The sequence below is a fragment of the Centropristis striata genome, chromosome 14 (genome assembly GCF_030273125.1).
Source record: "Centropristis striata isolate RG_2023a ecotype Rhode Island chromosome 14, C.striata_1.0, whole genome shotgun sequence".
NCBI classification, from domain to species: domain Eukaryota; kingdom Metazoa; phylum Chordata; class Actinopteri; order Perciformes; family Serranidae; genus Centropristis; species Centropristis striata.
Window position 1 is genome coordinate 18,468,577 of NC_081530.1, and position 72,089 is coordinate 18,540,665.

At 37.0% G+C, this 72,089-nt stretch overlaps 2 protein-coding genes across 2 annotated transcripts in view; both read right to left on the minus strand.

Annotated features, from left to right (window-relative positions):
- Positions 1-294: 294 nt before the first annotated feature.
- On the minus strand, positions 295-11,244 carry sall3b (spalt-like transcription factor 3b). The gene is made up of 4 exons (XM_059350847.1): positions 10,407-11,244; positions 3,291-6,224; positions 2,847-3,202; positions 295-1,120 (listed from the first exon to the last, which is right to left on the minus strand). The coding sequence occupies exons 1-4, from the start codon at positions 10,486-10,488 to the stop codon at positions 728-730; spliced, it is 3,765 nt and encodes a 1,254-aa protein (XP_059206830.1). The 5' UTR covers positions 10,489-11,244; the 3' UTR covers positions 295-727.
- A 59,595-nt stretch (positions 11,245-70,839) lies between these two features.
- Positions 70,840-72,089, minus strand: part of galr1a (galanin receptor 1a) — a 3,000-nt gene continuing 1,750 nt past the window's right edge. The window contains exon 3 of the mRNA XM_059350432.1: positions 70,840-71,234. Within this exon, the coding sequence (XP_059206415.1) occupies positions 70,881-71,234 (354 nt within the window). The 3' untranslated portion in view covers positions 70,840-70,880. The remainder of the gene's footprint in view (positions 71,235-72,089) is intronic.

Here is a 72,089-nt window from a genome sequence, read left to right on the forward strand (position 1 = left end):
GCAGAAAAAAGATATTGCTTGCTTACATAATGTACAGGGTCAAGAGAGGTAGTTTTAAAGATGCAGCTAAAAAGATCTGAATTCATTTATTCATTAATTTTCCTCTGCTTATCCGGGGCCGGGTCGTGGGGGCAGCAGGCTAAGCAGGGCATTCCAGACGTCCCTCTCCCCAGCCACAAAGATCTGAATGTTTTACAAAAATAATTGTAATTTCTAGTGTGTGAAATAACACCAAGACAAGTAAGCTGTTTTCAGTGTTTAAACAGAGTGAGGAAGTGAATTGCGCATACAGACTGTTTGTTCTAGTTTTTATTCGGGTCCAACTGTTGTTTAACAATTTCTCACCATAACATTGACAATTTGTAATTGTGGGTATTTATGAGCATGTTTTGTGCTTTGCACCAGCTAGCAGCATCGGGCAGCTGTCCGGAGGAGATAACAGACTCTTTGCATTATTGATTTGAACATATGTTCCCTTCTTCAGAGCACCAAAGGAATCCTCAGGTCAAGTTAAACAACTTATTTAATGTATAGAAAACAAACATTCACAAATGAAAGCAAAGAAAAATAGCAAAATGTGAATACCCTACAATTCTGTCAATCGATAAAAAGTTCTTTTTTTAGGTCTATATATAATACATAAGAACAAACAAGATGTTTTACAAATATTTTAATGTCCATAATAGATTGCATAAGAATTAAGTCTCCATTCATCTTTTTTTTTTTTTCAATTGATTCCAATTTCTTTGCTGTCATCAATCAGCATAGAAAAATGCCTATTATTTCCCAGGTCCATGCCCGTCTTGGTGAGACTGCTGATGGGGCTTCCTGCAGCGCTCACTCTGTCCATGCCTGCAGTCAGAGGATGCAGCTGAGAGATGCCTCTGTTCTGGATCACTGAGATCTCGTTGTTCTTCGTGGCCAGGCTGTTGGCGATAGCTGTCGCGTAGCGGTTCCAAAATCCAGGGTCTACATTCATCGCTCGAGCTGCCAGGTCCTTCTGAAACATCTCGCCAAACTTCGCCGCCTCTCCACTCAGCAGTGCCATGGGGTTCTCCACCGACAGCCGCCGGCCTCTCCTGGCTGGAGCGTTGTTCCACATGTGGGTTCCCATATGAACCTGAAAGAGACACAAAAGACATTAGATTTAGTGGATTCTCTTCTTTCAAAATGCAAACATGTCTAGTAAATATCCAGCCCCCTACACTAAAAGTTGGTAGTTTATTCTACTTACTGATCTAAACTCCTCATTATAAATCTTGAAAAAAGAGGCTTCATATGTTTTTTTTTGTAGTTTTTAAACATTTCAGCGGTGTCTTTGTTTACAAGATGTGACAATAGCTCCACTATTTCTGAATGATGATCAGAGATTAATTGATTATAACAACAAAAACAAGTTTCATAATTGATGAATTGTGATTTTTCCAAGCAAAAACACCAAATATTTGCTGGCACCAGCTTCTCAAATTTGAATAGTTGCTTCTTTTCCTTGACTTTTATAACAATGAACAGACTCTTTTTTAGGTTTTGTTATTATGGTTCAACCAAACAAGCAATTTAAAAAATTGTGCTGCATTAATATTGAAGAATTTTCTGATATTTTATAAACAAAACAATTAAATGAACAATGGATAAAATAATTAATACTAATCAAGAAGGGAAATTAAAAACATTTTTGTAGTGATTTTTTTAACAATTGTAAATAGAAAAATTAATTAAAAAAATAAAAAATTGTTGTATAGACATGAAAGACAGACAGACAGACAGACAGACAGACAGACAGACAGACAGACAGAAAGAAAGAAAGAAAGAAAGAAAGAAAGAAAAAAAGAAAGAAAGGGTTTAAATTTGAAAGGACGTTGATATTTCTCAATTATTTAATTTTCTGAAGTTTGCTATAGTGTGGATGCACTTTTTTGCATAAATATGTTGTGATGTAATATTTAATAAAAGGGGGATGTTCTGTGATTAAACAGAAAGTTTAACAAAAGTTAAAATTTACAAACTGGCTTTACTTTCTCTCTTCTTTCTGAACCTTTCCCTGGGATGCATGAAACACAATTAAAGGTGCACTTGGGAGGTTGTGTTGTTTTCCACGTATGCTGCCAGGAAGTGTTGTCTTACCCACAACACTCAAAAAAATCATACAAATGTATGTTTAAAAGTGACTAATGATTCATGTCTTTTATTTTAGTGTGCAGGACCCTTCTAATATTTCACAGAAAAGCTGATTTTTACCACTAAATAGATCAACACAGCTTGACTCCAACCTCCTTTATTGAGACCGTTCATATTTTTAAGAGCAAACTTAAGACTTATCTTTTAAATTTGGCTTTTACTTGAACCATTTTTAAAATTAAAATTAATTCTGCTCATGCATCTTACTGTTACAATATCTTCTCTTTTATTTTTTTATTTATTTGATATTATTTATTAATCTATTTATATATATATATTTTATCATGCTTTACTTTTTAATTATTTATTATTATTATTATTATTATTTTAAATTATTTTCATTTTTTATCTAGCTTTACTGCTTTTTATTGTTATTATTATTATTTATTTTTGTTTTTATTTTATCTTTCCTTACTTTATTTTTATTTATTTTATCTAATTCATTTCTAACCTGCCTCAACGTTGAGATGGAACTTCCTCAGTTTGTGCTTTGATTATAATGGGATGGCTTGGATGGAGGGTTGGGGTTGGGCTGTGGGTGTTTGCTTGTTCCTATCTTTTATTACTATTATTATTATTTTCCTTTTTTTATGTGAAGCACTTTGTGTTACATTTCTTTTGTATGAAAAGTGCTATACAAATAAAGTTTGACTGATTGATTTATCTACCTTCAGGTTGCCTTTCGTGGTGAAAGCTCTGCCGCAGATGGAGCAGACGAACGGTTTCTCCCCGGTGTGCGTGCGCTCGTGGATCTGCAGGGCGCTGGCTGACGAGAAGTTCTTCCCACAGACGTTGCAGTTGTGCTGCTTCGGCGTTCGGCGGGGAGGAGCGGGGCCGAGCAGCGAGGTCATTCCCGGGCTGCCGATGGACGCGTAAGCCGGGGGGATGTGGACGCTGAACGGCGGGTGCTGCCCTTCGGAGGGGTTGTTGCTGTTGTTGTTTGGTTGACTGTGACCGTTCATCTCGGTTTTTATCAGGCCTGTCGGTGCGTTGGGGACCAGGCTGGGGATGCTCTGACCTGCAGCTGAAATGAAAGTGTAAAGGTGAAGTTTTGAACCACACATTGAACTTTAGCAGGATATAAAAATGATACTAAATGAACACAATTGTACCTCTTTCTCTGCTCAGCTGGAATGACATACTATAAGCAGTCTCCTCTTTCACACACAGCTTGCTGGCCTGTATTCCTGCTGCTGATGCCGAGGTAGGAGACTCAGATTGCTCTCTCTTCACTGAGGCTGCCAAAGGCTCCTGGGATTCTGGCCTGTTGTTGTTCACTGCAGGTGATTTGATCGTCACGCCTTCTGAGTTGCTTTGAATCGGAGACACTGATACTCGAGGTGAACCAGAGGATTCGGACACATTTGGGCTGTTTAGGCCGCAACTCTCCGCCCTTTTCTCCGATAAAGAGCATTTAAAGTTGAGCTGGCTGCTGTCGTTGAACCCATTTGTTAGGGGTTTTATACCAAAAGAGTGGTTAAGGTTTATAGTCGAGTCAATCATCCTCATTTGGTTCTCCAGTGCAGCTATGCTCGAAACAATGGTGGAGGACTTAGGAGGAGAATAACATTCAGAAATAAACGGTTTGGATTGATTTACAACCTCCTCCATGTTTTCTATCTCCTCTTCCTCTTCCTCATTGTCATCCATTGAAATATCGTCATTGAAGTCATTGTCGTTGCTGCTGAGGCTGTCGAAGTTCCTCTCGCTGAAGGAGACATCGCTGTCCATGTCCTGCAGCCCGTCCACCAGCGTGGAGTCTGGGATCTGTCCCACCATGTGCATACGGATGTGCTGCTGCAGGACGACAGCATTGGTGAACTTCTTCTGGCAAATGGGGCACGAGTGTTGCACCTGAACGGGAGGGTTTTCTCTGTGGACGCCAATGTGAGTCTTCAGGTTGCCTTTGGTGGTGAACGCCCTGCCGCACACTTTACACTTGAAGGGCCTCTCCCCGGTGTGAATGCGGTAGTGCATCTTCAGCGCGCTCTGACAGCTGAGGACGCGGTGACAGAGCACGCACTGGTTGGGGTCTGTGATCTTCTTGTCGATGTTCTCCACCAGCTGCTGAAGCTTTGAGGTTTCAGATGTTTGCATAGAGTCCAGGAGGCCGCCGGATGGGAATTTAGTTTCGTCTGAGAGAGGCGGAGAGTCTGAGACAGGGGAGGTGACGGGTTCAGGCGTGGTGGCCACAGACGGGACCGTAGTGCTGGCTGCTTCTGTTACCGGGTTGGCTCTCAGTCTAAGGGAGCAGTTTTGGGGCAGGTGGACCCCCTCTGTTTTCAGTATATTGGACGCTTCTGTCTCACGGTTCGACTGTGGAGACTCTGAAACAGGAGAGAAATGAGCCTCACTGCCTCTGTGGTTAGGTGACAAAGATACACATTCACCAGGAGCTGGCTGGTAGGGAGATTTAACGGATGCTGTTACACTTACAGGGTCATTTGAACCTCCGATACTGGTAATAGTGGAGGAAAGCGGAAGACCCATAGTGCCTGGCAGAGTTGCTACAACAGGTTTGCTGTCCAGCCATGAGGAGACGGGTTTCTCTGGAGGGATGGACATTCCATAGGGAATCCCAGAAGTCGTTGGCACATTGTCTAGATATTCTGGCACAGGGTAGGGGTTCATTTGAACATGAGGATACTTCTCTTTATGCCTCTGGAAGTGCACCTTTAAGTTCCCCTTCGTGGAAAAGCGGTTGCCGCAGATGTTGCATTTGAAGGGCCGCTCTCCTGTATGGGAGCGCAGGTGGATCTGCAGAGCGCTGTCACTGCCAAACACTTTGGCACAGAACCTGCATTTATGCTTGAAGAAGGGCTCCTCTGGGCTGGGCTTCGTCTCGAACAAGGGCACGTTAGGCAGCTTCCCTTTCCTGTGTTTCATCAGGGCAGCGAGAGGGTCAAGTGCATTAGCTGTGGCGGCGATGCTAGCCAAGGGATTGGGGAAGATGACGGTGCTGGGGGGGCTCTGAGGTAGAAATGGCAGACTGGAGGATGAGCTGAGGAGGCTGCTCTGCCCCAGGGGGAGCGGGCTGGAGGAGCTCAGTGTCTGAGAGCAGCTAATGCTGCTGGTGTGTGTGTAAGGAGGCAGTAATGTGGACATGCTGCTGCTGCTGCTGGAGAAAGGTGGGGTTGAATTTTCTGAGGAAGCTGAGGTACACGTTACATCTCTACAGGTGGACTGCCCGCATACAGTTTGTGACGGGACACTGTGTGGCTTCTCGAGCACAGAGGACAGAGAAACAGCAGCCTGGCCGTTGATTGTTGAGGGCATCGTTCCTGACAGAGGCAGGATGGGCGGAGGGATGACGCCTTGAGAAGGGAAAGGGTTGGGTGCCAGAGACAGAGATCTGGAGACTGGGTTTAAAGCTGCCTGTGTTGGCTGTCTGTTCATGATGGCTACCTGGCTGCAGATCTGCTCAATGAGCTGCAGCTGGTGGACCTGTTGTTGCTGCAGAGCCAGCAGGTGCTCCAGGATGACCGGGATGGCTGCTGACGCTGCCTTCCCTCCTGTAGCCACGCTGCTGATCCCCTGGGAGAACTGAGCCACAGCCACCCTGGTGCTGTGAAGGATCTCCAGCGTCACGTTTGTGCTCGGCACGCCGTAGCTGCCAGCAGCTGACATCTGGGGGGAAGTGGCCTCAGCTGAATGTGGAGGCTGAGGGCTGGAGGTTGTGGTGTATTTGTCCTGTGGCCGATGCTCCAGCTCCATGGCTTCATCACACTCCACGCCTTCCTCTAAATTATCCACACTGTCGTTGTCGTTCAGCGTCTCCCCGAGCTCAAAGCCGGCATCTGTGGACTCGGCTGCAGACGAGTCGCTGGACGCCACGCTGGGAACCGGAGAAGGTCCGACAGGAGATTCCTCACAAACTGGCATCCGGTCGCTGTCCTTCACTATCAGCACCAGCGGGTCCTCAGTGCAGACTTTCTGATGTTCACTCAGTTCAGTCCAAGAGAAGAACTCAGCACAGCATTTGTCACAGATGTGCGTCTCCTCACTGCTGCCACTGGTCTCCTCTCTCTCCATGCCCTCCATCGTTCCTGAAAGCATGAAAAAAGACAGATTAAGAATATGTAGCTGATCATTTATCATCCTGTGTATTTGAGACACATTTTCCTTTATCACATTGTACTTAATTCCCACACACACAGAGCAGCGAATACAGATTTCCATGTTGTTGGAGGAGCATTGTTCAAACCCAGTGAACTGAACCATGAATTCCACAAAGTGTCCAAAGATAACAAACATGTCAAGATGAATTACATGGAGGTTATATAAAATTATGCAAAACACATCATTTGATGTCAAAGATCATCTTATATTTCCATATTTCCATGAATAAAAAATATTGTTTAAACAGATACGCAACATTGTTGTAAAGTGGAAAACAAGTTTTTTGTTCTTTCTGTGAAGCTGAATGGGAATGGGAAGTTTTAACTGTAAATAATATCCACTTATTTTTCTCTATTTATATCTGAAATTGCCAGCTATTTAAATGTTTATAGCAGCTGTATAATTTTTTAAAACCACTTTCTGTCCTTAAATTCAACAGGCCCGATGACACTAGCGTCGCTTTAAAGTGTTAACAAAGGTTTTGAACTCTGTGTTTTCAGATGTTAATAATCTTCCCGAAAAATCAATAAAGTTCAATGAAGTGATGTGACCTCTCGATTGTGCGTTCAGACAGATAATGAAATTCCATACAGTTTATTGATTTCTTGTGTGCATTCATACATTTCAGGAACGTGTCGAATCTTTATGCACAAAAATTGCACATTTTGTTTGAAAACTACAACATGTTAATAACCTGATTAGAAAAGTTGAAGTTCAGTCAGCTGACAATTTTACTGTAAGACACTTTCTTTTTTGATTGAGGTGTTTTTTTATGCAGATTATTTTGGAAGTACTCATTTGTGATTCTGCATGCAACTGTGTAGTAACTGCTCAGTGTATAATATCACAGCTTCAATATATATATAACAGCATGATGTTGTTTCTATCACAATAAATACATGAATAATAGCTGCATATGTTGCCACTTTTACACTATAATCAAGCTCCAAATTTACAGGAAAATAAAAGTTGAAGAAACAAATAAAAAATCCAGAATTATCTGATGTGAACAGAAAAAAACAAGGATTTGTTTTGGTAATTTCTAACATGTGTGACACTGTCATATCAATCCACTTGTGTTTTTTTTTTTTAATCAAATGATTACATTTGGTCGAATTTGTAATAAATGCTGAAAACAACACGTCACATATCTGTTTTCTGCCTGTTTGACTTCACAGTTTCCTCTCGTTTTCTGTCAGTAGCTGGTTCGTGACATTCTTTGAGAAAAGATTTTTACACTTTAGAATCACTGTTGCATCTGTTCAGGCTTTGCCCCATTAGGAAACAGACAGCAACACCAGATGGAAAGATTTGGGGAAATCAATAGTAAATTATTGTTACATACACTCGAGGTTTCCTGCACCAATTTAAAAATAACAGTTTAAAAAAGTAGAAAGATGGATTTTATGAGGTTTTGATTTTTTTTAATTCATATTTTTGCAAATATTTAGTTTAATTTTTTTAATAACGAGTTTACAATGTGACAATGATATACTTATTTAATGAAAAATATTTTATTTCCGTCACATAATCATGAGTAAAATAAAAAAGGCACCAAAGAGTGTGTGTGTGTGTGTGTGTGTGTGTGCCTGTGTGTGGCCAACATATGTGCTGCACCTTTGTTCGTAAACACAGTAAATGTGGGCAATTTAAACGTGCACGTCTTTGTGCTGAACTTGACATGAATGTGTGTGTACGTGCACAAAGTTTGTGTGCTAATGTAGTCGACACACACTCCAGTTATCACGACCACCTGAAAGAATGAGTCCCAGTGTGTTCAAGCTTAACACAGAATGGTGTATTTATAATTACACCAATACAAATCCTCATTCAAACACAGTGTGTCTGTAGTAATGAGTAATAAGTCTGTTAATAAATTACAGGCTTTAACTTACAATTGTCTCACATCTGAGATAATAAAAAAAACCTGATTTTTAATTTTTTCCCCTCAGTGTAGAAAAGAGGAGTGTGATCACAGCTGAGTGGGTAAAATGTATTTGAAAGTCAAACTGGTACGAGGTAAATAATCAGTGTCGCTGGCTCGCCATGTGGGTGGTCTGAAGATCACCAAGGCGATTCAGCAAACACAGGAGCGAAAACACTTCCACTGTTTTAGCTCAGGAGTTTGTCTGCGCTTTGTAAGATTCACTTCCAGAGAAAACAAAGAAAAGATCAGCTTTGATTTAAGGCTTGGAATAGATTTCCAAATATAATAACACTGATAGAAAGGTCTTTGAAAATGTCACTCAATCCATAACGTTAGGAGCTGATTTATGTCGGTTTTCTTGCTGTGTGGTTTGGCGATGAGAGAAGAAAAAAATCATGTAGCTGCAGCTGCAAAGCAAACAGACTCTCAGTCCAGCGTTAATGCCTCCCTGCCTCTCTGCGTGACCTCCGTGCTGCAGAGGTCAGCGGTTCAGATGTACTAATTGTATTATGATCCAGACACGGAGCACTTGCCCCTCGCAGGGTGAGGCTGACAAAGGTTAAGTCAGCAGGCTCAATCAAAGCCCATCTCCGAGTGGCGGAGCCCCCCGCCTGGCTGCAGGGCTGTGGGAGGGCCTGAGCCACGACGAGGGCCTCATCCACACTCGACACCTTTTCACAGCCACAAATAATAACAAATAAATAAATCACTGACACTCGTGTTGCTGTGATGGTGATGATTTGAATTAATGCATGGGATCAGTTTGCAGGCCTTCTGCTTTTTAGAATTACACCATAAATGATGAATAAAGTCAATAAATACACATGCATGAAATAAATCATATTACATTTGATTAATTTTAATTCATGAGCTGTCGGTTAAAGACACGAACAGAATGTAAAGCCACTTTCTCAAAGCAACAAATTTCGAGCGCAGGCCAAATCCAATCCAAAATTCACTCTTTTTTCTTTTAGATAAACACATGAAATTGTTTAATTTATGGTTAAAATTTCAGTGCTGATGTGAGTTAATGCTCAGCTTTTAGTGCCAATTAAAAGGTTCAAATAACATCCAGGCTTTTGCTGCGTGTACATGGGGAGAAAATGTAATTGTTTAATTAAATATTAAAATATTAGAAATTATGTCAGGCTTCTGGTGTAGTATAACATAGGCTGGGAATATGATAAAGATCTAGTTACTAATAATGTGTACATGATTTTTAATAATTATTTTAAACACTCCTGGCAAAACGTTAAGATTAATAAATACTGGTTGCATTTAATCTGTTTTCTTTCTCATAATATTATTTTATTAAATAATTTGCAGTAACAATATTGGGCATGTTAATTAAACAGAACAGTAAAATACAGAAGTCCCCACACATATAAATACACTTTTATGATAATAGAAGTAATTTCATTAAGGCCACATTTTCATTCAGATTATTTTCTCCTGTTCATGATGTAAATGTTCCTCATTAAAATGTGAAAGTTTAATAGTTGACAGGAAGGCCTCAAGCCAAAACACAGAAAAAATACAAACTAAGCTTGCAGAAATAACCCTTAAACATATAATATAGATATATTATAGTGATTATTTGCATAGATTTATTCTGAATGTTGGTGGATTTTACACAACAGGCCTTCATAGAATATGAAAATGGTTTAATACCATTATTAGATATTTTATTGTTTGTATTGTTTGCAAAACAACACAGCGTTCTGTTTCCAACGTCAATAAATCTGGATAAGACTTTGTTTTTTAATAAAACATTAAAAACTAATCAAAACATTCACAATTAAATTATTTTCTCTTGACCAAATCATTAACTTTTTTTTTTTACACTTTTCAATACTAACAAGGTTTCATTTCTTGAGGCAATCATTGTAAAAGTAAAAGTGCGAAAACTATTAATGATGTTTAAAAAAGAGAAATAAATAATTCCGATATGAGTCATGTAAAAACAGAAAGTAACCTAAAATCAGTTAATTTAAATTGCGAAATAAGAGTTTTTCCAGATATTTTTTTAAAAAGGAAGCAGTACTGGAAATTCTTCACTTAATAAAACCTTATTTTTGCGAAAAACGCGTTAAATGAATCAGTTCCGGTTGTTTTTGCTTGTATCAGCAGCTGAAATAAAAGCCGGTAAAAGTGGTTTAAAGCCTCCCGGACGGACACGTACCGTTTCTGCAGAGGAGTCCGCTCTGTGTCGCCTCTTCCTCGGACTGGAGGTGCTGCGGCTTGGCTTGCTTGCGGCGGGACATGTTGAGCTTTCTCTGCGTCCTGCTGCTGCCTTCCGCCGACTCATCTACAAGCAGCGACTGGGACCCTTCAGAGGGAGCGGGGTCGGTGAAATAAGCGAGCGGCGGCTGCTGTTGATGCCCGTGTGCAGATTGCGCATGTCAGTGTAATTGTGATGGAGGAAGGATAATGCTTTTACGACTCTTGCTGCCCTTCGCTGGGTGATTGGCTGCGGTCCAGCCAACTCACGCTAGATATGGAAATGAGGGATGGGGTTTAATAATAATTAGTTCACTTCCTGTCCGGTGAGCGGCTGCTTTTACGCACAGCTCCGAGCAGCTCCAACATGATTTCGTCCGACCTGTGAGTGGCTCATTGAAGCAGTGTTGGGTTTAACTTTGTGGCCAAACGCTGCATCTCGGTGTCCATTCAAGGTTTAAGAATGATTTGTTTCCTTTCTGCGCTTTTGGATGAGTTTGTGTCATAAAAAGACGCTCCGGTATGAACTGACTTCTGGTGGATAGATGTCCCGGTTAAATCTGTCGCCTCACACACACTTAAGACAGCAGAGCAACACAAGTAGGAGCAGTTATCCTTCCAGGCTTTGTGTTGAGTCCTTAAAAGCTGCGTAAAGTCCAGAATCGACGCGTTAGGAGAGGTAATTCTTGCGTAAAATGGCGAAAATTGATTAAATACGTGCGTAAAGTGGAACTTTGCGCGTAAGATTCTCGCTCAGGTCGCAGATAGGTCCGATCTCAGAGTGGTGGCAGTCGGAAGTGAGACTCCCTGGTTTATCCGAGGCACCGGCGCTCTCCTTGTTGCCTCCGCCTCCGGTCCATCATTAGATGCCCTTCAGCCGGCTGCGATAGGCTACTGCCAGGATACCACAGGAGGTGTTGGAGCCATTGCTTCATTTGTTACGACCTCCCACAATTTGGCGCCATAATGGTCTGAAAAATGTCTCCAAGTTGGAAAAGAAGTCCTCCTTTGAGTGATGAGCAGGGGTGTGTGGAGGGAAACCAACCTGAGCTCAGTGAGCTTTAGACTTTTATGAGAATAGAGGGCTGAAAGAAAAGAAAAAATAGGCCCTTAGCAGACCTTCATATTTGTAGTTTTTGTTTAAGTTTTGGTGGTTGGTTTTCATTCAATAACTAAAGAAGTATGTACATCCTTTAATTAAGTAAAGTACCTCTAAGTTGAAGCAGAAAAGTACTTAAAGTAAAGGAACTTGTGACTTCAATGTTATTTAATTTATTTAGAGTTGTCCAAATTAACATGTTAAGTTTTTATGATTAATTTGAAATATTTAACCTGTTAAAAAAAACACATATGCAATTAACTCAAAATAAAAGTTTGGGGCTGTTGCACATTGAGTTTTGAAGATTAACACCCTGAAGATATTGCGGTCATATGAAATTAAGAGACCCAAGGAATCCATTAGTAACATGTCATGATATATTGGAAAGAGGGGTTAACAACTCCAAAGTTAGAGGCTTAATTTTGATGAGGAAAAAAACTGGCAAGGCCCCCTGACCTTTGACCTTAAAATATGTGACTGAAACTGGGTCCTATGGGCAGCTACAAGTCCCCCTTTACAAACAAATATAAAGTGATTAATTGTGATTATCGTTCGCAACCGAAGGGGTCAGGCCGCTCCAAAGGGTCACCAGATAAATCTGAGGGGTCGTGAAATGATTAATGGGAAAGAAAAGAAAAGGAAAAAAAGTTAAATACATTTAGTTTTGGGGGCATTTCTCAAATTTACTTTTTTTGTGAAATATAAAACAGTTATTTAACATGAAACCATTTGAGGAGTTTAGAGGGGAAAATGTGTCTCAGGAAGCACTGTGTTCATCTATAACAAAACATAAATTTAAAACCTTAATCCGAAACTTAACTAGTAACTAAATCTATCAAAAAAAAATAAGTGAAGTAAAAAGTATCATACTTGTTCCAGAAAATGAGGGATGTAAAAGTATAAAGAAGTGCACAAATAGACACACCAAAGTTGTTTGTTCCTAATCTAAATTACATTACATTACATTACATTTACATACTCCCTTGTTTTAGGTCGCTTTTTTGCGGCGGTTAGACAGCAAAACTACTTTCCTAAGGTTAGGGCAAAAAGATGCACGATTAGGTGTTATAAAAGACACTTAAAAAAGTAAAATAAATGCACGTAACTATCGGAAGTGAAGTAGTTACATTGGTGATATAAAAAGTAACTAAAGCTGTCAGATAAATGTAGTGGAGGAGAAGTAGAAAGTCACAAAACATAGAAATACTCAAGGAAAGTCCCTCAAAATTGTACTTAAGTTACATTCCACCACTGGTCGTGTGTTTGAGCAAGAAATTAACTTCTTGTTGCTCAGTGTGCAGGATCCATTGCCTGCTCCAGTTCTTAAACATAACTTGGCCCTGCCCTCCCTGCATGGACCTTTCTGTTCTTTATACTTTGTTTCCCCACTTTCCACTTTGCTGTCTCACTCGTCAATAAGGTCACTTTTGCCACTAACTAAAAAATAAGTATGGGTTGGTAATAATCAGAATCAGAAATACTTTATTGATCCCTGGGGGGAAATTGCTGCTGTATTGGAATAGAATAGAAAGTAGTTATGTAAATAAATAAAGGTTAACATTTTTTTTAAATAAGCATGCTACTACGATGGAGTATTAGGGCCACATTTAGGAAAAAAATGTAATTAAGGGATTAAAGTCGTAAATATTGAATTAATTACGAGAATATAGTCGAAAAATACTTAATTACTTACTTTCGACTTTGTATTTGTAATTAAATATTTTCAACTTTATTCTCATAATTAATTAAATATTTTCAACTTTTTTCTTGTAATAAAATTCAATATTTTCAACTACATTACAGTAATCAATTCAATATTTACGACTTTAATCTCGTAATCAAATTTTTTTTTCTTCAAAATGTGGCCCTGATACTCATTTACAACAATATAAAATACAAATGCAAGTCTTAAGTAAATAAAGATATGTACAAATAGAAATAAAAACAAACTGAGCAAACTGTAAGTAGAGTATAAATGTACTTAGTTATGTTCCAACACTGCCTCCTACAGGTCACATTTTTCAATAAAACTCTTTATCGCCAAAAGATGAAAAAAAAAAAACCCCAGTGAAGCCACTACAAGCTTCAGTCATTACAAGCCAAATATTAAGGACTGAAGTGTCTAATAAAACACTTGGGATGTTATTGTCGGATCCTCCTCTTCCACAGACTGTAGCTATTTCAAAGCCGAAGCATACTTCGCCAAAGCTGTAATCCCTTTTCACCAGGCATTGTCCCAAAACTTGTAATTATGTGGTATTAAAAGATGCAGCTGGGGGAGGACAGAATCAGCTGTTGATAATTGCAAGTACTACACAACAGCCTGGTATTGATCGGTGAGTCTCCTATTCCCCTGCTATGGAGAGATAAGGAGGCCCCGCTCCTGCTGGAATATAATTTCTTCTGACCTATCAGGTTTCTACAGACTTATGATGAATAGCCAGAGTGGCCAAGAGAGGGCTTATCTGGAAACTCAACCCGCCTTGATTCGATATTGATTCTTTGTAACCAGCGTCGGCACACAAAATCAAACCAGCAACTACTTGACCATGATCTCTTCCAGATTCTAACTTGGCCTTCACTAACGCAGACTCCACTCCAGCCTGGAGCACCACTTGAATTTAATTATTGTGTACATCTGTTAGAGGAACAAATGTATCTGTTTGTAATGTTTAATATGATGAGGCCGGGTTCAGGTCAATAAATTATATTAAATAGTGAATAAATAGAACTTTTCGGTTCAGCAAAGTGCTGCAGGAAGCAAATTAATACACAAAATTACACAAAAATCAGGGCTGCAACTAATGATTATTATCATTATCGATTATTTTTTTGCTTATAAAAAAATTTAGAAAATTGTGAAAAATGCCCATAACCATTTTTCAAAGTCCTTACATGTCTTCTTTGTCCAATTAAAACCAGCAAACATTCAGTTTAATACTATAAAAGTCCGAAAAAAGGCAGGAAATCTGCTTATTTAAGAGGCTGACAACATGCCATTTTTGCATGAAAAATTACTTAATTATCAGAATAGTTGCTGATTATTTTACACTGGTTACTGTACACAATATATAACATAAATACTAAAAAAAAAACATTCATGCAGCAAATTCTACTACAGTGAAGCTTTAACTGTTTAACTTTTGAGCTGGTTCAACTCTCCAGTTATTTTTTTATATGAAGCGTTAGTTACTGGAGTTGCTGAACTAGATTAGACTACAGAAGGGATTGTAGAAAAACTAAGGTCATGAATCCAACATGAGGCTTTTACAGATAAGAATTTAGGTGTTTTTAATTTTTCTTTGCTTGTTTTCTGTGCTTAATAAGAATATCTTTATTGGAATATGTAACAGACACATGTTACAGGTTTAAACAGCATCAAACACACTTTAATACAAACTTAGTCACAGTTAAATATCTATTTTAAGCTTCACTTGAGCTCGACAGATTGTCCCTCCGTCTGCAGAGCTGAAAGATTTCCTGCAACCAGATGAAGTCCATATGAAGATTACAGTGGAAGTGATTTACTTGCAGCAGCAGATACAGCAGCGTCCTGTCAGCCGCTGCCAGCTGAGGAATGTGAGTGCTGCTGTACGAAGCACGAGGCCTCAGATGGAGATATGACGAGTTAATTGTTGCTGAGACAGACAGCGATCAGTGACAAGGGAAATGCAAAGAGATATGTCAGGCGAAAAGAGACGACAAGGGTCCTGGGAAAGACTTCTTCATACTAAGCCAGAGGGAAAAACCTAAACCCATTGGAGGTCTATTCTGTCAATATCTGCATGATAGGGACGTTTGGGTCAAGATTTCACATTTAAAGAGTCGGTTCAGCCTCACTGAGCTGCCAGTGGATCATCATCAACTCACAGCCATACACCAGTAACCTTATTTCAGTTCTAGTGGGCACCCTAAAGTGTTCAAAAACAACAAATGTGTGAGGCTGAATTGAGAGGAAATGTGTAAAAAAGTATGCACAAGACATCGAGAATATTTCAAGAATTTTTCATCGGGCTATTGTGTTTTAAAAGGTTAATTTGGACACAAACCAATAACCGATTGAAGCAGTGGTAAAGCAGGAACTAGCATGTTCTGCAAGATAAAATTAGTGTTTTTCTCAAAGGAGCCTGGTGGTTTTATAGACGATAACAGCCTCAGTGTGAGTACTGCTGCCTGCTTCTCCAGACTGGGGGTGTACTGCAGGTAATACACTGACTATGGATGAATACTACATACAACCAATCTTAAAAAAAATATTTAAGGGTAGATAAAAAAAATAAAAAAGAGGCTGTCCATAATTACCTTTCGCAACTAACCAACAATCAGAAAGTCCTGACATGTCCTTAATGACAAAATAGGCATTACTGTCTTCCAGTGCAGCCCAGAGTCACATTTTCTGATTTGGATTCTATATTGACAGGATGACAGTGTTAATCTAAGTGTCAGCCGTTATTTGCACAAATCACAATAAACATTTGCCTGGTTGTTTTACACATTTGAAAATGTCTCAAACAGTACTTTTGTGTTGTTGTTTTTTTGGAGAGATACCTTGTTTTTACAAAAAAAAAAAAAAATCCGCTTCAAGCCAAATCATTATCCCTAGAAATTGTGTTGCTTTTATAATTCAGGCTTTTGTAAAATCCTCAGATGTCAATTTTAGCAACAGAAAAGAAATACTTTTTAATCACTAAAAAATCATTAGTGGCATCAACCACCAATAATAAGAGAGAAAACATGCTTTTCTTTTTCAGAAGTGGGTGAGATGTGGTGGTGGAGGTGGTGGAGAGATGCACTGTCAAGAGGCCATCTTGAAATACCCAGATCATCCGCTACACAAAACCTTTATGGACCAAAAAAACAGCAGTGGACGGCTCCTCTCTCTCCGCTGCAGGACGGAGAGATTCAAAAGATACTTCACTCCTACAGCCATCAGGCTGTCTCATTCTACCAGAGCTAACAGACTAACTGAATTTCTCCTTGGGGATCAATAAAGTAATTTTGAATTGAATTTGAATTTTGAATTTGAGATAACCCTTTAAAGTATGTTTTTCAGATTAAGTGAGATCCTAAGCTTAGCTGTGTCCAACAGTCAGAAGTGTAAAGGCTGAAATCCTCAGCCTGCAGCCTCAGTTTCTAACTCACAGCTCTGTGCAGCCTGCTGCTTCATTTGATTTACTTTTCAATGAAACCGAATGGATCATAACAATTTTTTAGTTGAAAATATTTCTCCTGTGTGGGGCTTCAGGGTGGCAGTGTGTTGAGCACGGTGCTGCAGAATAGATCTAAAAGAATTACGCTCACTCAGCCTCTGTTTCCTCATATAATCACACAAAAGGATTTTTCTTGAAAATGATCATAAATCACAGGCCGGATCAATACGCCTGGCCCGGGCTGCACTAGCCTGATAACACAATCAATACGAGGTATTTGGATTTTAATTAATACATGACGGCGCCTCAGCCCTGAAACAGTGAAATATGACCTCAACCCCTTCTGAAATACGTCCTGCAGAGCATCACATGAGGCCTCAGTATCTGCTGCAGCTCATCAGACGTCCATGTGATCTGGTACCTGAGGAGCCGCAGGAGCTGATAGACACAGGGCGAGAGAGGGACATTTATTTGTACAAGAAGCAGGTAAAACGAGACCAAGACAGCCCAGTGAGCAGGTCTGTGAGGCTGCATGCTGGGGCTTTGATGCTGATGTTAAAGTAATAATCTTTTAAGTTACTAGTCGTGTTTACATCAACAAATTTCTCTGCACATTTTTGAAGATTTGCATGAGAAAACTCAATAAATTCTAAAAATAAATGTGCATGAAAGTTTTTACGCTTGAGGTTTTTGTCTTTTACAAACAATAGTTAATGCACTAAACAGGAGAGAACATTTAACTCACACAACTGATCAGCTGTTTCTGCACTGCTGCAAAACCAAAAAGAAGAAGAAGCTGTTTAAGACTTCTCTCCATTTTCTCTTGCGGGTGGCCAAAGTTGGCCAATTAGAAACCTTTTTCTTCTTGTTGTATTCTCTACTTCTTCTTCTCCTGTTTAATGACAGATTAGCCTATAGCAACACATTACACTGCCATCTTCTGACCAAAGTACGTTACTGCAGCTTTGTTTATTCGCTCTGAACCAGCTAATTGAAACGTCCCTAATTCACATTTTCTTTTACGCAACATTTAAAAATTTCATGTATATTCATAGAATCTGGGGAATGAACGTGAGACAGATCATGACTCAGTCTTATGTCCCAGAGTTATCAAAGTAATTATTATATAGGACACGTCTAAAGAACATTCTGAGACTTAAAAATGTAATTTTTTGGCTGACAAACCAGCAGAAAACTTTACCATTACCTAGTACCCTCAAACTTTGCCAAATTGTGTCAAAACCGTCTAGTTTACTTATTTTCATAATGCTGAATGTGACCGAAAATTGTGCAAGTGTCTAATGTCAGCAAATATAAATATAAATAAATTGTTCTTGATCAAACAAGCTGCAGGACAGGAGACGCTTCACACAACTGTCCCAGGTTGGAATGCACCATCATCTTATAATAGAGTATAAACCCATGTTGTAACTGCACACAGCTCAAATATTCCATTTAGCTGGAAAACACAGTCCGTCATACTACAGAAGCTGAAGACACTATTACTTCTGTTTCAGTGGGACTTTTAGTTTAAAGTCCTGGGTGATTTCAGTGATCCACCTCACCTTAAAGAGGACTGATGTGGCTTTCTAAATTGTAGAAAACTAAATTTCGTGGAATACCTTTGAATTTTATTTAAATAGTTTTTGAGAAATAACCTGAATTATTTCAGTCTGGATCAAAGTGGTGGACTAGTTGTCCGACACAGAATGGGAGCAGGAACTTCATCTGACACAAAAGTGGCCATTTTCTGATGGAAAAACCAGCAGAAAAATTTAACTTTGTGCCCCATCTCAGTCTCAGCAACTCACTTTTGGATATCTGGAAATTTTAACCAGGTATCCAGTGTTGTGACCCAGTGTCTCGCAAACCTTGCAAAACTGTGTTAAAACTGTGTCAAAACCTTTTCCAAACATCCAAGCTTATTAATTCATAACATTAATGTGACTGTTAGCTGTGTAAATATCTAATGTCAGCAAAAGAAAAATATTAATACATTATTCTTGACCGAACAAGCAACGGGAGAGACAACCCTTTTATACGACTGGCCCAGGTTGGAATGCACCATCTTTTTGTAATAAAGTATCTTTGTTTAAACCAATCTTGCAGCTGCACACAGCTCAACTATTCTGTTTCACTGGAAAGTAAAGAAGCTAAAGGCACTGTAATTTCCGTTTCATTGGTTTTAGTTCAAAGACCTGGGTCATTTGAGCCATCCAGCTCACTTCCCGTCTGCCTGAAAGAGAACGTATGTCTTTCTAAATTGCAGAAAAACTGAATTTCATGGAATACCTATGCATTTTATTGAGGAATAACTACAAACCGTCCACAAGAGCAGCCTGATATATTTTAGTTCTGAACATTCTGACACTTAAAAATGGCATTTTTTGATGGAAAAACCAGCATAAAACTTGTTTGAGACGATGTTTCTGTCTCAGCAACTCACTCTCACGAGATCTGGCCACATAAATATCGTTATCGTTACCCAGTGTTTTGCAAACCTTGGAAAACTGTGTCAAAACAGTCTACTTTTCAGATGCTGAATGTAACTGACAGCTGTGTAAATATCTATTGTCAGCAAAAGAAAATATAAATACATTATTCTTGATCAAATAAAGCAACAGGAGAGACGAGCATTTAATATGACTGGCCCAGGTTGGAATGCACCATCTCCTTATCATAAAGTATCTTTGTTTAAATATTGTCTTTCACTGGAAATACAGAAGCTAAAGACACAGGAATTTCCATTTCATTGGGACTTTAGCGACCTCACTTCCTGTCTGCCTAAAAGAGGACCTGCAAGGCTTTCTAAATTGCAAAAAAACATAATTTCATGGAATATCTCTGCATTTTATTTTGGAGGAAAAACCACAAACCGTCCATGAGAACAGCCTGAGATATTTCAGTGTGGACCAAAGTGGTGGACTGACCGCCTGACACCGACATCCCCCCCGAGCCACGCCGCGAGCCCGGCTAAAAACAAGAGACTGATCACTCCAGTCCATCCTCGCGTCCCTCCGGAGAGACCGCCAATTGTCAAAGCTGATATGGAAGCTCAGACAGGCTCCCTCTCGCAATATCCAAAACCTTCACTCAGCAGTTATTGCAGCTGAATGGGAGCAGGTCCTTCATCCCAAAACACAAAGCAAACGGGGAATAGACCAAAAAGAAATCAAAAGTGAACAAAGAGGGATTGAACAGAGAGCGGAGAGTGATAGACAGCAGCAAGACAGGGCTGTTAGGTTATGTAGACTGAGGGCTGAGCGGCCGGGAAATTTCTGATCGCTTTAATTCACTACACCCAACTTCTCACCGCTCTCTCCCCCTCTCTGCTTTTATCTAACACTGTGTTTCTGTATTGATTTTTTTTCTTTATCTTCAAGGCTGGATAAGAGGACAGAGAACTACGGCTGCGAGAGTGAATGGAGAACTTTCCTGAAGATTGCTGCTATTCTCCGACTTATTGCCTCCTGTCCTTCATGGTTTCACATGACGTCCCGGGTGTCAGGATCGCCTTCAAGCTGGAAATGAGGAAGCTGATGATACCGGCGGACTGCTGGGATCAAAAAGGTGGAAACTGGCTGAGGCTGAAAGAAAATTAAATACATCTCTCTCTTTAAAAAAAAACAGAAAAGTGTGGAGTAATATCACATCGGTGTAAATATTTGGCAGGAAAATATCTCCTTTAGGGAAACTTTTGGAAACTTGTGAAGGTGTCGGGATAATGTGTGCGTTTAGAGCAGCATGAGAGGAACAGAGACGCGTAATAAAAGCTGCATAATGATGTGTTTGGGACTCTGTTGACGTGCGCGCTCACATGACAACAAACCTAACGGCGAAAAAAGCTCCAAATTTTAAGGAAAACAAGGAAATTATTCCCTCTCACAAACTTGCGTGCCAATTACAACAATGGCTGCAATAAAACAGTAGTTAATTACAACCTTTGAGCAAGTAACATCTGAGGCCGCTGCTGCAGGAAAACTACAATATAAAGCCACGACATACACATACAGAGCCTGCATGTTGTGCTTCCAGCTGATGATTTACTGGAAGTATCTCAGCAGAAAGTGTCAAACTGTCTGAACTTTTTCAGGCTTAAAACAAAGAGGGGATGGTTTTGAATGCAGCAGCAGGACGCCGTGAAACAATTAGACAGAACAAATGTTTTGAATAAGAATAGATGTTTGCAGATCAAAGTGAAAGTAAGAAGTCTTTTCAGAGCCGACTAACAAAGCAGACTGCCCACAGGTAGCCCTTTGTTTCAGCTCCGGCATTAACAGAAACAGCTTTTCATATCAACTCTGACAAATAATCTGCTCGACAATCACTTAATGTGGGAAACAAGCAGAGCTGCTCCAGGAAGGGTTTGATATTCAAACATCTCATCATTCTCAAGTGTTTTAGGGCCTTAATGTGACTTCTTTTAGCAATAATCAGCAGTGAAGAGGAACTTAATACCAGGACTTGAGTGAGACAATTTTGAGGCATTTTACTAAAAACGATAAGTAAGACCTCGTTTTTTTCATGCATGGGTCGATTTCGCTTCAATAACATGTTTTCTTTCAGACGAGTCAGAAAGAAAGCATCAATAATACACATTTAGGTTTATTTTTAGGACACTTTGTCTATTTGTGTCTGCAGATTTCCCCTCAATTCACCAGAAATTATCATAAGGTAATGACTCATTTGCATATATAAAAAACATTTTTAAAAACTTGCAATATAGAAGAACAACTGTCTTAGTGTAAGTTATCAACTGGGGGAGTTTTATGGTGATAGCTCTCTGATAAAACTTTCACCTGTAGTGAGAAGTGAAAATCAGTTACATGATCAAGTGGAAACCAATCACAAAAGAAGCCAATAACTTCATAAAAACTCCAAAAATAAATCCAAAAGTCCTTCAAAAATGGAAACATTCTGAGAATCTTAAAACATTATTAAGCTTTAAAATCCCTAAAATTCCCAAAACATTCATGAATATACTTCTATTATATAGTATTTCAATTTTCTACTTTTACTTGACTACATTTTAGAGGATTAAGGACAATTTAAATACAACCATAATATCACTCGGAGAACACAGACTTATACCAGCCTTTCTCACGATGATAATTTTTATGACTCAAGGCTGCAATCACAGGAATTTTCCCATTTTGATTTTTTTCCCCAGTTATTCTAACTGCACATGAATGCAGCAGAAAGCCTGTATTCATAAACGAAAATGAAAAATAAATTCATTTATCCGCCCTTTGACTCAGATCCACAACTTCCTTTGCTCTGCTTCACACTTCCACCAAGTTTCATGACTACTGGGCTGATAGTGTTTCTTTAATCCTGCTGAAAAACAAACAAACAAACAAACAAAACAAACAGACAGACAAACTGCACTGAAAGCGTAACTTCCCTGTCAGAAGTAATAAAAATGTTTGCAGATTCATGAAAATCTGTCGACTCCTGTGACACTAACATACTGAATTTGAACGTACTTGACAAGTTGCAATCGCTTCACATTGAACACTAAAGTCGTGCAAAGATTTAACATCATGAACATTTGTGTACAGCTCTAACCATGTATTTCACATGTCTATGTCACTAAACACAGACAGAATATCTGTCTCAAACAAAAACACACTAAAACTAACTACACGGTCGCTCATAAAGTTGGAATAAAATATTTTTTACCTCTTTGTAACCTCATGAAAGATTTTGACCATGTGATTCATTATTCACAGATAAAGTGTATATCTTCTCAAAACTATAAAAACTCAAACTACGTGTTTCTGAGAAACTAAACTTAAACTACTGAACATAATCCGAAAACTAGCTAAAACTAAACTGAATGAATGAATGAAGTATCTTTATTTTGAATATGTTTAAGAACAAAACAAACAGGTAAAAGCAAAAAGGCCTTACAACTAACTGCAATGGTGTAATGAACAAAAAAATAAAAGCCTGTATAAAACCTTGATGTCAATCTCAATAAACAAATTGCACTTAAACGGAAATATTTCAAGAAGTAAACACATATTTTTTTCCTACCCCTTTTTTTCATATTTATGTACATACACGACCGCCCATAAAGTTAGAATAACTTTGTTTTGATAGATAGAAATAGATTTACACTTTATCTGTCAAGAATAAATCACAATGTCACAATCATTTCATGGAAAGAGGTAAAAAGTATTTTATTCCAAATTTATAAGTGACCGTGTATAAACATGTAAATATTAAATTATCTATACAATAACAACAGCTATCCCAGTGAATGAATGAAAAGTCCAAGCTAAAATAGAAGACAATCTAATTAAAAATTAAAAACTATTGTAATATTTATGATTTACTTCACAGATAAACACTTCAAATACAACTATAATATCAACTCATAACATTATTAGGCATTGCTATGGATCAAAATGCTATAAAAAGTCTAAAATAAGCTCCGCCTACTCCAGCTATTGTAAGTTAAGGCTGTTTTTTTACACTAAGAACTAATGCTCTGCTGATATTTGTTACTTGAGTAAAATCTGAATGCAGGATGTTAACTCCAGCAGCACAAACACAAACACACACATACACACACACACACACAGAGCAGAGTGCAGCAGTAACTGGAGCCCTGCAGGCCTCTTCGACACATTAAAGCAACATATGTGAAGATGTTTGAGCATCCTGGTCCAGCGTGGCGCTCAGTAGGACACAGACAGCGGACAGAACGATGATTAGAGCGAGACCAGAAGGCCAATAACAACTGTAACCACAGCTTAAACACTTTGTCCCGCCAAATCATCAGAGCTGGGAGCGCAGAGAGAAACCAGTTGTCTCGCTGTCTGGGATATTAAATAAAACACTGGTGAGAAAACATGAGCGATGAGGTCGAGCTTACTCATGTCTGTGCGAAGTTGCAGATCCTCGTGAAATGTGACGTTAAAGCTCTCAAATAAATAGAAGGTGTCGTCTTCCTCGCAGTAAAAACAGCAACGCTCCGCCACTGTCTACACACAATGAAAAGAAGAGAGAGGCTAAAAGAGGCCAGACTGATTTTTATGTGAATGTTGACTAAGAATGGTCTCCATCTGTGTAAACCCACTCAAACAGTGACTTCCTGTGAGTAACAGTCTGAAGCCTGGAGCAAATCACTGATATTTATCATGCAAGATGGCACACATTCCCAGGGTTACACTGTGACTGCTGCTGGCTCGCTGGGGCTGCGGCCTGCTGCAGGAGGAGACCTTTTAATCCTGATTTACTCCAAATCACCAGGATCTGAAGCTGTAGGTAAGATTGTATTCTATTATATTAACCACACAGAATTCACTGATGTTACTTGAAGATGCTTCATTAAACATTTCATACTGCAATAAAGGACGGCTCCTTTTTTGCAGTATGAAAGTTTTGCAGATTAATCAACTTCAAATTGGTTTAATCGTCAATGATTCAGCCTCCATTGATTCACTTCTGACTTATAATTGATCACTTTTTTTTGGCTAAAGCTGAAATTGGCAACAATCCTTTTATTTTTAAAGTTAAATCGCCATGAATTGATTATCCTGGAGTCTTTAGATTCTCCAGATTCTGCAAAACCAGTTAGCAACATGCTAACTAAACAGTGAAAAACTAAATGCAGACTTGTTTTAAGCATCTAAGTAGTTGTGGATGTAAACAGTGTCCACTTTAACTGAAAGTTTGCTTGTAACTTTCATTAATTATAGTAGGATGACAGAATTATTTTTGTAATACTTGAGCTGAACTGAATTGAATTGATTTAATTCTGTGCAATATTTTCCAACTCAACTTTACTCAACTTCAAATATTCTCAGTGGTTTAATCGTCAATGATTCAGCCTCCGTTGATCCACTTCTGACCTATAATTAATCACTTTTTGTCGGCTAAAGCTGAAATGAATAACAATCCTTTTATTTCTAAAGTTTAAGCGCCATTAATCGGTCATCCTGGAGTCTTTAGATTCTCCAGATTCTGCAAAACCAGTTAGCAACGTGCTGACTAAACAGTGAAAAACCAAATGTAGACTTGTTTTGAGCATCTAAGTAGTTGTGCATATAAACAGTTTCCACTTAAAATGAAAGTTTGCAAATAACTTTAATTATAATATTCTAATAAATGTATACTTATTCTTAGCAGACTACATTAGAATAACAAGATTATATCTTATACTTATAATGACAATAAAGTCGAGCTGCACTGAATTGAATTGATTTAAATCTGTGCAATATTTTCCAACGATACACTGGTTATCGTGAAGAATTTACGTCCTCAATCTCAGGCACAAACTATTTGAAGAATGTGCGCCAAAGAATCCTTTTCTGTGGAAATGTGCAACCTCGTCCTCCATAAGTCTGTCGTTGTGTATGTTTCTTATCCTGTTTTTTTTTTTAAATATGCAAAAAGCTGTCTTTGTTTCATAGAGTTCAACATCCTGCAGTTGTTAGTGTCTTTAATTCCATATAAATAAACAAAGGAAACAGACAGAAACAGCTGTCCTCCATCCCTCATGTCCTCCTTTCTGATAGATGAATATTGGTAAAATGCATTAAAACATATTTAGTTTCATTACTAGATTGATATTTGTCACAAAAGAGGAGATGCAGATAAAAGAAGCAGACGAGTTGGAGGGAAATTAGTTTAAAAACATTTAACATTTATTTTTTAAAAACGCCTTTAAGTCCACATTAATCTCTAAAATTCACCCTCAAAAACTAAAACATCCTAAAATAAAAAATAAAATATCCACCTGCAAGTAAAAATCCTAAAAATCTTAATTATCCCTTCCCTTTAAACCCTTTAAAAAGTCCATAAAAAGCCATAAAAATCATGGGAATCCACCTAAAAAAGACACGGAAGAAAAATAAAAAAAAATCTGACATAATTAATGAAAAATGTAACAGTGTCTCTGTCTATCACAGCAGACGCTGAAGTGTTTCCGTCTCCTTGTGACGGACATATCTTAGCATCAAAGATAGGAGTACAGATAGATGTTAAATTTGTTATTTGTTGGCATCATTTAGTTTTTCCTCTATTAAGACTCTGATATTTTGCACGTTTCCCCTCTAAACACAGCGAGCAGTGTTGTTTTTAAGAGTTGCCATCAGCCTCAGCTGTCACCTCGGCTTCCCACATATTAATGATGCAATAAAAAGCAGCACAGGAGGAGCAAGTTACGGATAATTGCAAAGTCATGCTCCATAGGGCCTGCGTGGTTTATTTTATTAACCTCTAGTGACAGGTCAGATGTTGGGAATATGTTTTTCAGCCACATGATCATGGGTCATTTATGACCTCTCGCTGAAGGATAATCAATAGCCTGATAGACGGACGGCCAGACAGCCGACACGATCTGTCATCAGCGTTATGTTTGTATTATGTCTGGTCCTGAGGCGGAGCAACTGGCAGATATCATGATACTCGCTGACACTTTCTGACTGGGCTGGTGTGAAATGAAAAGGAGAGAAAAATAAAGAACTGGCCTCAGTTAAACCCAGGAAATGTTTCTGTTTCTACCTGCCTCTCACTCTGCTTCTCTGCACCACAAAATGGCAGAATGTGCATCAAACAGTCCATTCAAAGAGAGAGAGAGAGAGAGAGAGAGAGAGAGAGAGAGAGAGAGAGAGAGAGAGAGAGAGAGGAGGGGGGAGGAGTGAGAGAGCAAGAGAGAAAAACAAATGTCATGCGATGCAAACAGTAAAGAGAGTCCAATCTGCTTTACAGCAGTTTTACAGCACATCCTGGGCCGAGCCGCGCTGGCAGCCTGCAGACAGAGCCGCTCTCATATCCGGCCTGCTCGCTGCAGCCTCTCCGGCTTGCTGCCACGCTGCCTCACTGGCTGCTGCTGCACTTTTAACACGCCACCCGCTCTGAGCTCCGCGAGGCTGTAAACAAATGCAATTTTGCATTTCCTGTAGTCTAGACACAACTGAGGCAGAGCTGCAGCAGAGCTCAGACATCTGTAAGACAACTGAAGTTATAAAGATTTAGTCTGGATGCCAACAAGTTTTGTTACTGTACGGAATAACTTCTTTTCATGAAGTCTACTGAAGGGAGAAATATTAGCAGAATTTATTAAAACAAAGTGAGTTTCATTATTTGACTGATATTAGTCACAAAAGGAGGAGACGTAGATAATTTGGAGAAAATTTTGTTTAAAAAACCCTAAAATTCTATTCAAAATTCCTTCAAGAATTCCTTTAAAAAAGCCAATGAAGCTATAAATTCCCCCTCAAAAACTAAAAATTCCCCTCTGCGGAGAAGTAAAAATCCTTAAAATATTTAAATCCCATTAACAAATCATGAAAGAAAAACATTTAATAATTTAAGTCCACGAAAAAGCCATTACATTCATTAAATATTCTCAAAAAATGTGCTTAAAAAAAAAAAATTTCACCAAAAATCTCAAACAAAAAATCCTAATTAAAATTAAATTAAAATCTAAACAAAAATTAAAATCCAGAAATTTTAAATGATAAACTAAAAATCACAAAAAGTATAAATATATGTTAAAAAACCTTTTAAAAAACATTGAAAAAAATCTTGAAGAAAATAAGATTCTTAAAGTCAATTAGTAGCCCTAAAAATCTTTTAAAAACATTATGTAAAAATCTCAAAAGGCTTAAAAAAACAACAACAACAACAACAAAAAAAAACCTAAAAAATCCCTTGAATGAGGAAAACCATAAGCTGTGGCTAAAAGCTCTAAAAAAAATAAAATAAAAGCAAGCGAGTGGGCTCACAAGCTCAGGAATAAACTGTAGAAATCCCAGATATTTCACACATTACTCTACTTCAACTCTACATTTCACATGATTTACTGTATAAAATAAATACATAAAAGCGGGTGAGCGTGCCTGTGAAGTGCAGCCTGTGTAATTTGTGGCGCTGCTGTTGAGACAGTCAGCTCCGTTCTGCTGCGCAGCCAAACGAGAACGAATCAAAGAGCCTTCGGAGAGATGATCATTGATTTAATCACATCATCAACTGCAGCTACTTCAGGGCCAAAGTAGCTAATCCATAACCCGCCAAACAGATTCACGCCAACGCCTGCAATCATAGCTAAATGGGGATCAGGAGGTGCTGCGCAGGATATCAGCTTCTATCACACTCAGATGTGTTATGAAGTGTCTCAGTATCGATCAGGGATAACAACCACATGTCCATCGACCACATAAGACATAACTGTATCGACAAGAGAATTAGAGGGATAATTGTTCCTCTGTCATCTAACTCTAACATGACCGTCCTCCTCTCTCCTCAGTGTGTGAGTGTTTATTCCTTAGTTCTGATCTGTAGCTGTCTGTACAAAGGACTTTCTTAAAGTTAAGGCTCCATCTGTTGTCACTTCTGTTGTATTTAAACTGGGTGCAAATAACAAGCAAGTTGAAACCTACATGCACAATTAGTTGATTTATAGGCGCATTGTGTGCATGTTTAGGTGTGCAAAATGATGGGACATTGTGATTTTGTCTTCAGAGTAAAATGTCTCCTGTGGTTGAAGAAGTGCCGCTTGAATGAATTATATAAAAGTATAGATACATTACTAGAAAATGGCCCCAATAAGCTCCATTCAAATGCTGCAGTAAGAATCTTATTGAAGGAAAAGTACAGAAGTATTGGCAGGAAAATGTTCTGTTCACTTAATGCATCAATGCACATGCAGTGTTTTACTGTACAGGTCGAGATAAAGCAACGTTTAAGCTCTTAATATACATACATGCATCATTTATTCCAGTGTTTCCCACCTAGAGATTAGGCCCCTGCAGAGGGCTGCAAGATAGACTTTGGGGCAGCAATGAGATGATTATTAGAGTATGAATTCAAGACAAAACAAACTTCTGTGATCCAAATTTGTATTTTCTGGGGGATTTTTTTGTTATCTTTTAATTTAGGCCTCAAACAACTAGTGAGTGAAACCATTTGAGAGGTTAATATGTGAAATGTAGACCTGCTCACAGCTCAGATGCTGCATTTCCACAGTAGTGGTGCGGCACAGCTCGACTCAACTTGACTCTTTTTTGGGGGGTTTTCTATTAGAAAAAGTTGTAGATAGTTCCTGGTAGTTTTTTCGTAGCACCTGAGTCGAGATTCCAGGTGAGTCGAGTCGACACTAGAGGGTGGGTTAAAACATGGCAGACCACTGGCTGCTCAGGGAGAATTGGCACAAGCGTGACACAGAAAAAATCCTGCAAAATCCCTCAATTTTGAAATGGATCAGCGACCATAAACAGTGTTACGACCCGGCTCGATTTTGAGAGGTGTAACATGTAATACGAATAGAAATGAGGTGGAACGCAACACTGGGCAGTTCTGGTTGAAATCAAGTGTTTATTTTAACCAGGGAGAGAGTGCTCTTGTACAATGAACTATAACAAAAGGAGGCTATATGGCTGACAATTAAACAATACACTATACAAAGTTGAATAACTGAATTACCAAGTTCTTGGCTCAAAAGAAAAGCTGAAGAACAATTGCAATTTTTTAATTTAACAACCCAGATTTTAAAAAATGGGGGGAAAAAATACATCATACACTATAGGGTGCAACTAATGTCCCTCTGTTTGAATGCCAATAAAACGATTCAGCAAGTTTCGCGTTGAAAAGGATGTCATTGCACTTTTAGCGAGTTTTGCTAGATGGGGATCAGCTGAGAATTCAGCTACATCAAGGGGGCAGACTGGTCAGCAAAACACAACCCATATTTACATTTTAGACTGGTTTCCCCCACCCTATAGTGGCCGTATTAATACTGAATGACGGCGAGGTGGAGAATAAAGCACGGCAGTTGTACTCGGGGCGGATGGTAGGGGAGGTGGATGGATCAAACAAATGTTGGACTGTCACACAAGAACGGCAAACAGAAGTAAAAGATGTGATTCAAACATCACTGAACGTCGTGCATCACATTTTATGCAACTATGTCACTTAACGGAACTACTTCACTTACGACATTTATTTTAATTCATATTATACATTAAACCATCTTTTATAACGCCTTACCAGGAAATGTTTTTGCCCTAAACCTACATCTGTGGTTTAGAAGCCTAAATTTAACGAAACTGCAGCCTTTTTTGGCTTTCCTTGTTTTCATTGGGTTTTTTATTTTACTTATTACTATATTTGTGTATGAATTCATTGTATTTTAATAACTGTACAGCACTTAGGTCAACTGAGGTTGTTTTTAAATGTGCTCTATAATAAACTTTAACTTGACTTTTTTACAACCGCGAACCTTACGTGTATATAGTAGTCACATGGTCCTAGTAACAACTTCACTTCTGGCATTTACACACATTTACATATCATTAAATTGTTTGCATAATGCTTCACCCGGACGTTTTTTGCCCTAAACCTACAGCAGTGACTTGTAGACCAAATTCAACAAAACTGTAGCCTTTTTTTGTTTTGTTTTTGTTTTACAACAGCGCACTGTACGTGTATGTGTTATGATATGTGCACTATTTTGAGAAGTGATCTGCTCTGTACCGCAGATCTTGTTGAGATCTTTCTGAAAGATTTTCAGAAAAATTAAATAAAGTAAAATGTACAATATCTCCTGCTGAAATTAATAGGAGTAAAAGTATAAAGAAGAAGAAAATGTAAATATTGTGTCTAAATAAGTGTCTAAAGGAAAAATACAAAACAGAAAATGTCTGAAATCACCATGTTACTTTGTTTTGCATTCAAGAAACTTGTTCATAGCTAAAGTGCCAAATATTATTGCTGTCATCTGAATAAAAAGCTCAAAGTCTCATTAGTTTCTCAGGTTCTACAAAAGCAAAATCATGAGGAAAGAATGAAAAAAAAGGGAAGAAAGAAAGAAAAGCAGGCCACTTCCTTTTTATCTGATATGTGGGCAGAAAAGACTTCTTTCGTTCCCTCCCTGGGAAAGCTTTGGGTTATTATTGGATGTCCACTCTAAAAGTATTTCCAAACAATCCAATGTTGTGCTCTAATAGAAATGTGTGAATGCTTCTCCGGGGCGGAGGACAAAGCTACGGCGGGGCTGTACATCTGTGAGTTTAGAAACCAAGCTTTGTTTGTGAGCCTCAATCACTTGTGCTCATGAAAGCAGACACTTACTTGAAAAACTTTCTGTTTCTTTCAGGGGAAAAGGGGGGGGGGGACACTCTAAACCTACATCCTGGTATAAATTTGCAAAACGCAATACAGGCCTGATTGTGTGTGGAGTAGACGCAGGATGCATACAAATAGAATCCCTTCTGAAATGTCCCCTTCCCTGCATGGCTCAGTGGCGAATGTACAATAAATCAACAAAAGGGGGCTTTAATACCAGCAGCGGGCAGGTCCAGGATACTGTTATTTTATCTTTTTACTGTATTTAATTGGAAGTTTTCCCTGAAACATTACACCGTGCTTTCAAATGACTTTGCCCAAATCTAAGAGGAGATTGATAAGAATTTCTCTCCCTCTCTCCCTCCCTCCTCCTCTTAAAGGTTTTTTTTTTTTTCGCCTTTCAGGAGAGAGCAAGTTTTTGCCGAAGGGAGACTAAAGTTACAAGTGTGTGGCATTTTGTGGAGGGAGAATGAAATTGGAGGCTCGGAGGGACGGATAAGGACAGGCTGGGAAAAAGGGAAGTTGGCAGTGGTAGCGGGTCAACAGCGCGCCTCAGAGCCTTACCCACTGCACCAGGTGTCCACTTAATTCAAATGATACTATTATTCATAGACAGAGGAAGAGTATTGAAACGACCCCCTCCCCACCCTCCCCTCCAAATCATTTGCAACTGAATACAGATATAATCCTGGAAATATAAGTCTCCATTAAGGCTATCCCATTTAGCAAACAAGGCTCCCATTGTGCAACATGTTGTGTGTATAAATCAGTCTGAGGGAGAGAGAGAGGGGAAAAAAAGAGACGAGGGAGAAAGTAAAACATTCAGTCCAAGACGAGATTTGAGAATGTCACTCAGTCACACATGACAATTAGCAGTGTGTTTAACTTTCTGATTTTATGGCGGCGTTTGTCCTCTTTTCAGCCTCGGTTTTATTCATTATTTTATTCTTTTTTTCAGGGAAAGTAACGAACAAAAGGCCAGAGTAATGTTAGTTCACATTAGAGCCAGACCGATATATCAGTTGATCGATATTATCAGCCAATATTGGTGTATTAAAGATATATCAGTATTTATGAGTGTTGTCTGATATGCATCAATATGTGTCAAAAAACTTTTTTTTTCTTCTTTTTTTAACATATCAAATAACACACCAAACAATGCTTGAGGTGACTTATTTTATATTTATTTTTTATTAAAACTGTCAGCAATTGACTGACTCATACAGTTTTATTTATCATTTTTTTATTTATTTAAATGGTCAACAAATTACTGATACTGAACATAAGGCACTGATGTTTATTAAGCCATTTATTTTTTATTTATTCTATATTTACACTGCCTGCAAAATAACTGACACTTAACATACAGTACTATTTAGCTAGACTGATATATCAGTTGATTGAGATTATCGGTCACTACAGGTGTATCAATGGGTTGTTGTTTTTTTCATATTAAATAACACAGAAAACAATACTGGGCTTAAAGGGTGTTAAAATTTCATTTAATTATTTATTTATTCCTTATTTAAACTGTCAGCAATTAGCTGAGACCTACATCACAATTATTTTATTTTTATATATTTATTTAAATGGTCAACAAATGACTGATACTGTTACTGAACATACAGCACTTACGTTTATTAAGCTATTTATTATATAATTATTTATTCTATATTTAACCTGCCAGCAATTAACTGACACTAAACATACAGTACTATTTAGCTATTTTTTATTTAATTATTTATTTAAATGGTCAACAAATGACTGATACTAAACATAAGGCACTGATGTTTATTCGCCATTATTTTATTTTTATTCATTTAAACTGTCAGCAACATGGCAGTTTAACATAATGGCCCTATGTTGAATTACCTATTTATTTTACTTTTATTTAAACAGTAAGCAGCTGACTGACACTAAACATACAGTAGTACAAAAAAATGTTTTTTAAAATTAATTTATTTCAATGTTAATCACTGACACATGATGACCATACAGCACTAATGCTTATTTAGCTATTTATTTTTTTAAATGGTCAACAATTGGCTTAGACTGAAACAGCTTTTCTGATACAGCATTTATGTAGTTTTTTTAATAAATAATATTCTGTAAATAATAATCTTTACATGGTGCTTGTAAATCGTCTCTGTTACCTTTATATTCACCAAAAAAATCAGAAGCAAAGTGACTTGTTTGATAATAATACAATTTCATGGTAAGCTTATGACAAATTGGTAGATTTTCAAGGAGATTTAAATATTTTCTGGCATCATTTATAGAAGTCTGTCTTTGTTCAGTATTTCCCTTTAAAATGATTCTTAACTTCTCTGATGACTTTATTCACCGTTGCACCTTCACATGCTAAAGGATCAACAGGGTCGCAGAGTGAACATTTCTCACCTCACTGCTGCAGACACACACACACACACACACACACACACACACACACACACACACACACACACACACACACACACACACACACACACACACACACACACACACACACACACACACACACACACACACACACACACACACACACACACACACACACACACACAGATCCCCAGTTGCCTAAAACTGGTAATTAATTTGAGTTCCCAGTAAAGGAGAAGGACAGAAGCAGCTCCAGGAGCACAGAACGACCCTCCTGGTTGTTACAGTACAGACATGTCACCTCTCAGAGGATCAATCTAATCCTGCAGAGAAACGTGTGACGGAGCGGTGCAATCACACCCAACAATGGCCACACAGACGTTAGGAACTCAGAGGTGAAAAGAGCAGCAACGTTACAAAAGCAGACAATATCAAGCTGCTGATAACTTCTCTCTTCTGATTCCAACCTCCACAGAAAAAGAGTTCCACCGGGGGCCAATTACAGTTCAACCCGTCGACTAGCTTGTCTTAATATCTGAGCTTATTGTGACAGACACCTCAAATAAACACACATGCTGCAGGACGAAGCTGCACTCGAACGCCTCGTCTTTAAAACTTCATCTCTGCTGTTAATGAGATTAAACTGCAGCTTTAATGAGTCATCAGTCTTTTTTTTTTTATCATCAACGAGTTCTGGCTTGAAAGTCTTTATCAGGGTTACTATTTTATTTATATTTTACTTTTTATTTTAGCAATTTTATCATAAACATTGTTAAACATTTAAACATTTCAGGACTTGTAATAGGTGATATCATAATAAACAGCAACACGCAAAACATGAGGGAAGAACAGATAAATCAATTTAAAGGGGGGGGAATATATATATTGGTATAAATAGATATAGATATATATATAGATATGCATATAGATAAATAATAATAAATAAATATAAGAAATAGATTAAATTAAGGAATAGGTAATTATGAAATAAAATAGTGCAGAGGTACAAAAGTATTAATACTAGTAAGGGTAGGGTTAACATTTTTACTGCAGCTGTGATTCAAAAAAGTTGTGACAATATAAAAATTGAATACCAACATTATGCAATGATTTGCAAATCCTTTGCAACCTATATTCAGTTAAATACAGTACAAAGAAGAGATATCTAATGCTCAAATGGATTACCTTTTGTTTTTTGTGACATGCATTTTGTTTTATTTACATTCCACACAGCGTTTGCATATTGTTGAATAGTCATCAGGATGTTCTGAGACTTGGCAAATGTTTAATTCAAGTGTGAAAAGGTTTGTGCTCTTAAATCGTGTATATATGTAGAGAAGATAAAGATTTCTATAACAGTGGAACAATTTCCTGTACAGTGACGATAAAACTGCAAAGTGGTGGAGGAAGTATCAAATACTTTAGATGAGTAAAAGTACTGGAACTATACTGTGAAAATACTCCACTACAAGAAAATGTTACTAATCAGGATGGAGGATATAAAAAGTACTCAAACTTTTCCCTAGAACTGTTATACATCATATCATTATTATTATTTGTGCATTAATGTAACAGCAAGATTTGATTGTTGTAGTTGCTTGAGTTGAACTAATGATTTGTTTTTTAAATAGATTAATCTGCTGATTATTTTCTCTATTTATCATTCATTTTTTTAATGTGACTCTTTCACAATATTTGTTTGTCCAACCAACAGTCCAAACCTCAAAATTATGACTAATACATTATTAAAATAAATATTAAAAAAGGAAAAGCAGCAAATTGTCACATTTTAGAAGCTGAAACCATCATCATCATCTTTTTAACAAAAAACTAAAATATTTCAATACATTTCCTTTATAGTAAACTTTTTATCATTTTCTTTTACATGTTTTAGAATTTAATTTTAATTTGTAAAGTAAAGCTGTCAGATAAAAAGTACAATATTTATATCTAGTGGAGAAGAAAGTGGCATGGAGAGAAAATACTCACATGTAGTACAGCGAGTTAATGCACAAAACTTATAATTTTATTACAGTTTGCCTCAAACAAAAGATTAGTACGAGCTGAATGTGGCTTTTAATGTATTAGTGATCACCTTTAGTCACTTTTAATCACTGTTTTATGTTGTGTACAGACAAAATAATTAATTAGTTGAAAGACAGAAAATGAACTGACAATATTTCTGACAGTAATTGTTTAAATTTACTTTAGCTACTTTTGTGTCATTATGTATCAAAAAGAATCAGTTTGAGAGCAAAACTTTCCATATTGCATTAAATAAATAGATTTCAGAGCAAAACGATTAACTCTGCAATTAAAAAATGTTTATTAGCAAGTAAAATAAGTGTTTGATTAAAACTGTATTAATGCCAATCAAACACTTTTGTTTGCAAAATTCAAACATGCATTCAAACATTTTTAAATCATTTATTAGACAAATACATATATCCTCATACAGTATGCTGCTTGTAAGTATTATTCAATTAAAACTAAAAGTCTTTATTGTGACTAATAAGTATCAATTTGCAACAAAAGCCAGTTTGAGTGAAAATTAAAAGTTGTTTTAATTGATTGATTAAGTTTTTAAGCAAATATGTCTGGTTCAGGCTGTTGAAATGTGAGGATTTGCTGCTTTTTTCTGTTTTATACCAGTGTACCCTGAATGTTTTTTGATTTCTTTGGCTGCTTATCAGACAAAACGAGTACTTCCAGGACATCATTTTAGAATCTGATAAGCTGTGAGGGGCAAATTGGAACAGGAAACTCTTTTTAAAAAGTTGCATAAAGAAATGTCTAACCAGTCAATCACCTCAGCTCAGACGATGCAAACATTTAAAAATTATGACTATTTCAGATTTATACGAAATCTTTCATTGTATGTCTACAACATCTTCACAACGACGACATAAAGATCCCTCATGGAGTTTGGTCTTTTCATTATCACTCCTCTAGACCTCTGTGTCTACGTCTCCGTCTCTCTGTCTCCGAGCTGAAGTTCCCATGACCCGTCACAATACAGTGATGATGTATTCAAGCAGTGATGTATGAAATTCGGGCAAATAAAAACCTTTGTCCTCCCACACTGGCTAATTATTTGACAGATTGGAGCCCTGTTGTGTGTGGATACTGTGAAGGAGCCCTCCGCCGCCCATCCCCCACCCAATAAAGAGGCCACTTGCAGAAAAAAATTCCTCTATAGCCACCCTTTTCTATTCTTTGTTAGAAGATTACATTTTTTCACCACATTTTGGAATGACAAAATGGGGGAGAACTGTGGGTTTTCTGGAGGGGGACCCTGTGTGCTCAGGCAGTGACAGAGGGGGCCAGGACAGCAGTCAGTGGCCGCTTAAAAAGATTTTCTCAAGCAGAAATATTTAATCTTCTCAGGGAAAATAAAGCAGAGAAAAAACAGAGGACAAAAAGAAGCTAATCATCCACAGGTCTCCCTCCTCTGTCCCCCCCTCTCCCTCCCCATAGTTATCTGTAAAAAACAAAAAACAAGAGAAAAAGATTATGTAAGATTGATAGAATAAATCTGCATGTATAATTATGATTTATACATGTTCCCACATTTGAGAGCTGCTGCTCCGTTTCGTCAGACGACGGAGCCAAAGAAAAAAGCTCAACCAGACAGTTTTTTAGAGAAAGGAAGATAATATCCTGTGTTTGTCGTTTGTTAAATTGACATTTTTCCCTCACAGCAACAACTTCCTGCACAGACTTCTGTAAACAGCTAATTAGCAAAGTTGGAAGCCTCCAATTACTCTGCGAGCTGAGTTCTGTTTGTGTGCAGGAGGAGAATAATTACATGCACATCACATGCAGGTGCAAGCTGCTTTTGGAAACGACGAGAAGAGCAACACCTGCACGCCGACCCCGAACCCTCCTTGTCTGGACTAAATGTTTATGAAAGGTTATAACAACCATAAAGTGTTTTTAGGTCTATCAGCCTGTTTGTCTTTTAGCTGACATAAAACTAGTTTGGAGTCAGTTTGCAGGGGTTTAAGTGATGAATTTGCACGTTTTTAATCAGTGAATGTTTAATTAAAGTCTCTTTTTTCTTTTGAAGTCGATTTATTTTCTTTATAGATTCCTTATTAGTCGTGTTTCCATCAATTAATTTCTCTGAGCATTTTGAATATTTGCATTAGAAAACTTGACAGAAACACCAAAACTCAATTAAACGTTCATAAATGCGCATAAATGCGCATAAATGTTTTTACACTCGCTTAAGGTGTTTTTTGCATTTTATGAAAAATAGTTAATGCGCTAAATGGGAGATCGAAACGCTTTTTTTCCAAGTAAGTTCTAGCTTATCGAACATTTTTCTCATGACTGATCAGTTGTTTCCTCTGACATGAAAGAACAATTATATGTTGCCATTGAACAAAATTCTTGAAGTCTTTTCTCCATTTTCTCTCATGGGGCCAGAGTTGTCCGATTATAAACTTCTTTTTGTTATTTTTTTTCCTCTCTCGCACGCAATTTACGGATTAGCTTACAGCAAGACGTTACACTGCCATCTTCTGACCAAAGTATGTTACTGCAGCTTTGTTTCTTCGCTCTAAAACAGCTGATGGAAACGTCCCTAATTTGCATTTCCTTTAACCCATAATAGGGCACTCATTGAAATACTTGCACATTCCAAATTTCAACCCTAGAGAATATTGGAGGATATTACATACTGCCAGAATGTGTAAAAAAAACATACGGAGCTGGGGAGGGGGTAAATATTTTGAGAAAAAAAGTTTACGAGATTAAGGTGTCAAATTTACGAGAAAAAATGTGCAGATTTATGAGATTTAAAGCGGTGAATCTGCGGTTTGTATTTTTATTTTTATTCATACTTGGCCTTAATACGCCGTCATAGTCAAGTTCTCCTCGTACAAGTCCATGTGGTTCTACGACCAAGCAGAGAGACATGGGGACCCCATTTTGATATCCACTGAAGTTACCAAATATAGTTCTTCGCCCGATAAAGGGTTAATGCGACATTTCAAAATTTCACTTAAAAATTTGCTTCGACTAACGGAAACACGGCTTTTGACTGTGTATCATCAAATATCTCAGAACATGTTTGCTTCATTAGCTTAACTAAAATGCTAAGCCTAAATCGTCATATCTAACATTTGGTGCTATTAGTCGTGGTTCTAGCTCTGCACATGTTCATTAAGCAAAAGTATTGTTTGAATGTGCCACGACAATTTTAGTTTTTGTGGATCAAATAACAATATTATTACAGTTGCAAACTGGTTGGAGATTCTAGTTATAAGTTCAATTAATTAATGTAATTATTGCATCCACAACTCCATCAAGCTCAGTTGTATAAACAGCTTTATATGTCAGCTATGAGCCAAACTGATGGCAACTTAGTAAATGTACATTGAGTGACATGAACACGCTTTTGGTGAATTGAAAGTAATAAATATGACTGTCATTAACTCTCATGACAGCTAATGACGCTCCTGCACTGTTTTATGCCACCCTGCATCCTGGTGCTTTACCGTTACCGAATAACTCCGGCATGGATCGTGCAAATGGGTTATCAGACAACCAACTGGTACTGCTGAAGCCACTTCATATATTTGAAGGAGTTTTATGAACAAATCAGCGCAGACTCCAACAGAAAAAAACTTCACATTTTTGTAGAAATTGTGCTCGCCAGGTTCGAAAAACAAGACCAACAACATCCCCAATGAACAGAAACAATCATCAAGATGAAGCATTTTTAAATACAAACAAACCAAAAAAAAGAAAATATTAACTTTAACTAGTCCAGTTTGGGCACTGTGAAGTTAAAAATTGAAAAATTGCTATGAACTATGAACATGAACTCCTTGATGTTATTCAGTGTGAACTGAACTTTGAGCTGGTTGAGCTGCAGGTAATGTTTTTGGTTTTTGGTTGGCGAGCTTATGGCTAACTTTTAATTGTTGCCAATTATTTCAGGATATGTTCTCACAAACACTTAGTACGTAACCCTCTGGATCTATTTCGCATGTTTTATTTACAGTAATAACTTTATTTATATATCATATGTAGAAAAGCTGAGAAAGCTAGTTAAAAGTGCAATCATAGGAGCATGTGTCTTTTCTGTTTCTAGATCATTTTTAAAATGTGTATTTTCCTTTCTACAATAATTTAGTATTTTTTAATTTATGTGCAAAAAGAATGTTTTATAGTTTTATTATTTGTTATTTTTATTCTGTTTTTGTGTGTATAAATAGTAAAACAAATTGGTACATTTCCATAGAAACCTGTGTCTTTTGTTTGTATTTTGGGTTCCTGGCAGCTTTATACTTTTAATTCAAGAAAGAAGAAAAATCTGACTGATAGCCAAGTTTGTTTCGAGAAAAAGGAGCCATGCGTGTGATGTAAGGACAGACTGAAAGATGCTGAACAGAGTAGAGAAAATTAATGCATAGGAAGTTGACAAATTCGAACCAAAATTTCCTGGACTTCAGAGGTTTAAGGTCAATGTTACGTCTTCTATTAAAGTAAAAGTTTAGTCAGACATGTTGCCACTGCCTCCATCTCACTGTATTATAATATTACTCTTTTCAGTTGTTTTTCTGTGCTGTTGTCTTGTGATTTGAGTCGTTTTGTTGAGCCAGAACACAAACTGGCATCATACATCACGCCCTCTCCATGACTAATATCACAGGCTCCAGTTTTGGACACAACCTTGATGTTGTGGTCCTGAAGCAACCAGAGTTTATCCTCTTGGCATCTGGCTGCGAGGTAGAGGGGAGCAAGAGAAAGCATCTGTGGGGTCCCGTCCTCCTCCTCCTCCCTCCTCCTCCTCCCTCCTCCTCCTCCCTCCTCCTCCTCCTCCTCCTCCTCACAGAGCGGGCCGGGGCTGGCGGAGCACTTGGCAGCGGCCCAGTGAAGAGGTGGCTGGAGTATTAACCGCACAACTTCCCCCACGTAGAAGGTTAAAACCCTTTCACAGCTTCCTCCCTCCCTCCCTCAGCAGCATTAGCACTGAACATATGCTCTTTAAAAACATATGGTCAGCAACAAAACTTCAGCTCTTCAAACAATGAAAATGGTGAAAACGCTCACTTTGAACCAAACGTGGAGGATTTAATGATACTTTTTGAAACAAAATAAAAGCGATTAGAGGATCCACGGTGATTTATCACGCACATATTGTCCCAATTAGCACGATTATGGCGATGGCGCAGGCTGCTTGACCTCATAGTACCATCCTCATTTGTATCATGTCAACGTTAAAACAGCTCCTAAATCACTGCTCCTCACTCCCCGGTCAGACTAACGCCACTATTTAAATCTGTGAAAGACACAGAAAAGAGACACAGTGGAGAGAAAACTTTCCAAAATGTGAGTTTGTCCTCCTGCAGAACAAGAGGGAGATCATTGGGAACGGTAATAATCATAACTGAGAGGATAAAGTAGCAGCATAACAGTCCTGTTTTTTATTTTTTCGAAATGTTCACTACATCAATTTGTAGTAATTATGATTTTTTTTTATGAACTTCGGATGAGTGAAACCAAAAAACAGACAAACAAGATAATCACAATAGACTGTCAGTAGTTATGTCACTTTAGAACGAACTAAAATTAGTAATTTAACTTCAATATTTGTCCTATAAATCTACTTCATTGGCTGTTGCAATTAAATGTGTTTGGAAAGATTTTTTATCATGAAAGTCACAATTTGGAACAGTAATAATCACAACTGAGAGAATGAAGTAGCAGCATGACTGTCATAGATTTAATAAAAACTGTATTTAAAAAAAAGTTTTAATTCAAAATTCACTGCAATAAATTTGTGGAAAAAATTAAGATTTTTTTTTTGTTATCTTCTTTTATAATAAAAAACTTTGGATGAGTGAAACAAAAATACCCAGAAAATCACATTAGACTGTCTATTGTTGTCTCACCTTAGAATTACTATTAGAACTAAATTAGAAGTAATTTTAGACCTAAAATGAGTCATTTAACTTAAATATTTGTACTATTAATCAGCTTCATTACCTGATGGCTGCAACACATGGATTACAGTAAAGTGAGCGTTTTGGTGTTAAATTTGAGTGTTTGTGTTGAGATTTTTATCATGAAAGTCACAAGAATAATTTATATTTTGAATAGTAAGCAGATACAATGTTGAGAATCGACTCAAAATATAAAACAGACAAAAGAATAAATGAAGTACAAACTGGATAAAGCAGTGGAAAGAGGACACACAATGGATGAAAGAAGGATGAAACCAAACCCACAGTAGATACAAAAGTAATACAAAGTAGATACAATTATACAAATCAGATGGAAAAAGAGAAAGATGAAACAAAGTAATAGAAAGTGGAACAGTCTTTCCCCTAAAAATAACATTCCCATACAACAAAGGGAAATATATTCTCTCCTGAATAAAGTTTCCCTCAAAACATAGTTATGAAAGCGATCATTTATATATACATATATATACATATATATATACATATATATATATATATATATAACTTAAGTTAAGAAACAAATGTCCTTAATTGGACCTGAACCATGACCTTTTCCTAAGAGCTCTGTGTCAAATCACAATGTTAACCACAACTTGGAGTGATTTCATTGCATGAGAATGTCATTTCTAGTGGACAGGGTTCACTATAAAGTGACCTGATGCAAAGAAGATGCAAAACAGACACAAAGCAGTTCCAAAGGAGGAAGAAGATAAAGAACTGAAGTATGTTCAGAATATATACAAATCAGATGAAGTGCAAATGAGGAAGCAGATTCAAAAAGAGGAAATAGATACAAAAAGAAAAAACTTTATATTTCTACTCCACTACATTTTGAGGCAAATATAGTACTTTTACTCCACTACATTTAGCTTTAGTTATTTTTCAGGTTGAGATTTAACATAAAAACATGATCAATTTAAAGTGATGAGACATTTCTTTAAATTAAAACTCATTACAGTGTATTAAGTAGTTAAAATGAGCCCTTTATTATAAAATTAAACTGCTGCTCACATAAATGCATCAATAACAATAATAATAATCCAATAATATATTGCCGGGCCATTCTGCATAATGAGTACTTTTACTTTTTATATTTTAAGTAAATTTTGATGCTGATACTTTTGAATGCAGGACTTTTACTTATAGTGGAGTCATTTCAAAGAATGATATTAGTAAATTTACTTAAGTAAGAGATCTGAATACTTCTTCTGCAGTAGATACAAAGAAAGAAAAATATACAGTACAAAGAAGGAAGTAGATCCAACATGTGAAGAGTAGATAGAAAATTTGAAACAGATAGTCAAAAATCAATGGAAAGAAGAAAATAGATTATATGAGTAGAAAAAAGTAGAAACAAACCGTAAAACAGAAGCAAAGAAAGACAAAACCAGAACAGTACAAAGAAGGAAGTAAATCCAACAAATTTAAATTGAAATACAAAACAAAAAATAAAAGCAAAATAGAAAAAAATATACAAAATGATATAAAGTAGACACATATTGGATAGATACAAAGACAGAAAAATATACGGTACAAAGAAGGAAGTAGATCAAACATGTATAGAGTAGATATTAATGTGAAAAAAGAAAGATAAAACAAAAAACTGAGAAACAAAAATCAATGGAAAGAAGAAAATAGATTATATGAGTAGAAAAAAGTAGAAACAAACCGTAAAACAGAAGCAAAGAAAGACAAAACCAAAACAGTACAAAGAAGGAAGTAGATCAAACAAATTTAAATTGGAAAAAAAAATAAAAAATTAAATGCAAAATAGAAAAAAATACACAAAATGATATAAGGTAGACAAATATTGGATAGATACAAAGACAGAAAAACAAAGAAGGAAGTAAATCCAAGAAATTGAAAAAAAAACAAACAAACAAAATAAAGAGTAGATCCAACATGTATAGAGTAGATATTAATGTGAAAAAAGAAAGATAAAACAAAAAAAAAAACACTGAGAAACAATATATAAATGGAAAGTAGAAAAAAAGACACAAAATGATATAAAATATGACACATTAATACAAAACAGACACAAGGAAAGAAACAGAAAGTCAAAAAAATCAATGCAAAGTAGAACAAATACAAAATAAAAGGTGGACTGAGAGTTTTCAGAGTGAAATCAAACTTGTGATTCGAGGCGTTGAGCAACAGAAGATGTTAATGTGTGTGAAAGTGATCGTGTGTCGGCTGCAGGAACAGAAACATCAGCGCACAATGACGGTGGCGGCGCTGAAATGAATCTCTGGATGTTTTGTTTTGGCTAATGGCTGATGTGTCAGCTCGTATGTCTGTGTCACACCACTGGCCAAGGCAGCCTCCCGACAGGGCTGCCGGGGTGTGACCGTGTGTGTGTGTGTGTGTGTGTGTGTGTGTGTGTGTAACAGAGAGTTTGGAGGGTTTTTTTTTTTTTTGGGGGGGGGGGGGGGGGGGGTCAGGCTTCGAAGGGAGCACATGGAAATGAGAGCCATTCATCCCTCCACCCAGAACCCCCCCGATTGGCATATGGCATGGCATTGTCCTTGGCCGCTGAGCCAGAAGTGATGCAATTTGTTGGCATGTCCTGTCATTTCACAAACTACCCATCCCATTGAGGCCTCCAGAAAACAACAACAGAAGACATGGAAGGGCAGCCAACAGCTCCGCTCCGTAGAACGCCCTGCCAAACTCACTCAAGAGGGAAATGAAAAATAACTCGGGTTCAAACACTCAAACATTTACCAATATTCATTTAGCTTTTTACATTAGAACGGGAGAAGAAGAGAGGAGTAAATGATGCTTCTCAGCTTGGAAATATCATACACCACTGATCCTGACTCTCTCACACACACTCTCAGTATTAACTGTGAATTTACCTTCATAAATTTTAGTTTATTATTGCTAAGTTTGACGTGCTTCTTTCTTCTTTGTTGCAGCCTAAGAGCCAAGTGGAGTAATGAAACACTGTTGATGTGTTTGTTAAAGTGGAAGTCAGTTTACAGATACTGAAAGAAGCAGAAAAAGCAGAAATTTTTAGTCTTCACTTTAGTCAAGTTTTTTAAGGCACTTTCACTGCCCAAAGTTTAGTCCGTTTCAGTTGAACTCCGGTGCTGTTAAATCCTTGTTACAGTTAGTTTGGGAGCTTTTGAACGGTCCAATCTTACTCTGGTGCACAGATCAACAGATTCAACAAGGTGAGAGGACGGAGAGAAGGAGGTTTGCTTCACATCTGCACCGTTGTTTGGTCTGAACACCAGAGCAGATTACAGCCCGTATGATCAAAGGTGCTCGAGGTGCATTCGGCTCCATGTTGCTTTGGTTATTTCCGTGTTTATATTTTCCACCAACAACTTTCCAACCAATAATACATTTCCAACTCTTTGTGATATTACCTGATGAACTTAGACTGTAAAGTTTTATATTGTAACTGTTAAAGTGTATAAGAGTTTAGAAGATTATGATACGAGTATATGAAGGAGATTCCCATGCTTAATTATGTCTTCTAAGTTGTTGCAGCACTTGATACCATTTTTTTGTTTTTTTTTACTTGAAAACTGATTATTAAAAAAATGTCAGACATGTCTCCAAAATTCCACATTAAAACACCAAGACTACGAGGAACAGCACAGAAAAATCCATGCTGTGATTTAATATCAAAAGCTTTTGACATTTTGGAGATTTCTGGAAGAATTGCATTTGCAGAACCAATCTTATTGTGAAAAAAACTAGGGAAGCTACATATACTCTGAATGCTCTAGGTCTCTTGTTTGTAGTTGGAAAGTTTCATGATGCTGTGATTGTCCTAGCAGTCAGCAGCTCATTTTATACAGTGAGGTTTAAGACTCAAGAAATGCCCTCACTGCAATGAAACGGTTACTATGTGACCCTGTTTAGGGACCCAGTATGCAGAAATATTTAAATATGATTGAAAAAATAACACGCCTTTCTGCGTTGTTTTCGCCACATACTGCAGTGATTAGCATAAAGTGGGCATGTCTGTAAAGTAGAGAAAGAGTGAGAACATTTTCATCCAGATATCTTGAGCCATTGGTGCCAATGGATCCTTAGATCATCTCGTTTTAATATATCAGTGTCCTCTCTGCAGCTTTAAAACTGAGCTCATTGCAGCCTCAGACAGGAAAAATAAGTTGCGACTGAACTTTTTCAGCACGTCTGCAGAAGTTTATGATTCTCTTCAACTTTCATAACAACAAAAACTTCGGGCTCCATCCTGTCAAAACGACGATAAAACAAAAAGTCTTTTTCTGTTTCACTTTGAGCCGAAGCTTGACCCCAAGCTGTCCAATGTTTAATTAACTCTCACAGACCTGACGGGGGGGAGGAGGCAAAATCTTCAAAGAATATCACCACTGCTTTTGTGAAACATCAAATCCAGCTCCAGAATCCCATTGTGCAGAGTTTGCTCATAGTTGACCTCACCTTCTGTTGGGATATCCTGTTGAAAGACTCGGCCGGCTCGGACCGCCCACACAAAGAGGATTTCCCTGCAGGGAAACTCTGAGCCGTCAGTGGGAGATGCTGCCGCTGCCGACGCTGTTGTCATGATCTGTTACTTATAAAGACTCGCGGCTGAAAAGGATCTACGGAGAGATTAGTTGTTGTTTTTTCCCTTTCGTATGTTTGGCTGAAAGTCTGTCCGCCCCACAGAGAGGCTCTCATTGTTGCTGCTGAAGTGACGAGCATCCTTTAATACGACACACAAACATCAATTTGTCTTTTTTCTTCTGACAGAAAACACTAAAACCTGCAGTAAAAAGGTGTTTATGTCTCGTTTTCTTCTGCTGCCTCTGGTGGTGAGACACTACAGGTGAATAGGGTCATATTTTAAACTTATAGATATCACCATGAAACTTCCCCAGTTTGTTATTTACATTCACACAATTTTTTTTTTGCATCGCATGTTTTCTGAAAATGTATGTTTAGATATGCAAATGAGGCAGCACTCATTAAATGTGCTAATTTGCATATATTCCCAGGACATAATATCTCCTTTTATCATTTCATAAATCAGAAAATACTGTCAAAAACCATTTAAAAAAATAATTTATATATATATATATATATATATATATATATATATATATATATATATATATAAAATAATTATTATTATTAATTTAAATAAGGGTATGAATGATATATAGACAAACCCCTCTATTCACAAGAGTCTCACAAGAGGATTTATGCAATTCCAAGACTGTTTAGGGACCCCAGTATGCAGAAATATTTAAATATAATGAAAAAATAACCAATTTTTCTGCATGGTTCTTGCCACAAACTGCATATGATTAGCATAAAGTGAAACAAAAAAGTCCTGTCATATTTTTAGGAATAAAATGTTGTATAAATCAGGGTATGAATGATATATAGGCAAACCCCTCTGTAAGAACCTTCAGAATATAGTTAGGAATAAAACTGGAAAGTGTGGTGTCTGTAAGTGGAGCTGAAGTGGAGATTTATCAAAATGAGAAAAAACTCATTTTGGAGAAACGGCCTTTAAAGGGTTTTTTTATACATTCTTGATGGAAATGACTATTTGAAGACAAAATATTGAATCTAATTCAGAGCAACAACAATAAAGAACATGTAAAACATAATATTGTGCAGGAGAGTGGGAGCTTTCTAACGATGCCTGTGATTACAAGGTTTAGACTACGTTCACGTAGTACACGTTGAAATTACACGCTGATTTTTAGTGACTTTAGGAGAAATTTACAGCTGCTAATGGATCAAATACAGTAAAAAAGTACAAAGCGATGTTTGTTTTGGATGTTTTCTTTCAACTATTCTAACAGACGACAGAAAAAAATAGTCCAAAACCTCAAAATTGACCAGTTCATGAAAAAACAATTAATGCTGGTGTGTGGAAACTGCTTTACTGTCCTTCATCTCAGTTTGCTGCAGGATCGTCTCACATGTACAGTAAATTATTTTCTTATTATGTGACATCTGTAAGGCTCCTGAAAAACACAAAATGTCCTTTTCAAGAGCTAGTACTGCAACTTTACTGCTGATTTACTTACAGTACAGTAGGAGAAATTCAAATGAAACTTGATTTAACATTTAAACTGTAGAGTGAAAGTTACAATGTTACTTTTAACAAAAGAGAAAGGACTAACATTTTATTTGAATCTTTGTTCATCACTAGACATTTTTGGCTTTTAAACTTATTTTTAACTACGATTATTTTGTCTGCCTAAGGCATAAACTTTCGGCAAAGTTGTGAGTTTTTTTGGCTTTGTGAGTTGAACCTAAGCTCCAATAATAAGTCTAAAATAAACCATGTAGCCAAAATACAAACACTCAAGATACTTACTTTAAAACTTAAACAAACACTGTATAATGTGCAGCACACAAAGAAGTTATACACTTAAAGAAGTAGCAGTAAATGCAATTATTTAGGGCAGAATAACAATTTCCTGCAATTTACTTGCACATTAATCACGTTGTTTTCTTCATTCCAGCTGTTACTACAACTTCTTGTTCTGCTCAGCTGCATGACTGCATGCTAACACTTGCTTCTGCATGATTTACTGTGAATGCATCACTTCCTGTGCACCAGAGGAGAAAAAAACCTTCCCGAAAAATGCAAAAACTCTCATAACTGACAACAGGTGGAATCAATGTGTTCACACAGGATCAGTGATGGAAAGCAGCAAGACAAATTTATATTTATATGAAAACACCAGATTATAATTTTAAAGAGTGCTCTCTGTCTGCTCTCTGTCATCACTTTAAGTTTAATTTTGTTCCTAGCATCTCTATTTCACCTCCGTTTGACTCCTCGGGCTCCGTCCATCTTGTCAGGTGAGCAGGTAGATAAATAAACAGTTAAAGGAGGTTGGAGAGTGATGAGAGGGAACAAACCAGAGCTGTTAACTTGACAGCTGGTCACATCAGGAATATCAGAGCTTCATTTTTTAGGGCGTTTGTGCTCCCTCTTTTCTGCTCTCCACTTTCTCTCATGTCGTTTCTTTCCTTTCCTTTAATCTTCTGTCATGTTTTCCTATCTTTTTCTTGTTTTATTTCCATTTTTAAGTCTTTGCTTTCTCTCTTCACTTACTACATGCACATGCAGCTTTCCTTGTTTCCTCCATGTTTTCTGTTGTTATCTTTCTTTTTGTGAATCCAACAAATTTAGGAGAATACGAGAAACCATTTTTTCCAATTTGTTGAGAAGATAAGCTTCACTTTTATTCCAGACTGACCTCTGGCTTCCAAGTGCCTCTGTCCTGGATTCATGTCTGATTAAGTTATGTCCAAATTACCGGGTAGCAGTGGTTGTATGAGACTTTCATTTTTTCCATTTTATCACTGACTGACTGACTGATGTTGTAGGGTTTTTTTTTTCTTCTTTAATTTACTTTTTTAAAAACTTAAATTTGTATTATTTTATTAATTTTATTTAATTTTATTTTCATTATAATTTATGTGTATGTTATTATTACTATGAATTTTATTATTATTATTATTATTATTGTATGCATTATTATTATTATTTTCATTTTTTACTATTATTTTATGAATTATTTTTTTACTAGTAGTAGTAGTAGTAGTATTTAATTAATTTCATTTATTTTATTTCCATTATTATTTATTTGTATTCTATTATTATTTGACTATTTATTTGATTATTATTGTATGTATTCTTGTTTTAATTTATTTTATTATTATTTATTTTAATTTTTCAATTATTTTAATTATTTTATTTATTATTATTACTATTATTACTATTATTATTTTACATATCCCTCTTATTATATGTTATTACTGTTACTATTACTTTTATCATTAGTAGTATTAATTGTCTTGTACTGTATCATTTGTAGGGTCTTGTATGTTAGTTTGTCTTTTTCTGGTAATGTTTGCGTTGACAAACACTCTTTTAGTACCTTGATGTCTTCTTTATGCATTAAGGCTTTTACACAATTTTGCATATATTTTGCATGTTCCCAAAAAAAACCCACACAAAACAAAGTGGTAAAATATATAAATATGCATGTATTCCTGCACAGCGTACAGTAATGTGTATGTTCTGTGTCTGCTGCGCTGTAATCTCGCTGCTCTTCAGCTCGTCTTTCTTCATCAATTAGGAAAAGTGTTCACATCACAGGCAAAGCGTTGAGTAATGCTGATGATGTCATTGATGCAACCCGCAGCTTACAAATCACAACAAAATCATAAATCGTCACACAGATGTCTCTCTCATTCGATTAACGCGGTGTCCATATGGCTCCGTGTCGTATATCCATCAGCGCGCCGTGGCAGCGGAGAACACGCCGTGATACATAAAGTCCTCAGGTTCTACACTTTGGAAATGTCTGTTGATATTGCCAGAGCTGTTACTTCCATCACCGTCATCTTTTATTTGTTTATCTTGTCAAGGTTTGTTTTGACACTTCTCCTATTGGCCACCATCTTTTATTTTTACGAGGATCCAATTTGCAGACGCAGCCATTTGCATTTCCTGTAAAGTGAAGCTCTTAGCGACTGCTCAAAGCCTCCTGATCTTGCAGGACTCTGAAGGTAGCAGGAGGTTATGATAATTTTCCTGCACAATAAGGCTGCTGCTGTGAGCCTTATAACACGAGCGGGCCTCAATGCTCCCTCTCTGCATATCAAAAACACAAGCGTACAACTGAACTCATCTCATCTCTCATCTGAAGACTCATCCGACCATTATAGCTCTGAAAAGATCTCAGAAATCATGCAAAATATAATTAAGGGATTCCACGCTGCAGATATGTGCACTAATTATCGCACTGTTGCAAATGTATTCCATCGTGTTTCAAGTTCACTCTATTGATTTGAGCGTTGTTCCCTCCTAATAACATTTCTTTTATGTGTGTGTGACCTCGTGCATTAGTGCGTCGGTCTCATTTACATCCAGGGCTAAAGCCTCACAAATGACAGATACAACCTTTGAAGCAGGTGAATATGATTTATTCATTTTAGTGTACCTTTTTTTCCCCCCAAACAGAAACTGAATGTGTCTGTCTTTAATACGTTTGTCAAGGAAAATCTGGGCACACAACAGTCGGTTGTGTTTCCATCAGTGAATTTCTCTGAGAGTTTTGAAGATTTTCACAAAAAAGCTTGATGGAAACAACAAAATTTGATAAAACTTATTTTTAAATGCCCTTTTTGAGAGGGAAACGATTTAACGATTTAAGTTCTGATGTAGCGAACATTTATCTCACATGACTGATCAGCTGTTTCCGCTCTGCAGGAAAACCCAAAAGAAGAAGAAGAAGTTTCCACTCCTCTCCGTTTTCTCTCATGGGGTCAAGTCAATTAACAACCTCCTTTTGTTGTTTTCTCTCTTCTTCTGCTATTTACTGATGGATTAGCCTTCAGCGACACAATACACTGCCACCTTTTGACCAAAGTATGTTTATGCAGCTTTGTTTATTCGCTCTAAAGCAGCTGATGGAATCATCTCAAATTTACATTTTCTTTAATGTAACATTTCAAAAATTTGCTTCAAAATTTGCTTCAACTTTAATGGAAGACAAGAAAAGTCACCCGTATACAGGGTAAAAAAAAAAAAAAGAAATGGAAGAAAAAACTATAATTGACGTTGGGGGGCTGTCTTAGGTTGGCAGCCGCTGTTTTTTCCATGTCTCTTTCTGCTACAGAGGCTGATGCATTCTGTGCAGCTTTTCAGAAAACCCTCAGGTTTTGGGGGGAGGTTTTGAAACAATCCTTAACTTTTGGAGTGTTTTCTGAGGCATACTTGTGTCTTAATGGGTTAAGAGGGATTTCTTTAGTATAGTAATCTCACAGGAACATGTTGCATAATATACCTAATATTATCTCTGACATTTAGCGACGCCTTGTATGAAACAAAACATCACAAATATTGCACTGAAAACATTTTTAGATGTTTTTTTAACACAAAAGAAGATGCTGTAATCAGATAAAAGATCTACATGTTGCAGCTTTGGGTCACAAGCGTAATAATGTCTAATTTAAAATATAGACATGAGAGGTATCGATGTATATGTTTTCCTGCGACTCATGTTTTATATTGATGTTTATAGATTTAAAAAAATATATATTAATCTTAAAACTGGTTTTGAAACAATGCTGAAGTTTAAGAGAGTGTTATTTGTGCTGAATTTAGGTCTTATTGGGTTAAGAGTAGTTGCTTTACTATAGTAATTGTTTTTTCCCAGGAAAATGCTGCATAGTATACCTTTAAACTAATGTGTATGATTGGAAAATCTCTGACTTTAGTGATCTTTCTATGAAACGAAAACAACACCACAAATACTGCACTGATCACTGATTTTAGCACATATAAAAAAATGTTAAAGATGCTGTAATCAGGTTAAATATCTACATGTTTCAGCTATGAGTCAGAAGAGAAAAAGTCTAATTTAAAGTATATAAATGAGAGGTATACATGTATACGTTTTCCTGCAACTCATATACTTTTATAATGTTTATAGATTTTTTGAAAATCTTAATTTTAGGACAAAGGCAATGGTCTGTTAAAGCCAAGCTTTTAAATGTTTTTATTTCATGTCACTATCTGCTACAGAGGCTGAGAAATAAATTACTTAGGAAATGTGACATTCTGTGCAGCTTTTCAACCCTCAGATTTTGAAACAATACTAAAGGTTTTAGATGGCATTTTTCAAAGCAGGTTAAGAGGGATTGCTTGAGTATAGTTACCTTTTTTTGCACAGGAAAATCCTGCACAATATACCTTTAAACTAAAACGCATGATGTAAAAAAGGTGTCAGACTTTAGTGACTCCCTGACAAATACTGCACTGCACACATTTTTTACCACAAGAGACTAAAAAATGACATTAAAGATGCTGTAATCAGATAAAAGATCTACACGTTGCAGCTTTGGGTCACAAGACAAAAAGTCTAATTTAAAAACAAGAAGTATTCGTGCATACGTTTCCCTGCGACTCTCTAATTGGGTTTGCACCTCCGCAGATATAGAATTAATAACTCAATAGCACAACAAAAGCTGCTTTTCACTTTCCATGTGGATTCACTGGTGGATCCTCGCTCGTCGGGGATTGAATGGCTGATGTATACGCCTCATTGTCAATTGAGTGTTGTCTGGTGGGTACTTGAAAATGCATTAACCTACAAACCAGGGGGAATAAGCCAGAGAGGTTCCATGTAAAACCAGTGAACCCATTAAAAGGCCTGATCAGAGCGCTCTGTTTATGAGTGTCTCCACTTCATCCTAATGTAGCTTTTAGATGATGCTAATAGATCACAGGCCGTTGTGATCAGACAAGGTAATGGACCTTTGTCACAGCTTGCTGAGTATGGCTTCAGGGCTGCACACACACACACACACACACACACACACACACACACACACATGCACGGACAGACGTTCAAGTACAAACACATCTGCACACAAAAGAAACACACATAAACAGACACGCACACACACACACACACTAGAACAATGACCCTAATTAATAACGATTAGTCCTCTCTCAAACACACTCGCAAAATGTGCAAATGGAACAATAAATATAGCTCTTAAACATGGCTTTTACAAGTGAGCTGAAACAATCTCTACTAATCATTAGTAAACATCAGCCCGATTTGTCATTATTACTCTGTGATGCGTGGAAAAGGCAGATAAAGCGGCGGTCCGGTCTGGCACGGCGAGCGGATCGTCAAAGTTTAAAGTGAGAATCAAACAAGCTCAGAAAGTCCAAATACAAACTCAGAGCAGACAGAAAACAGGTTAGTTTCAGTGACTATGGACATTTAATCAACTATAGTTTTGAGGTTCTTTACTTCAGTTTCTTACTTTGAATTTTCCTTTTTATTCAGCCTTATACTTCTACTCCACTGTAGTTAAGAGTGAAATACTCTGTAGTTTTTTTTCTCTCTGCTACATTTATCTGATTAAATACAGGAAATGTAAACTAAGTTGAATTATAATTAAGTACAACTTGGCAGTGTGCCCACTTCTAGGGAGAAGCCAGCCACAGCACTAAATCGTCTCCATTTATGGACGATTTGTCTGTAAAATGTTGCATTAAAGAAAATGTGAATTAGTGATGTTTCCATCAGCTGGTTTAGAGCGAATAAACAAAGCTGCATGAATGTACTTTGGTCAGAAGATGGCAGTGTAATGTGTTGCTGTAGGTTAATCTGTTAGTAAATAGAAGAAGAAGAAGAAGAAGAAGAAGAAGAAGAAGAGAGAAAACAACAGCAAAGAGGTTGTTAATCGAGAGAAAATGGAGAGGAGTCTTCAGGAATTTGATTAAATTGGGCAACTTATAATTGTTCTTTCATGTCAGAGGAAACAGCTGATCATGAGTTAAATGGTCGCTACGTCAGAAGTTATTTGGAAATTGTTTCCATCTGCCGTTTAGCGCATTACCTATTTTTCTAAAAAAGACAAAAACCACCTCAAGCTAGTGCAAAAACTTTTATGCAACTTTTCGGAAGTTGTATCAAATTTCAGTGTTAACATCAAGCAAATCTTCAAAATGTGCAGAGAAATGTGTTAATAGAAACGCGACTAGTGTGAACTGTGAACACCTAAAGTCTTTGAGATTAATTTGTAGCCTCTTCCAGTCTGATGCAAACCAACAGTTCTTGATTGTAAGTCTTCATCTTCATCTATTTTTTGTGAAGAATGGTTCGCATCAGCAGATTTTTCTTGTGAAGAGCAAAATTAAAAAATGAGTGTTTTTTAGAAGTCAAAGAAGCTCTACGCCTCACTCAAATCTTCATTGGTTAGACTCCAGGTTTGTCATTTGCCAAAGGGTTCACTTACTTTTTCCACCAGCACTATGAACGTTTAATGGATGTGCTCAATAAAGACATGAAATATTATAATTCTTTGTGTTGTATTAGGTTAAGCACATTGTGTTTGTCTATACTTTGGCCTGAGATGCAGATCAGATCACATTTTATGACAAATTATTGCAGAAAAATAGGTCATTTCAAAGGGTTCACATACTTTTTCTTGCCACTGTAGTTGACATTATGACTTGAAATATTAAAATAGTTGAAAAAATATAATTTTCTGTCAAGTATTGGACTAATTGTTGCAGCTTTAGGCAAGATAACATGTTATTTAGATGAAAATCGAAATAAAATATACTTGAATTTACCCCAAATATTGGAAAAATGGATCATCACAGCCAAGTGTGAAAGTGCTGCCTTAATTGTAATTTTTCTACAATAATAATCTTATGCAGAAAGCTAGATAATTTCATAGGGTTCACATAGTTTTTCTCTCCACTGTAGCTGACCTTCTGACCCCTTCGCTTTTCCATTGATTTTAGTGTTGTTTTAACAGAATTCACTTTTAGTTGAGTTTAGTCTGCAGTTTTCTCCACAAAATACTTTTAAAAGGATCATTTCATGAATTAGGGTGCTTAAAAATGTATCTCTATATTTCATGTTTAATGTCATCCCCATTTGCTCTAAATGTCCCTTTTGAGAGTTCTTTTATGAAACATTGAGCGGTCGCAGCCTTCAGGCCTCCTCTGATCTCTTATCAATGACACACAAAAATATAAAAGTCATCTGAACTCCACATGATGCAGCCGGAGTCACTCAGTGTCACTGTGTGGAAGAATTAGTCTGTTAATCCAGTACTTAATTCATATTATCACTTATTTATGAAGATAATACACCAATTTTTTGCCGCCCTGTTTACTAAAACGTTAAAATATTTTGCATTTTGTGTTTTATATCTTAAAACTTTGGATTTTTGACTGTTTGAAGATGAATTTGAAGAAGCATATTGGACTCAAGGAACTTGTTTTGACCTCTTTTTTTTTACGACTCTTTACGACGAATCTTTTAGAATAAGCAATTACACATTTAAGATAAAGAATGATCTGTATACTAATTAAAAATGTATGCAACTGTTAATTAAGGCTCTAGCGGAGTTAAGACAACATAAACTGCTGGAAAAAGTGGCACAAAATTAGGGCAACTGCTTACTTTATCTATTAATCTACTGATTATTTTCTCAATTAATTAAAAAAATGTCTATAAAATGTCAGAAAATAATTGACAAATGTGAAGGCATGTCATGTTTTGTCAGTCCAACACCCAAAGATATTCAGTATTATTATGATATAAAACAGAGAAACTGCATTTTTTACTATTATTGCATGAAAAATGACTGACGACTCAAAAAACATATTATTTTCTGTGTAACTGCAACTAATTGTTGCAGCTCTAGACAGGATAACATGTTATTTAAACACAAAAATATTCTGAAATGAACCCACAACAAGAAAAGTAATCAACACAGCTGAGAGTGAAAGTGCTGCTGCAGGATTTCAGTCATTTTTCTAAAAGTAATTTAACCATCTTTGCATCAAAGCTGCATTTTTCCCTCTCCAACTCTCTCTGCTGTGACTCGTGTGTCACTCTGTTGTCTTTCCCCTCCAACATCACGTCCTCCATCAGTGAGCCGACCATCAGAGCATCACTTCTGACAAACAGCTTATTGTTTTAGCCCAGAGAGACACAGAGAGGGAGCGCAGAGTGGTGATAGTGGGTAATAGGGGACATAAAAAAATAATGATTAGCCTACTATGTAAATGGCAATTAAAGGACACTAAGTGCTGCAGGCGTTGTCCTTGCATTTCACGCTTGGTTTTGATAGGAACACACCCAGCTGCTGAAAGCTTCTGGCCTCTGAACCTCATTTGTCAAAATGAGGTTCAGAGAGGGGGGGGGAAATCTGACGCTATGCATTAAATCAATTAAGTTTAACTGGAAAAAGTGATCAGAGTGATTAACCTGTTTATACACATGCTAAGAATCCAAATAAAAAGGATAAAATCTGTTTTTCTCGTCCAAAACCTGAACTTTCGAGCCCAGTCCACATGTCCGGAACAAAACTCTGATAAATGACGGAGACGGTCTGACAGAGTGCTGCGGTGAGCTGCTGAGAACGAGCATCATTAGTTTTACTTTAACTCAAAAGGCTCTAAGTGTAATGGAAGAGGAGGAGGAGGAGGAGGAGGAGGAGGGACAACAAACAGCAGTGGATGCACAGAGGTTGTTTAAATTCTCTCTGATTTCTGTCTGCGAACTCACAGAGGAGGGAAGCTGCACATGATTTGCATAGAAGCGCACTGCCACCTAGTGAGAGTTTATATGCAAAACCACTGACAGATGTCAGGTTCACACTTCACTTCCTACTCAGTGTCGTTATGATGGTAATAAAGAAGAAAAAACAGAGAACAGAGAAAAAGCTGAATAACAGAAATGATTGGGACAATACAAAGAAGAGGTTTGACATGTAAAAGATGCCAAAAGTCATAGAAAAAAAGTTAAAACATCACTTTTAAAAAAGTTAAGCTGATAAATGTCTGTCAAAAGAAAACAGAAGAAAACTGCTATTAACAAAAATGTATATATTATTGGTATTTTCAACTTCCAGTGAGTTAAATCTTTTACCCAACACAAGTCATGATAGTAGTGGTCTAATTGCTGGAGCTCTAGACAAGATAACATGTCATTTAGATAAAAAAAATAAAAAATAAAATATACTTAAAGTAACCCCAAATATCAGAAAATTAATCAATGCAGCTGGGTGTGAAAGTGCTGCTGTATGATTTATGAAATTTATCTACAATAAATTAATGTAGAAAACTAGATAACTTCAAAGGGTTCACATCTCTCCACTGTAGCTGAACTTCTGACCCCTTCACTTTTCCATTGATTTAAGCGTTGTTTTATTAGAATTCTCTTGAATGCTTGTGACTTTTTGTTAAGTTTAGTCTGGAGTTTTATCCACAAAATACTTTTAAAGGGAATCATTTCATGAAGAAGTTTGTGCAAACCCAGACAAGTTAAATTTTAAAAAGGAAAATCCTGCAAACTCTACCTTTTAAAACAATAAAAAAAACAGTTAAAGACAAACAAGGAGAGAACAACAAGAGTATTACTGTAGTAAAAGGTTCTTTCAGGATAACTGCTCACGGTTGTTTGAGCTTTAAGCAACACAGAAAGTCGACATGCCTCAATTTCAGTCTGACAAATCTCAAAACAAGGGCAATTGAAACAAATATGCATGGCTAAATATATCTCTTTCTGATGATTCATGATTTTGGAAGGAAATATATTTTTTGCTTCATTATTCTCATTTTTACATATCATAAATGCAGCTCATTATTGTAGTTTTAAAGCTCAAAATAGTGTAATTACACATCAGAAGCAAAAAAGATGTTTTATTTAGTCTGTAGGAAACAATTTGTAGGGCAGGACGTCTCTGCAGCACCACAACATTAAGTCAGATTTTAACAGATATTTGGCGTGAAACAAACACTGCACCTGGAGCGTTTAGTGCATGTGAAAGAGTCTTTAAAGTCTTTAAAGACTTGCATTAAGAATTCCATACATGTTGCAAGACAGATGTTTTATTTGTTTTATAGGATTTTTAGTCAATTAATTTTGTATTTTTAGTAATCCTTGAAAGGTCTTCATGTTCATGTGGTGTCAATATTGTTTGTCATTTGTTCATTATGTTATGTTATGTTAATTATTTTAATAATTAATTAATTAATCATTACAGAGGTAGAGGAGTATAGAGTTAGTGTAGAGAAAAGCCTGACACATAGATCGGTTGACTGATATTATCGACCAATATTGTCCTATCAAAGTATAAGTAAAAAGTTTTCATATCAGTGCATATTGGACAACATATGTGCATGATTTAGAAATGTTGCCATATAGCCTTTTATTTTTATTTTATTTTATTTAAATGGTCAGCAATTAAATGATACTGATATAGCATATAGTACTGACTTTAATTAAGCTATTCATTTATTTTTTATGGAATTATGTATTCTTTATTTTCCCAGTATTTATTTCTAGAATTGGTTGGCAATGCATGGAAAAATATTCTTTATTTTTTAAAGATATTCTTTTGGGGCGCCCATGTAAAATATTCCTAATGTTGTCTAATAAAGTTATTTTTGCAGAGTCATATCGGTGCAAAATCCACATAGAAAAAATGTATTTAAAAAAACAACTATAAATGCTACCATATCGATTATTGGTGAATTTATTTTTCCTTCTAAAATATAACGATTTCTAAAAGAAGTCCCATATTGATCATGCTCTAAAGACTCAAATCTAAATCATAAAAGCCCCCTAAACATCCATAAAAAGGGAGCAAAATAGCATGAAACGTCCACTGCCTGAAAAAAAAAAAATCTTTGCCTGAAGTGCCTTTAAACCAAATATTTTGCATCCTGTAATTTAGATATTGTCCTTAGTCCATAGTGCAATTTAAGACACCACTATAAGTTTTGTATTGCAGACTTGATCTCTGAGACAGGAACCAGGTCTTTGTGCTGAAGTGGCCTGGCTCCTGCAGCAGCTCCTCTCTGATGATCTCTGTTGGACAGCAGCGGAGATCTGAACGTGAAGTCGTACTTCATTTCATTTTTCAGCAGCGATGAGATCTGCGGCAGTTATCTGATGAAACTGAACAACCATTACTAAGCGAATAAAGCTCTTTTGAGTGCTCCCTAACAGAAACCCAGCACGCCCTGCCTCCCCTCCTCTTTGTCCGCCGTTTTGAATTCATTGGCCTCCTCTCGACAAGATGATAGGAATAATCTCGCCAAGTGAGATTGACAGTTCATTTCAGAAATCAATATTTACAATTTACTTCTTTCAAAGTTCATTCTGGGAGAGGGCTCCATATTATCCACCTCCCAAATAAGCTGATCATATCTCCGCCGGCCCTGGAATGAGTTTCCTACCCAAAATGTGTCGTTTTTTCCCTCTCCTCCTCCCTCGCTCTCTCCCGCTCAGAAATCAATGTCTGCGTTTGTGCGCTTTAATCTGGCCTCTGATGACAGTAAATCTTTATCTGTTTCTGGGCGAGCAGCAGTGAGCGGCTGACACCATTTCCCATCAGAACAAAGAGCCAGGCCTGTGTGGACTCTGGGAGATACATGGGGCTCTAATGTGGCTGGACATGTTTCAGCAGGGCCATTAATCAGAGAGGGTGACAGCCAGAGCTGCTGCGGCTGTCGAGCGTCAGCCCGGAGAGCCGCAGCGCACTCACAGAACTGAGGAGTCCAGGGCAGGTGGATAGAGATCAAACCTCAGGTCCTCTGTCACAGCACGGGCCCAGATATTTCTATCTCTAAACCCCGTGTCAAGTTTTTACTCAAAGAAATATCTTAGAAATATAAGGTGAAATGGTCCAATTCAAGTGTTTAATAATGAAGCTTTCAGTTACTTCATTAGGACGGTTGACAAAAATGGATCTCAAAGCTTAGAACTTTTTCATGCAAGTACCTCTGTCAAAAATGCAGCAAAAAAAAAAGAAGCCAAAAGATGTTTTATTAAGTCTGTAGGATAGATTTGCCTCTGCAGCTCCACAATAATTTGGTCATAATGGTATTATCCATCTGTCTACATGTCTCGTTTAAAATATCCTAAAATAAGCCGTTGGGAATAACTAGAGCCTGTTAAAAAAAACATTAAATTCTGCTCCTCAGAAATGATTCATTCTTCTGAGACAAACGGTCACGTGACAAATATTTACTGAAAATCAGACTAAATTGCAGGATGTTTACACAGAGCTGAGAGGAGAGGACAGGAGAGATTGTTATCATGCAAATAGTTCAGTATGTATAGCATGTGGAGATATTTAGTTTATAGTTTTTTCCAATATTCATGACACATGTGGGCACCTGGAAAAGTGTTGCATATACAATTTACATTTATTCAATTTTTATTTTTTTAAATTACGCAAAGAAATTCAACTTTTTTTCCTCCTTTTTTATGATTTTCTTTATAACTCCGTTATTCTGCACAAAATAAATTTTCCACTTCTAGCCATGGTTGTGCTGATTCCATACAGGTGCAGGACTTATATACACCGCAGAGTGAAATATGCAAAATCTGCAAAAAACACCCTTTAACAATTTTTGCACCTGGAAAGTTTGGTGTATGTAAGTGCTATTTAAGTGGAGATTTCCACCTCAGTATACAAGGGAAAAAAACACATTTTGTCTGTCTTTGAATATAGGTATGGCATGGAAATATCTTTGAATAACTAGAAATATATGGGTAAAAAACTTTAAATTCATTAAGAACGAAGCATTACATCACTAAAACTTCATCAGGACAATTGCTCGTCAAAACTGGATCCAAAAGCTTATAAAACATAAATAAAGAGCCTTGCAGCAAGTACATGTCAAATGCAGTTCATAATTGAATTTTGAAAGCTCACAATCATGTTGCAGTATCTACAGTATAGCTCATCAAACTCATCCATCACCATCCATGTAAGTTAATTACTTACATATCAACAATTATTTAATTATTACATAGGTAGAGGAGTATAGAGTCAGTGTAAAGAAAAGCATGACAGATATATCAGTTGACTGATATCATCAACCGATATTGTCCTATCAAAGTATAAATATCATAGAAAAGTTTTCATATCGGTGCATATCGGACAACATGTGCTCTGATATGTAAACTTTTTTCTCCAATAAATATTATAATAAGACAATTATGCATGATTTAGAAATGCTACCATATAGCCTTTTTTTATTTAAATCTCAGCAATTAAATGACACTGAACATATAGTACTGACTTTTACTAAGCTATTTATTTAATTTTCATGTAATTATGTATTATTTATTTTCCCAGTTCTTACATCTAGCATTGGTAGGCAATGCATGGAAAAATATTCTTTATTATTTAAGATTTTTTTGGGGTCGCCCATGTAAAATATTCTTAACATTCTCTAATAAAGTTATTTTTGCAGAGTCAAAGAAAAGATCCATCTAAAAAATAAAAAGAAATACTTTATGTGCAACCGAATCAGTTATTGGTAAATTTATTTGTCCTTCTTAAATATAAAGATTTCTGAATAAGTCCCATATCGGTCGGGCTCTAAAGGAAACAGAGAAACATGAAACAGTGTAGAGTTACTCAGAGCCTCCAGTGAAATGCTGTGATGATTCATAAGCTCCTCTGTATTAATAACACCTCCTCCAGCTCTGGAAGAATGAACCTCAGTAATATTTATTATTCAGCAGATTTATAACACCCCCCAACGCACCAAACAAGGCAGAAGTAGCCCCCTGCTCCATTCAGCGCTCTCCACGGGGAATCATCGGCTGGTAATCTATTGTTAAACAGCTTTTAGAGTGATGGATGAAAACGGCCGCAGCCTACACACAATCAATTCATATCTAATTAGCCCGGATTATTTATGACACTCTCGATAGGCGAGGTGGGAGTCTCAGGGGAGGGATAGAGACCTCAGCTGCCACTGAGGGAAATGAGAAATGGGAGAGGGAGGTTATCAGGACGCACTATTGATTAGCATGAAGATCTAGAAATTAATTTCCCACCAGTGGGAGAAGAAATCACACTGACAGCCAGAAAAACCACCAAAGGATCCGACAAATCACACAAGAACAAGTTAAAGGACGTGGGATATTATTTCTGGAGAAACAATTATTATTATTATTATTACTTTCATTTTTAAATGATAATTATTCATATTTGTATTCATTTTACTGCTTAAAGCACCAGAAACCAAATTTCAGAGTTTATTTAACACTTAACACACAACTTATTTAAAGATACAAATTGAAACTACAAACATTCCCAAAAAATGTGCTACGATGAGAAAGATGTTAGTAAGAAAGAAAACTAGAAAAAAACAAATAAAACAAAAGAGAAAGAATAAAACTAAGAACACAAGAAAGAAAGAAAACAAAAACAAGAAAGAATAAAACTAAGAAAGAAAGAAAGAAAGAAAAAAAAAGAAAAAAGCAATAAACATGGAGGAGCAGGAAAAGACAAAAAGAAATATTTAATAACAGAAGGACACAAAAAAGAAAGCGAGAAAGAATGAATTCAAGAAAGAAAGACAGAGAAATTAATAAAGCATGAGGAAAAGGAAAACAGATTGAAAGAGAAAGTTAGAAACAAAAACTGACTTGAATGAAGGAAAAAGCTGGAGAAAGAAAGAAACTTGTGTAAGTCTGACATCTGCTGTTCAACTGAGGTTATGACAGCAAAATCAAACCACAATATGCTGATAAAAATATGAATAAATCTATTTTATTTTGGTTTGTATAGCTCAGAAGCAACATGGGTCAAAATAAATATGTAGGTATTATACTTCAAAATAATGGCTCAAGTAAAAGTACTTGTGTAAAAATAGACTTGATTAAAGCCAAAAAAAATCTACATTGAATGCCCCCTGGTGTCCAAACCAATAATGAGTCGCATGTCTTTAGGCACTTCGCAGCACATGTACACAACTTATTGTCAATTATAAATATATTTGCCTCTGCACAGCTTCACTAGAATCAACCAATTAATAAAAATGACCGAATACAGAGAAAGCGTGCAGTTTGCACACCTTTTTGCAACTTTCTTGCTTTGTTACTCACCTGTCTGAACGTCACCCTGGGAGTTTCTGCACCGCCCCCCTCCATCTGCTCGTTCAGTCTCAATGTTAAGTTTAAGCAGTCCACTCAGTCCCAGTATAACCAGTCCACCTCTCACTGTAGGCAAAAGTTTCACCCTGCTGCAGGTTAGCATCTTAGCGTTTAGCATCACCGGCGTGCACCTGTACGTGACGCAGCATCTTAGGTGTGTTTGGTTTGTGTCACTGAGCGTGCTGGCCAGTTGGTGCATCAAATCAGTGATTATTAATTGAGGTAGATGTAACTTTTTAACCATTCAGAGGTACAATAATGCAGACCATACCAATGTATACCTAAGAGCGTGGTCTTTAATTTGATTGCACTGTTTTGCATTTTCTCAATTATTAACAGGGGCGTAAACCCCGCCCCCTGACACTAAACAGGTAAACACTCAACATGTAGCTGCTCCAGAGTCTCCTCCATGCAGCTCTGCCCTCTAGTGGCCGCTGACACACTATCAGCTTCAGACAGACAGACAGACTGACAGGTATACAGAAAGAAAGAAAGAAAGACAGACAGACAGACAGACAGACAGAGAGGTATACAGACAGACAGACAGACAGACAGAAAGAAAGAAAGAAAGAAAGAAAGAAAGAAAGAAAGAAAGAAAGACATGTATACAGACAGACAGACAGACAGGTGAACTGATGCACCTACAGCTTCTCTTTCTGCTGCAGCAGCTGATTAATCCCTCTGGGCTACACTTGAAAGCAAAAATGTAATTCCACAATAGCAGAATACATTTCCATATATGTTTGTTGTGAAAAATGAAATGCAACAATGTAATTTACATTTAATTTTCACCTGCTGGTTTGACTGTTAAGAGACCGTATTCAAATGAAAATGAAAAAAGCTGTTTGATATTTAATTTTCAAAGTCATACCTCAGTATAAAGTGGAAGATATTGAAATGTTCATTCAAATTTGAAAATAAAATATAAACAATGTAACCTGATTTTTCATTTATGCGAGCAATATTTAAGTCAATTTGAAAATTAAATCATCTGAGCATTTGAAAATGCTCAATAATGAATGCTCAAAAAAATACAAACAGCACATTTAATTTTCAAGACCTGCTGTACAGTGGGAAAAAAATGAAATAAAAAATATTCAAAAATAAATCTAGTATAAATAATTTAGCCTAGATTACCATGTGTGCAAAAATCCAAATTTTATATTCTTATATTGTATATTATATATTTATACCATTCTCGCACAATTTATTTAGACTTTTTCATGTGACTTGTGTTATTTTCTGTTTGAAATTAAGTGAAAAACAATTTGTGATAAAAAGTACAATAAAATCACCTTTTTTTTTTTTTAAATGCTCAAACCCCACACGAGAAAATTGACTTTGTTACAGTAACATCAGGAAATGTAATTTATTACTTGTCTTGAGGGATAAAAGATAAATGATTTCCTTGACAAAAGCAGCTCACTAATGACTGTGACCAGAAGTCAGTAACTCATTTATTCTGCTAATGGAAACTGACACACTGCGTCTGAGTGCCTTACATAACAGAGTCCTTTGTGTTACAGGAGTCACGTGACACGAGACATCAGACTTGCTACTTCTGATTCAGAGACATTATTTACTTTATGATTATCTTCACCGATAGCTGAGAAACAAAAATCACAGCGAAGAACCGCCAGTCTGTCGGGAATTCTTCCAAAGCTTCACAAAAGAGCTGATAAATAAACCAGCACACATGACGGACTTTTACTGACTTTTTCTTATTTACTAATCTTGTAAAAATGATTTTAATTACTGCTCCAATTAAGCTTTGTCTTTAAAATATTACAAAAAAGGAAATAAAGGTTTAAATCATAGATTTAGATGCACCTCCAATTTTCTCCAGTTTTGTAACAACAAATTTTACCTGTAAATAAGTCTACACACAGTATTTATATGGGGGAAAATAGTAAATTAGCTGATAAACAGAATTTGAAATACATTCTTTCATACTTATACACCATTTTATTGTTTAATAATGTAGGTTTTTACATTAATTATCTTTCAGAGTAATTTATTGTGACTGAGACGAAGGTGAGTGAGGTTATTTAAAGCCATAAACCTCAAATTTATTAAAAATATTACCCTTTATTTACTGTGAAAACACTGGGAGTTATCTAGAAATGTGTTACATTTCCAACATCTGCTTTTCCAATCACATTAAATCAAGGTAATAAATGTGAAGCCTGATTAATAATGTCTCAGTATAAGCCTCTTTCACTCATTTCTCCCTAATTACAAACATCATTAAGTATTCGAGGGATGTTCAACGCTGCTTCTTGCACTGACACACTCTTTGTGGTGTGTGAAGCTGAGAGAGGAGCAGGTGAATTGTGACACAGAAAACATGGAACTTGATTAAAAATGTAGTTAGAAGGCGTATAAACAGCCTGTTACTTTTAAAGGACATTTTGTGTGTAATGTGCTGTGGTGGAAGAAGTATTCTGATCACTCACTGCAGTAAAAGTACTGTGAAATGACTCCACTACAAGTAAAATCCTGCATTCAAAACTTACTGAAGTTAAAGTACAAATGTATCAGCATCAAAATGTACTTAAAGTATCAAAAGTAAGAGTACTCATTATGCAGAATGCAGACCCACGCAGGCTCATTTTAATTACTTAATATATTGTTTTTAGGTTTAATTTAAAACAAAATGTCTTATCACTTTAAATTTATCATGTTTTTTATGTTGAAGCTCAACCTGAAAATTAAATAAAGCTGTCAGCTGAATGTAGTGGAGTAAAAAAGTACAATAGTTACCTCAAAATGTAGTAGAGTAGAAGTATAATGTTACATAAAATTGTACAGTACTTGAATAAATGTACATAGTTGACCATGTGTCATGTGTTCAAATTTAAGGTTTCAGTGTATCATCATGAGGGCGACATTCGGGGGCGGAGTCCTCAGGCTGTACAGAGTGAGAAACAAAAAATAAAACTTTATCACTCTTTATACTACAGCTCCTACAGACTTCCGGAGCACTTCCATTTCAGAGTCTTTAATATTGTGACAGCATGAAACGAAACACAAGAGGCAAAATGCACATTGATAACACCTGCAGAAGTTGAAATGGTGTTCCATTCATCCATCCTTCCATTTTCATTCACTAATCTGGGGCTGGGTTGCGGGGGCAGCAGGCTCCCAGCTCCTCCTGGGGGACCAGGCGAGGGATATACCCCTCCAGCGTGTTCTGGGTCTACCAGCTGGACGTGCCTGGGAGGCATCCTTACCAGATGCCCGAACCACTTCAGCTGGCTCCTTTCGACACGAGGAGCAGCGGCTCTACTCCGAGCTCCCTCCGGATGTCTGAGCTCCTCACGATATGTAGTATATTTTATGCTACTAGTGGTATATTTTATGTTACTTTTAGAGTTCTGCTTTACTAAGAGAAGCCACAGTCTGACCTTTTGTTCAGAACAGAACTGTAACAACTGGTTTAAATCAAATTAATGAACTGTAAGATCTGGGAGTTGTCAGACAGTAGAGGCGTTGGAATTTGAATATAAACAAGTATAGGTTGTATCCTTTTAAGGTTAAAAAGTAGACTTAGCAGCGTGCTCGTTCCCGCTGCGTTGCGTATGGGCAGGAACATTGCAGGACAGAAAAGCCAGAGAGAACTGAGGGCTCCATTGGATGCGGGACCACATTTTTTTCAGCAGCCTTGAAATTAACAAAGTTCTCCTCCGCTGTACCTAGGCAGTGTATTCTGATGTTTGAAAATAAAGAAAACTAAAAGGAACTTTGACTTGGTCTTTAATCCACTGTTCTCACTCAGAGAGGTAGTAAATTTACACCTTCTATCTCTAAGGCTGAGCCCAGCCACCCTACGGAGGAAGCTTATTTCAGCCGCTTGTATCCGCGATCCTGTTCTTTCAACACTACCCAAAGCTTGTGACCATAGGTTAGGGTTGGAACATCGATGGACCAGTAAATCGAGAGCTTTGCCTTCCAGCTCAGCTCTTTCTTTACCACAACGGGCGTTGTAGCGGATCAGGTGACCAATTGCTGCACCAAACCCTCTATCCATCTCATGCTCTGTTCGACCCTCACTCATGAACAAGACCTAGTCTATGGGCTGAAATATGTTCCACCAGAAACTGAATTTGAATTATTTATATTTGAATTTGATTTGCTTAACTTGAATAATAGCATTAAAAACTGATTTTGAATCACATAATTTGAATTGTATAGTTTTGAATCATTGCATTGAAAAACTGAATCTGAATTGTAATTTGACATTGAATTTATTAGTTTGGAACTGAACATTCAGTTCTCACAATTCAAATTCAGTTCGCAAAATTCAATTTCAATTTTCTGCGACGAACATCAGGGTAGTTGAGGCAGAGCAAGGTGCTGATTGGTCGAAGAGGCGCTCTGTGTATCTGCGCTCGATTCGGTACCACCGTACCTACACTGGAATGTTGGATGAGGACGCAAAAAGGGATGACAATGTAAATTGGCATCAACCTCGATGTGAAAATAATAGCCTTCCTCGCCAACATAACTAAATGGATTTCAGAGACAGAAACCCCATACCAGCTGAAGTCTCCCCTGTCTCTTACTCAGAAGAATTTCAACCTGATGATGTTGAAAAGCCAGACCATGGTCTGAATTAATTTGGTGTGCAATCAGTCAAGTCATGTAGAATCACTCCACCTATGAAGGGTGCACACACTAAATTATTCAAATAAAGAAAAACCTAAAGGCAGCTTCAACACCAAGAGATACTTGAACTCCTTGACTTTGGGCGGTCCCTCTCTCCTCACTCAGAGGAGGCAGTCCACTGATTTCAGGCATGTTATTCATACATTATTTGGTCAGACGAGGCTGCTAGAACCATAAAAAACATCATGTTTCTGCTCTCTATGTTGTAAAAGTTCTATCAGTTGCAAGTTTAACATCTTTATTTAAACATATTGAAGAGAATACATGTTTGAATTCGTGACTCAAAACAAAGAGCAACAAAAACAAGAATACATCCAAACTCCAACAGAGAGATTTTAGTGTTTCTGCTGTCAGAAATCTGACAGCTCCTTTTCAGTATTTACAAGTAGAGTGTTTTTCTGCTTCAAATCACAGTAGGATGTCATACATAACGCAGAATATTCAAATGAGACTTTAAATCAATCCAATGTCCTGTACCTGCATTAAAGAACATCATTGCTGACATTATGTGCACTGTTTCTTTACAGTAAACTCATTTCCATACATGAAATCCTCTCATGCAGTGCATAAAATCATCATATTCATATGCAAATCAATGTTCTCCTTTTTCTGCACCAGTATAAAGAGGCTGGGTTGTTATTCCATATAAATACATAAAATGGCTGCAGGGGGTGTAGAGGAACATGCAGCATTACCTGTTCGCAAAAGTAATCTTAATCAAATTCAGCCTTGGGGACAAACAGGAAACAATATGTAATCTGTGCAGATCAGAGAGCCAGGTAAAGCAGCTCTGCTCAAACTGATTACATCCAAACAAACTGCTTCATATCACGGATTACAGCTGTGCTTCATGCATGTAGGAGCTCTTTTTTTAATGCATTTGTTTGCAATTAGATTTACTCATCTCTTTGTATAAGTCATTAATTCACAGGGATTTTGTACACTTATTAATGTGGGCTTACATTTATGCATTTGTCAGACAAAATGAGCACAAGTGAAAACATTTTGCAGTATTTTGAAGAGGAAAAATATTAAATCAGCAGCCTACAGTAAGTCTGAAGGGTGCATCTGCATGTGTGCCTATGGGTGCAGATATTATAAAGAGAAATTGGACAAAAAACCTAAACCTTCCTGCAAATGGACTCTCCAAGACTTCCTGTTTTATCCCGTTGTGAACGGTTTCTGGTGGTTCAGGTGTGAGGCTGCGAGAGGCTTTATTTGTCCTTCACCTCTTGTCTTTGGGGACAGAATGGTTATCTGCAACACCATGTAAATGCTGCATTAATATTTACATTTATACATGATGTTCTCTCGTATAGAGCGAACGTACAGTACAGTATGTACAGTATGTACATAGTAACTCAGCCTGCAGACACACAGAACAATCAGTCGGGTGACGCCTGTATGGGAAGAAAATTATGCCTTTTGTATTTGCAATGAATGGACCCAAATGAGGTCTAAATGTGGGAAAGAAATTAACTGTATCAGTGTCAAAGGGAAGGTTATTATTTTTATTATGGCTATATTCTCTTTTTAGGTTCAGACCACCTGGGGAGGTTAACTGTGGCAACATCCACTAATTTTCTATGCTTAAACAGGATCTATCCCAAACATTAACCATAAAATATACAGTCATGGAAAAAATTATTAGACCACCCTTGTTTTCTTCAGTTTCTTCAGCCATTTTCCATGGTTTTCTTGATAATAATTATGGTTATAATGAAGAAAAGCATGGAAAATGGCTAGATATCAGCTCTTAAATTAAACTCTTATGAGCTATTTTTGTTGTTATATTTGTCACAACAAAATGTACTTTTAGTTGTAACAGACATTAAAATGAACCGGAAATTGAAGAAAAAGGGTGGTCTTATATTTATTTCCATGACTGTGTGTAAAGATGGACGACATGACAGCTCCTAACTAATGAGGCCAAAACGTCTGGATCGCCCCCTAGTGGCTGGCTGCAGTACAGGTTATAAATCCCACCTCTTCCATATTAGTAAAGGGACAGGAAAACTCAAAGTAGAGGTCCATCCCTGAACACACCCCCATGTCAATATTGACACATAGTCTTAGCGCCCCCTGCTGGCAACAGGAAGTAACATGTTTTGCATCTAGCCCAAACAGTAGGTTTTACATATAGACACGAAATTTGGTACACATATGTATCATGTTGAGACGCACCAAAAACCTCTTAGAGCCATATCCCAAACCCAACAGAAGGTCAGCCATCTTTTATCGAATATGTCGTTTTAGGCGCTTTTTGACATTTTCCACATCGCATACTTAAACCAATTCCTCCTACAGATTTAACCCGATCTACTTCAACTTTGGTCAGTACCATCATAAGGCCTTTGGGATCAACAGTTATTAAAAGCTTTACTGATCGTTATACTTTGTGGGAGTGGGATTGCGGAAAAAATATGGCGTTTCGCCATAAAACGCGAGATTGTTATAACTTTGCAATACTTTGTACGATCTGGTCCAAACTTCTCATGCTTCATTAGAGTCAAGTTCTGAACACATCTACATAACAATGTAACAATGTAACAATGCAAACAAAGCCTCACCCCTTATGTTTTTGATGCTTTATTTTATTCTATAAAACAGGAGTGTAATGTCATGATTGACAGCAGTAATTGACTCTGGCTTCGTCACCAGAACAAAACGACGCCTGTATCTGGAATATTTAGGCCTCAACGTTGTTCAGTGCAAGGGAATAGAGACATGTCGTCCATTCTTTATACAGTCTATGGTTTGTTCTCGTCTCCCAAAAAGGTTCAGTCCTTCAAAGTGTGAAAGAAAAATTTAACCTTGATCAATTGAACCAAATACCTGAAGGCTTATCTTAATTTTTCTCCGAAGCTACTTGTTTTGTGAATGGTTTGCAGCAGGGAGGGTAAAAGGAGGAAAAGACACGGGTTCAAATGATGCCATATGCTTGGGATACAACACATGTGCAGTAAAATCTGGCATGACCTGCTGAGAGGCTCAACAGGTGGCAAACAGTCATAGCACAGCTTGGTCGAGTACAACACATGAGCACCTGAGTGGAAACCAACCAACCACCTTTTATTTCTGGCACGGTCTGCTGTAAACCTCCAACATTGCAGTTAATATGATGTCATTTGACCCTGTGTCTTCTCCTTCTTCTACGCTCTCTACACGTTTCGGCCTTTACTTTTTCTATTCTGTTGACTGGTGGATTACAGCCGTGCATAGCCGACAAAACTCCAGTCGCTAAAGTTTATTCGCTCCAAATTAGTTGATGGACTTAATTTGCTTTTTTTGTGACATTTCAAACGTTTACTTAAAATTTCCCTGACAATTGAATGGAAACACGGCTTATAACTAAATCAGGAGAACCTTATTCAAAATGTGTGGTAATAATGAGTAAAAATGATCAGAGAGATGAGAGGCACAATTCAAGTACAGCTGTTTACAGTATGTTAAAAAAAACGATTATGATGCGATTAACAATTTTAAATCTTAATATATATATATATATATATATATATATATTAAGATTTAATATATATATATATATATATATATATATATATACACATTGGTCTCAAAAATCCAATACCTCTACACAGAACACAGGTGACATCAAATCACTTTACTGATCTGAGAGTCGTGACCTTTGTAATTAACGCTGATGTTGGTGGACGGCGCCGTCTCCATGCGGCTGCGGAGCTCCCTGGTGTCGTTGACGGGACAGGTGCTGGGCACACGGCACCAGAACACCTGTTTGTAGGAGTTCCTGAAGTTCTCCGACAGGAAAGCGTAGATGATGGGGTTGACGGAGGAGTTGCTGTAGGCCAAGCAGTGAGCCACCATCCTGAACAGGAAGGAGGCCTGGTTCAGGGGGAAGGAGCCGAACTCCACCCACAGGTGGACAATGTGGTGAGGCAGCCAGGACAGACAGAAGACCACCACCACCACCAGCACGGTCTGAGCGGTCTGTGGAGACAGCGGGTGGGAATATACTGTTATCAAAGGAAACTTTAACGAGACAGTCTGTGGAGGAAGAGGAGGATAATGAAGAGTAACAGTGGAAAGCACATTATTTAATTTAGTTTTCTGCAAATGTTTAATTTCACAGCAATGTCCAACTTCTCTACGAATGTTCAAATATTCTAGAAAAGGTTTTAATGTAAATTTATATTTATCATCGGTTAATTATTTATAGGTCAGGTTTCTTTTTAATGCATGTATAGTGTATGTTCAATGTATGTTTGAATGCTGCTACTGGATGTTTGAATTTCCCTCTGGAAATGTAAAGTATCTACAGGTGCATCTCAATAAATTAGAATATAATAGAACAATGTATTTATGTCAGTAATTCAATTCAAAAAGTGGAAATATCATATTATATAGATCCATTACACACAGAATGAAACATTTCATGTCTTTAATTTCTGCTAATTATAATGACTATGGCTTACATTTAATGAAGACCTAAAATTCAGTGTGTATCAAAAATATGTTAATATTACGAAAGACCAATTTTAAAAAGTATGTTTAATATGGAAATTTTGGCCTATATGACTCAATACTTGGTTGGGGCTATTTGACTTTACTACTGGAAATAAACTTTTCCATCATTTTCTAAGTCATTGATATGCACATGTTTCTATCTGGGTCATACTAACATGCTATTAATAATTTGTAAAATGCAATACAAAAAAAATGCTAGCGTGTCCTACTACATCAGTCGCATTTTGCAGTTTTTCACACTATTTAATGTGCATTAACAGCAGTTATCAGCCCATGAGAATGAGTGAGGGGCCTGCTCCACCTGCTGGCAGGTTGAGA

What these genes read in the sequence shown, in the direction of transcription:
- sall3b (XM_059350847.1), bottom strand. Translation starts at nt 10,488, where the DNA reads ATGTCCCGCCGCAAGCAAGCCAAGCCGCAGCACCTCCAGTCCGAGGAA. An exon ending in CGGACTCCTCTGCAGAAACG is followed by an intron (nt 6,225 to 10,406) that starts GTACGTGTCCGT and finishes TCATGCTTTCAG; the next exon opens with GAACGATGGAGGGCATGGAG. An exon ending in CCACGAAAGGCAACCTGAAG is followed by an intron (nt 1,121 to 2,846) that starts GTAGATAAATCA and finishes TGTCTCTTTCAG; the next exon opens with GTTCATATGGGAACCCACAT.